General features: G+C 56.2%; 2 protein-coding genes across 3 annotated transcripts; both read right to left on the bottom strand.

Moving 5' to 3' along the window:
* Positions 1–21436: 21436 nt before the first annotated feature.
* Positions 21437–49907, bottom strand: Mindy4b (MINDY family member 4B). Its single transcript, XM_090323170.1, has 11 exons — positions 49833–49907; positions 47273–47440; positions 41077–41196; positions 39877–39968; positions 39383–39548; positions 33553–33618; positions 29274–29344; positions 28113–28182; positions 27386–27547; positions 22891–23071; positions 21437–21579 (listed from the first exon to the last, which is right to left on the bottom strand). Exons 1-11 carry the CDS (start codon positions 49905–49907, stop codon positions 21437–21439), a joined length of 1314 nt encoding a protein of 437 aa, XP_090179296.1.
* Positions 49908–53292: 3385 nt separating this feature from the next.
* Clrn1 (clarin 1) lies at positions 53293–69636 on the bottom strand. Of its 2 annotated transcripts, XM_090323344.1 has the most exons (3): positions 69384–69636; positions 64108–64287; positions 53293–53558 (listed from the first exon to the last, which is right to left on the bottom strand). In XM_090323344.1, exons 1-3 carry the CDS (start codon positions 69634–69636, stop codon positions 53293–53295), a joined length of 699 nt encoding a protein of 232 aa, XP_090179470.1. The 2 variants fall into 2 exon arrangements, with proteins under 2 accessions (XP_090179470.1, XP_090179471.1); XM_090323345.1 differs by lacking the exon at positions 64108–64287.
* Between the last annotated feature and the right edge of the window lie 730 nt (positions 69637–70366).

The following is a 70366-nucleotide window of genomic DNA, read 5'->3' as shown; positions in this document are numbered from 1 at the left end:
TACCTCCCATGGAGATCAGGGTGGCAGAGACGCTCCTGCCGCTAGCCCAGCGCTGTTCTTGGGCCTGGCCGCCCAAGTCCAGGAGGCATCCGGAAGGCATTTCATGTGGAGTAGCAGCGGCAGACATTTATGGTGTCCATTATGTTAATTAGCCACTCACTGGTTTCAGTAATGAAAGCATTTATTATAATTAGCAATGGCCCCTGGTGTGGACTGAAGGTAGTCGAGGCCTTCTGGTAGTTCTCTCCGGTGTTAGCTGTGAATTCTTGATTAGGGCAACTAGATGTCCCTGGAGTCCAGATTAAGACCCACAAGCAGGCAGGTTTACATGGAACCGTCGGAGTCCGAGTTGTTAAGAGTGAGTTACAAAGACTGCCAGCATGCTGTTCCGTTTCCAGAGGGCGCTTGGGGAGATGTGGGGTAAGCAGAGGCGTGTTGGGGGGAAGGCTGGGGTGAGCAGTGCTGGGCCATCTCGTGGCCCTGAGAAAGCCACTGGCATTTTCCAGGCTGCGGTGTTTCCTTCTGTGAGGCAAAGCATCAAGCCAGGCCCTCAGCTGCCTCCAGCAGCGGCGGTGCAGCTCAGCGCCCACTGCTAGTGTGGCCTGTGCATAACATAGTAGTTCATGCCAAATGCAGGAGAGCTTGCAAACACGCTGCAGAGCCAGGCGCCCGCGGCTGTGCCACCTGACGGTGTGCAGATGCACACGTGTGGGTGTGTACGTGTGTGCGTTTCTTTTTGCCCACCAGGCACCAAAGCCATCCTTGGTACTTTCAGCCTCAATTTTGGGACTTCAGGTATTTTCCAAGATGGCTGTTTGTTTTTAAAACCTGTGATCCGTGAGGACACAGGGTGAGTTTGTGGGGTGCTGGCTGTGTTATGAGGTGAGTCTGAGGGTCAGCTTCAAGGTCACAGCGGTCATGTGACCTCCTGGTACTGCTCTGTGCCTTCTGAGAGACTTCCACAATAGATGGCAGCTCAGGGCCTGTGGGACTCTGGAGGCTGAGGTCTGAGGACTGTGGCTGCCTGCCGAGCAGAAAGCCAGAGAGACCCTTACCTCCAATTAAACACCAAAAAAAGCCAGCACTGGAGCTGTGGCTCAGGTGGTAGACAGCCAGCTCTGAGTGAAAAAGCTTAGAGAAAGTACTGAGACCCCGAGTTTTAGCCCAGGACTGGCAGGTGTGTATATATACACACATACACATACATACATACACACACACAAATACACACATACACATGCACACACACACATGCACACACACACATGCACACATGCACACATACATACACACAAACACACACACACAAACACACATATATACATACACACGTACACACATATACACACATACACACATACACATACAGACACACACACATATACACATATACACACATACACACACATACACACACATACACACACACACACTGGCTATTGGAGCACTTGAATAAAGATGGCCTGTTATTTTTTTATGTTTAGAAAGCCGAAGGAAGAAGCTATGGTTCCAAAGGCCTTGATTACAGCTGTGTTGGTTCTGAGCATTGCCCAGTGCCGCAGCTCTTGGTGTCATCTTCACTGCGCAGGAGGCTGAGGTCTGAGGCCCAGGGTGTGAAGCCAGCGCAGGAGGGAAAGTGGGGTACTCCTGTCTCCACCTGGCCACGAGAAAGGTGGAAGTGGAGCTGTGGCCCAAGTAATAGAGCATTAACCTTGAGCAAAAAAGGCCAGGAGGGGTGTCTAGGCCCTGAGTTCAGGTCCCGAGACCCGCCAAAATAATTTTTAAAAATTCTGAACATTACCTTAGACGCATAGTTCAAGTGAACCCCGGCGTATACTTTCTGGACTCTCATGGCCTCTGCACGAGCCTACTGGGGCAGTGGGGCGAGACCACTGCAAATGTGCTCCCTAATGCGACTGTTGTTCTTGGAGGAAGAGGAGATGTAGGAACACACAGAGGTACCAGGACACCCACCCCCAAAGAAAGCCCACACAATGACAAAATGTTTGCAAGGGGGGCAGGTGGCTCAGCAGAAAACAAACGTGCCGGCACCTTCGCCTTGATGTCCACCTCCAGATCTAGAACATGCATTCTGTTGTTCATGCACCTTGCGATGATGGTGACACTGGTACACCTTTTCTCTCCTTCCCTCAGAAATGATCACTGGACGCCAGGACCTGACCCCGGAGCTTCGAAGGCCTCAGCAGCGGGACGGCAGGGAAGCCACGAGAGCAGGCCCTGCGGTCCGGCCTGTGTGGAGGGGGATGCGGGCCCCATGGGATCTGGAGACTCGTCACCATCATCTTTGGGAGGTAGGACCCTTGTGTGGTGGGAGAGATTGTGCAGGCCTGTCCAAGGCTGAGGCGAGTGCTGTCTCTTACCACTCCGCTGGTGGTGGAGAGGACTGAGTGTACAGGAGGGTGTGACGGGGTCGTGGCCTGTGGTTTGTGTTGGAAAGGTAGGTCCAGTCGCCTGGGGTTGAGTCCACTGAACTGTGGTGAGGGCCTGCTGTGGGAGGCAGGTCGTCACGTGTCTTCCATGAAGGATCCGATGCCCTCAGCTTCCCTGGACTCTGCTGACTTAGAGCCTCTAATCCCATAGCCTGGCAGGCCAGCAGGGAGGAGCTGGCTGGCCGAGTGTGCCTCAGTTTCCCAGAAGGTATGACATTGCAGAGCTGGCCTGTGTGATGCGTGTGGGTGATTTGTTGCTGAAGTCGTGCAGGGTTCATGGGTCCCGTTTCTGTGAATTACTCATGGCCTGTCGAGCCACGGACCTGTCAGAGAAAATGCCAAGGTGCTGTGTTGGTGATGAGTGTCTGCTCACCGTGGGGATTTCCTGCTGTGGGAATTTTGCTGCTCCAAGGTCTGCTGTGGGGAACAGCAAGTGCTCTCGGCCTAAACTAAGAGAGGAGAATCTCGGGAGGGTTTGTCATGGAAACCGTAGATCTCACAGCTGCTGGCAGAGAGGCTTGAGGCACACAGAGGCCGACTCCGGTCTCCCTTGTGGCTGAAACCCAGAGATGCTATAGAAAACAAGGATCCGTTGTTCACCCTACATTAAAAAATGAGTTTTACGTTGTGGAGTACTTTTGGATTTACGGTCTCCTACTGTAAAATGGTACATGGGTCACATTAACGACCCGACGCGAACATCCTGTTACTGTTTTGAGAAAGTCTCACTGGCTCAGGCTGGACTTGAGCTGTCGAGTCTCCTCCCGGTTCTGGAGGGCTGGGGCGCGGGCAGGGCTGCCCTACCCAGTCTTAGCATGCTATCATGAGCTGAAGTCGTATGTCCTCTGTGCTCATGTCTGCCAGGCTCCACGCTGGGGTCTCATAGGACAGCACTTCTGTCCACAGGGCTGAGTGGGGGCCAGTCGCCCGTGTTTCCTCTGGCATCTTAGACTGCTCCTCAGCTGGCGTGTCTGGCGCTTGCTTCATGGCCGCCCTGGGGTGGGGAGCTTGGGGGGTGGGCATGGTTCAGGGGCCTGAGGAGGTCCTTCTGTTCTAAGCACATCACATCAAGATGCCATCATCAGCGCGGCGGACGCTGACCTTGGCCTTGACCTGGGGCTGTGGGCATGGGCTCCGGGTTTCTCCCCCTTTCCCTGCTGCACTCTTGGAAGTCACACAGTGCTGGGTGGGACGTTTGTGTCCTCACAGGGAATTCTGTGTGTCTGCTTTTCCTGATCTGTCCGTGCCATCTGCGCTGGTATCCACATGGGCTCACAGGCGTTTGCTTTATCCTCGAGCCATCCCTAGCCATTTACACGTCACGGCTTCCTGATGACAAATGCAGAGACCCCTTTTCATGTGCTCATTTGCCACCTGTATAGCTTTTGGGGGGTAGTCATGTCTGTTCAGATCCTGGAGTCACCTTCTGAGAGTGATCTTGGACCCTGCCCCAGTCCTGGGAGGGGGTGCTGGAAGCGCCCCCCAACCCTGGATTGGTAGATTTGGCCTCTACCATTGAGTCACTGCTGAGCAGGCTGGGGTGGGGTCTGCAGGCTGGAGCAGACCACAGTGAAGCTCAGCTAGGGACATTTGCTCGAGATTTCAACGCCACGAATGCCTCATGAAATAGAACAGGCAGGAGTATCTCACCATTACATTCTGACAACAGTTGCAGTGGACTTTGCACCCACCACGGGGTACAGGGAGTTTGCTGCCAGGCTCTGCTGCTTTGTGTGCACGGCAGGCCTGGGCAGACTGTGGGCACAATGACATCCTTACCTTCCACACACACGGCTCAAGGCGGTGGAGCCGGAGTTTAGTCTCACAAAAAAAAGCCATCTTAGGAAGGATGCCAGGCACTAAATACTGTCACACAGCAAAAACGCTGGGTTCTCTGTTCAGTATGATGTCAACGCGTTTCCCAGCGGTTTACCTCCTTGGAAGAGGCTCTCTGAGCCAGGGACTCTCACCTTGTTGTGATCCGTACAAAATTCAGTTTGAGAGGAAGGGTCCTCCACAGACGGCAAATTAGCATTTGACGGACAAGTCTTCACACAGGGAACCCAGCCCTGCAGCAGAGGCGGGGCCTCCACGAGGGGTCAGGCCATATCCTGATAAAGGAGGCCTGGGCCTGGGTGTGGGCCTGTGTGCGTGCATGTGCTGTGTGTGCCGGGCCGCCTTTTCAGAGAGAGAAAATGTGGACGGAGCTGAGGTGCAGAGTGACAAGAGGCCTGAGACGCAGGCACTCCTAGCTGTGACCACAAGAGGGCTTCTTTTACAACTTTTTTGGTTTTGGTATTATTTTTTTGGCTTGATTGCTAATTCTCTACAGAGACACAGAGACTCTGTCATGTTGCCTAAAAGTCCTCCGCTCTGCAGATTTTCAAATGCATGTGCAGCATGGGTGTGTGGGGCGTCGGTCACCACAGATGCCAGCACTGCAACCCTGTGTGCTCCAGTCTTTCTCCCAATAGAGCCCTGATGTCAGGGCAGCAGGAGGGGACCCAGGTCAGGAGGAGACCCAAGTAAGGAGAGGCCTGGGGGTCAGGAGGGGACCAGAGTTAGGAGAGGACTAGGGGTCAGGAGGGGACTGGGGTCAGGAGAGGATGGGGGTCAGGAGAGGATGGGGGTCAGGAGGGGACTGGGGTCAGGAGGGGACTGGGGTCAGGAGGGGACTGGGGTCAAGAGCAGGTCGGGGGTCAGGCGGGGACCGGGGTCAGGAGAGGACTGGGGTCAGGAGGGGACTGGGGTCAGGAGAGAACGGGGGTGAAGAGCAGGTCAGGAGTCAGGAGAGGATGGGGGTCAGGAGGGGACTGGGGTCAGGAGGGGTCTGGGCTTAGGGAGGGGACTGGGGTCAGGAGGGGACTGGGGTCAGGAGGGGACTGGGGTCAGGAGGGGACTGAGGTCATAGGGGACTGAGGTCAAGAGCAGGTCGGGGTCAGGAGGGGACTGGGGTCAGGAGAGGACTGGGGTCAGGAGGGGACTGGGGTCAGGAGGGGACTGGGGTCAGGAGGGGACTGGGGTCAGGAGGGGACTGAGGTCATAGGGGACTGAGGTCAAGAGCAGGTCGGGGTCAGGAGGGGACTGGGGTCAGGAGAGGACTGGGGTCAGGAGGGGACTGGGGTCAGGAGGGGACTGGGGTCAAGAGCAGGTCGGGGGTCAGGAGGGGACTGGGGTCAGGAGGGGACTGGGGTCAAGGGCAGGTCGGGGGTCAGGAGGGGTATGGGGTCAGGACAGGATGGGGGTCAGTGTGGGGACTGCGCCCCTCCGCCCTGCCCTCTTCAGGGCTCCTGGCCCCCGCAGTGACCAGGTCTGCGGTCCGGCGGCCTTGGCCCCGGAGGGCCGCCCTCCTTCCCGCCGCGCGGGGTCACTTGGCTCTGGCCGTACGCACTCCGTCTGGGTCCGTGGCTCTCGCCAGCTTCTGGTCTCCAGGGCTCCCTGCTAGGCGTCGTTAGGGCTGGGGAGCTCTTCTGCAGTGCAGGGGCCCAGTGCCCTGCCATCAGCTGGCCGGGCATCAGCATCAGCGCGGGGGCTGAAGGGGTGGACTGGGAAGCCCTGGCTGACAGGGCACCAGAGGGCGTGGCCCAGCACCAGAGGGCGTGGCCGGATGGAACGCCAGGGGCGTGGTCAGATAGACAGCCAGGGGCGTGGTCAGAGAGAACGCCAGGGGCATGGCCAGAGAGAACGCCAGGGGCGTGGCCAGAGAGAACGCCAGGGGCGTGGCCAGAGAGAACGCCAGGGGCGTGGTCAGAGAGAGCGCCAGGGGCGTGGTCAGAGAGAACGCCAGGGGCGTGGTCAGACAGAACGCCAGGGGCGTGGTCAGACAGAACGCCAGGGCGTGGTCAGACAGAACGCCAGGGGCGTGGTCAGACAGAACGCCAGGGGCGTGGTCAGACAGAACGCCAGGGGCGTGGTCAGACAGAACGCCAGGGGCATAATCAGAGCACCAGAGGGCGTGGCCAGATAGAAGGCCAGGGTCGTGGGCTGGTAGAATGCCAGGGGCGAGGCCCCAGCACCAGAGGGCGTGGTCGGATACACCGCCAGGGGCGTGGTTGGAGCTGGCCTTAGTGAGGGGCATGGTCAGAGAGTGCCCATAGTGAGGGGCGTGGACAGAGCATGCCCTCCCTGAGGGGCGTGGTCTGAGTGTGTCCTCCGTGAGGGGCGCGGTCAGAGCCTGCCCTCCATGAGGGGCGTGGTGAGAGCGTGCCCCCTGGGTGGCGCGTGGTCAGAGCGTGCCCTCCCTGAGGGGCGTGGTCTGAGTGTGTCCTCCGTGAGGGGCGCGGTCAGAGAGTGCCCTCCATGAGGGGCGTGGTGAGAGCATGCCCCTGGGTGGCGCGTGGTCAGAGCATGTCCTCCCTGAGGGGTGTGGTCAGAGCAGTGGTGAGGGTCATGGAGAGAGCATGCCCTCCCTGAGGGGCGTGGTCAGAGCACTGGTGAGGGGCGTGGTCACAGCATGCCCTCCCTGAGGGGCGTGGTCAGAGCACTGCTGAGGGGCGTGGTCAGAGTGCCCTCCCTGAGGGGCGTGGTCAGAGCACTGGTGAGGGGCGTGGTCAGAGAGTGCCCTCCCTGAGGGGCGTGGTCAGAGCACTGGTGAGGGGCGTGGTCAGAGAGTGCCCTCCCTGAGGGGCGTGGTCAGAGCACTGGTGAGGGGCGGGGTCATTGCATGCCCTCCCTGAGGGCAGGCGGCAGTGGGGCGGGCGTCGGGCTCCCCTGTCTCCCTCCCCTGTCTCCCTCCCCTGTCTCCCTCCCCTGTCTCCCTCCCCTGTCTCCCTCCCCTGTCTCCCTCCCCACATGCTCACTGGAGGGAGGACCTACCACACCCTTGTTACTGATGGGGCGCAGTACCTCTTAAAAAGCAGCTTTATGGAAATGCCATTCACATTCCACAGAGCTGGTCTGCTTAAAACCCACTGTGGAGGGTTTTCAAAATTCAGATGCCGTGGTCGCCGCCACCACCCACTTTTAATATTCCCATGCCATGGTCCCCTGCACCATCCACTTTTAATATTCCCCTGCCATGGTCCCCTCCACCATCCACTTTTAATATTCCCATGCCATGGTCCCCGCCACCATCCACTTTTAGTATTCCCATGCCATGGTCCCGCCACCACCCACATTTAATATTCCCATGCCATGGTCCCCGCCCACCATCCACTTTTAATATTCCCATGCCATGGTCCCCGCCCATCATCCACTTTTAATATTCCCATGCCATGGTCCCCGCCATCATCCACTTTTAATATTCCCATGCCATGGTCCCCGCCACCACCCACTTTTAATATTCCCATGCCATGGTCCCCGCCATCATCCACTTTTAATATTCCCATGCCATGGTCCTCGCCCATCATCCACTTTTAATATTCCCATGCCATGGTCCCCGCCCACCATCCACTTTTAATATTCCCATGCCATGGTCCCCGCCATCATCCACTTTTAATATTCCCATGCCATGGTCCCCGCCACGACCCACTTTTAATATTCCCATGCCATGGTCCTCGCCCATCATCCACTTTTAATATTCCCATGCCATGGTCCCCGCCATCATCCACTTTTAATATTCCCCTGCCATGGTCCCCTGCACCATCCACTTTTAATATTCCCCTGCCATGGTCCCCTCCACCATCCACTTTTAATATTCCCATGCCATGGTCCCCGCCACCATCCACTTTTAGTATTCCCATGCCATGGTCCCCGCCACCACCCACTTTTAATATTCCCATGCCATGGTCCTCGCCCATCATCCACTTTTAATATTCCCATGCCATGGTCCCCGCCCACCATCCACTTTTAATATTCCCATGCCATGGTCCCCGCCATCATCCACTTTTAATATTCCCATGCCATGGTCCCCGCCATCATCCACTTTTAATATTCCCATGCCATGGTCCCCGCCACCATCCACTTTTAATATTCCCATGCCATGGTCCCCGCCATCATCCACTTTTAATATTCCCCTGCCATGGTCCCCTGCACCATCCACTTTTAATATTCCCCTGCCATGGTCCCCTCCACCATCCACTTTTAATATTCCCATGCCATGGTCCCCGCCACCATCCACTTTTAGTATTCCCATGCCATGGTCCCCGCCACCACCCACTTTTAATATTCCCATGCCATGGTCCTCGCCCATCATCCACTTTTAATATTCCCATGCCATGGTCCCCGCCCACCATCCACTTTTAATATTCCCATGCCATGGTCCCCGCCCACCATCCACTTTTAATATTCCCATGCCATGGTCCCCGCCACCACCCACTTTTAATATTCCCATGCCATGGTCCTCGCCCATCATCCACTTTTAATATTCCCCTGCCATGGTCCCCACCACCACCCACTTTTAATATTCCCATGCCATGGTCCCCTCCACCATCCACTTTTAATATTCCCATGCCATGGTCCCCGCCATCATCCACTTTTAATATTCCCATGCCATGGTCCTCGCCCATCATCCACTTTTAATATTCCCATGCCATGGTCCCCGCCCACCATCCACTTTTAATATTCCCATGCCATGGTCCCCGCCCACCATCCACTTTTAATATTCCCATGCCATGGTCCCCGCCCACCATCCACTTTTAATATTCCCATGCCATGGTCCCCGCCACCATCCACTTTTAATATTCCCATGCCATGGTCCCCGCCATCATCCACTTTTAATATTCCCATGCCATGGTCCCCTCCACCATCCACTTTTAATATTCCCCTGCCATGGTCCCCGCCACCATCCACTTTTAATATTCCCATGCCATGGTCCCCGCCACCACCCACTTTTAATATTCCCCTGCCATGGTCCCCGCCATCATCCACTTTTAATATTCCCATGCCATGGTCCCCGCCACCACCCACTTTTAATATTCCCATGCCATGGTCCCCTCCACCGTCCACTTTAAATATTCCCATGCCATGGTCCCCGCCCACCATCCACTTTTAATATTCCCATGCCATGGTCCCCGCCATCATCCACTTTTAATATTCCCCTGCCATGGTCTTCGCCCACCATCCACTTTTAATATTCCCATGCCATGGTCCCCGCCACCACCCACTTTTAATATTCCCATGCCATGGTCCCCTCCACCGTCCACTTTTAGTATTCCCATGCCATGGTCCCCGCCACCACCCACTTTTAATATTCCCATGCCATGGTCCTCGCCCATCATCCACTTTTAATATTCCCATGCCATGGTCCCCGCCCACCATCCACTTTTAATATTCCCATGCCATGGTCCCCGCCCACCATCCACTTTTAATATTCCCATGCCATGGTCCCCGCCACCACCCACTTTTAATATTCCCATGCCATGGTCCTCGCCCATCATCCACTTTTAATATTCCCCTGCCATGGTCCCCACCACCACCCACTTTTAATATTCCCATGCCATGGTCCCCTCCACCATCCACTTTTAATATTCCCATGCCATGGTCCCCGCCATCATCCACTTTTAATATTCCCATGCCATGGTCCCCGCCACCATCCACTTTTAATATTCCCATGCCATGGTCCCCGCCACCACCCACTTTTAATATTCCCATGCCATGGTCCCCGCCATCATCCACTTTTAATATTCCCATGCCATGGTCCCCGCCACCACCCACTTTTAATATTCCCATGCCATGGTCCCCTGCACCACCCACTTTTAATATTCCCATGCCATGGTCCCCTCCACCACCCACTTTTAATATTCCCATGCCATGGTCCTCGCCCATCATCCACTTTTAATATTCCCATGCCATGGTGCCCCACCCACCACTCACTTTTAATATTCCCATGCCATGGTCCCCGCCACCATCCACTTTTCCACTTCGATTCCTGCCCTGGGGATACACTGCTGGGTTCTTGACACCCCCTATCGCCCATTCCCCACCCCTCACCCCAACACCTCCCTGCCCGCACACTTCTGCACCCCATCATCCTCCACCTCCTCACCCGATCACCCTCCAAATCCTCACCTCATCATCCTCCCACCTCCTCACCTCATCATCCTCCACCTCCACACCACATCATCCACCCCACCATCCACATCCCACCACCTCCCAACACCTCCACCCCACACACCACCACCTCCACACCCAACATCCACCTCCACACCTCCAACAACCTCCACCCCACATCATCACCACCCACCCTCACCACCACACCTCACCCACATCCTCCACCTCCTCACCCCATCATCCACCACCTCCACACCCCACACCACCACCTCCTCACCCCATCATCCCCACCTCCTCACCCCATCAACCTCCACCACCTCACCCACATCACCCCACCTCCTCACCTCATCAACCACCCACACCTCATCACCTCCACCCCTCACCCTCAACCACCACCTCCTCACCCCATCATCCTCCACCTCCTCACCCCATCATCCTCCACCTCCTCACCCCATCATCCTCCACCTCCTCACCCCATCATCCTCCACCTCCTCACCCCATCATCCTCCACCTCCTCACCCCATCATCCTCCACCTCCTCACCCCATCATCCTCCACCTCCTCACCCCATCATCCTCCACCTCCTCACCCCATCATCCTCCACCTCCTCACCCCATCATCCTCCACCTCCTCACTTCATCATCCTCCACCTCCTCACCCCATCATCCTCCACCTCCTCACCCCATCATCCTCCACCTCCTCACCCCATCATCCTCCACCTCCTCACCCCATCATCCTCCACCTCCTCACCCCATCATCCTCCACCTCCTCACCCCATCATCCTCCACCTCCTCACCCCATCATCCTCCACCTCCTCACCTCATCATCCTCCACCTCCTCACGTCATCACCCTCCACCTCCTCACCTCATCACCCTCCACCTCCTCACCTCTTCATCCTCCACCTCCTCACCCCATCATCCTCCACCTCCTCACCTCATCATCCTCCACCTCCTCACCTCATCATCCTTCACCTCCTCACCTCATCATCCTCCACCTCCTCACCCCATCATCCTCCACCTCCTCACCCCATCATCCTCCACCTCCTCACCTCATCATCCTCCACCTCCTCACGTCATCACCCTCCACCTCCTCACCTCATCACCCTCCACCTCCTCACCTCTTCATCCTCCACCTCCTCACCCCATCATCCTCCACCTCCTCACCTCATCATCCTCCACCTCCTCACCTCATCATCCTTCACCTCCTCACCTCATCATCCTCCACCTCCTCACCCCATCATCCTCCACCTCCTCACCCCATCATCCTCCACCTCCTCACCTCATCATCCTCCACCTCCTCACCCCATCATCCTCCACCTCCTCAGCCCATCATCCTCCACCTCCTCACCCCATCATCCTCCACCTCCTCACCTCATCATCCTCCACCTCCTCACGTCATCATCCTCCACCTCCTCACCTCATCATCCTCCACCTCCTCACCTCATCATCCTCCACCTCCTCACCCCATCATCCTCTACCTCCTCACCCCATCATCCTCCACGTCCTCACCCCATCATCCTCCACCTCCTCACCTCATCATCCTCCACCTCCTCACCTCATCATCCTCCACCTCCTCACCTCATCATCCTCCACCTCCTCACCTCATCATCCTCCACCTCCTCACCTCATCATCCTCCACCCCCTCACCTCATCATCCTCCACCCCCTCACCTCATCATCCTCCACCTCCTCACCCCATCATCCTCCACCTCCTCACCCCATCATCCTCCACCTCCTCACCCCATCATCCTCCACCTCCTCACCCCATCATCCTCCACCTCCTCACCCCATCATCCTCCACCTCCTCACCCCATCATCCTCCACCTCCTCACCCCATCATCCTCCACCTCCTCACCCCATCATCCTCCACCTCCTCACCCCATCATCCTCCACCTCCTCACCCCATCATCCTCCACCTCCTCACCTCATCATCCTCCACCTCCTCACCCCATCATCCTCCACCTCCTCACCCCATCATCCTCCACCTCCTCACCCCATCATCCTCCACCTCCTCACCCCATCATCCTCCACCTCCTCACCCCATCATCCTCCACCTCCTCACCCCATCATCCTCCACCTCCTCACCCCATCATCCTCCACCTCCTCACCCCATCATCCTCCACCCCCTCACCTCATCATCCTCCACCTCCTCACCTCATCATCCTCCACCTCCTCACCTCATCATCCTCCACCTCCTCACCCCATCATCCTCCACCTCCTCACCCCATCATCCTCCACCTCCTCACCCCATCATCCTCCACCTCCTCACCTCATCATCCTCCACCCCTCCACCTCCTCACCCCACCATCATCCTCCACCTCCTCACCTCATCATCCTCCACCTCCTCACGTCATCACCCTCCACCTCCTCACCTCATCACCCTCCACCTCCTCACCTCTTCATCCTCCACCTCCTCACCCCATCATCCTCCACCTCCTCACCTCATCATCCTCCACCTCCTCACCTCATCATCCTTCACCTCCTCACCTCATCATCCTCCACCTCCTCACCCCATCATCCTCCACCTCCTCACCCCATCATCCTCCACCTCCTCACCTCATCATCCTCCACCTCCTCACGTCATCACCCTCCACCTCCTCACCTCATCACCCTCCACCTCCTCACCTCTTCATCCTCCACCTCCTCACCCCATCATCCTCCACCTCCTCACCTCATCATCCTCCACCTCCTCACCTCATCATCCTTCACCTCCTCACCTCATCATCCTCCACCTCCTCACCCCATCATCCTCCACCTCCTCACCCCATCATCCTCCACCTCCTCACCTCATCATCCTCCACCTCCTCACCCCATCATCCTCCACCTCCTCACCCCCATCATCCTCCACCTCCTCACCCCATCATCCTCCACCTCCTCACCTCATCATCCTCCACCTCCTCACGTCATCATCCTCCACCTCCTCACCTCATCATCCTCCACCTCCTCACCTCATCATCCTCCACCTCCTCACCCCATCATCCTCTACCTCCTCACCCCATCATCCTCCACGTCCTCACCCCATCATCCTCCACCTCCTCACCTCATCATCCTCCACCTCCTCACCTCATCATCCTCCACCTCCTCACCTCATCATCCTTCACCTCCTCACGTCATCATCCTCCACCTCCTCACCCCATCATCCTCCACCTCCTCACCTCATCATCCTCCACCTCCTCACCTCATCATCCTCCACCTCCTCACCTCATCATCCTCCACCTCCTCACCCCATCATCCTCCACCTCCTCACCCCATCATCCTCCACCTCCTCACCCCATCATCCTCCACCTCCTCACCCCATCATCCTCCACCTCCTCACCCCATCATCGCCACCTCCTCACCCCATCATCCTCCACCTCCTCACCCCATCATCCTCCACCTCCTCACCCCATCATCCTCCACCTCCTCACCCCATCATCCTCCACCTCCTCACCCCATCATCCTCCACCTCCTCACCCCATCATCCTCCACCTCCTCACCCCATCATCCTCCACCTCCTCACCCCATCATCCTCCACCTCCTCACCTCATCATCCTCCACCTCCTCACCTCATCATCCTCCACCTCCTCACCTCTTCATCCTCCACCTCCTCACCCCATCATCCTCCACCTCCTCACCCCATCATCCTCCACCTCCTCACCTCATCATCCTCCACCTCCTCACGTCATCATCCTCCACCTCCTCACGTCATCATCCTCCACCTCCTCACCTCATCATCCTCCACCTCCTCACGTCATCATCCTCCACCTCCTCACCTCATCATCCTCCACCTCCTCACCTCTTCATCCTCCACCTCCTCACCTCATCATCCTCCACCTCCTCACCTCATCATCCTCCACCTCCTCACCTCATCATCCTCCACCTCCTCACCTCATCATCCTCCACCTCCTCACCCCATCATCCTCCACCTCCTCACCTCATCATCCTCCACCTCCTCACCTCATCATCCTTCACCTCCTCACCCCATCATCCTCCACCTCCTCACCCCATCATCCTCCACCTCCTCACCCCATCATCCTCCACCTCCTCACCCCATCATCCTCCACCTCCTCACGTCATCATCCTCCACCTCCTCACCTCATCATCCTCCACCTCCTCACCTCATCATCCTTCACCTCCTCACGTCATCATCCTTCACCTCCTCACCCCATCATCCTCCACCTCCTCACCTCATCATCCTCCACCTCCTCACCTCATCATCCTCTACCTCCTCACCTCATCATCCTTCACATCCTCACCTCATCATCCTCCACCTCCTCACCTCATCATCCTCCATGTCCTCACCTCATCATCCTCCACCTCCTCACCTCATCATCCTTCACCTCCTCACCTCATCATCCTCCACCTCTTCTCCTCCTCATCCTCCACCTCCTCACCTCACCATCCTCCACATCCTCACCTCATCATCCTCCACCTCCTCACCCCATCATCCTCCACCTCCTCACCTCATCATCCTCTACCTCCTCTCCTCATCATCCTTCACCTCCTCACCTCATCATCCTCCACATCCTCACCTCATCATCCTCCACCTCTTCACCTCATCATCCTCCACCTCCTCACCCCATCATCCTCCACCTCCTCACCTCATCACCCTCCACCTCCTCACATCATCATCCTCCACCTCCTCACCTCATCATCCTCCACCTCCTCACCTCATCATCCTCCACCTCCTCACCTCATCATCCTTCACCTCCTCACCTCATCATCCTCCACATCCTCACCCCATCATCCTCCACCTCTTCTCCTCCTCACCCTCCACCTCCTCACCTCATCATCCTCCACATCCTCACCTCATCATCCTCCACCTCCTCACCCCATCATCCTCCACCCCCTCACCCCATCATCCTCCACCTCCTCACCTCATCATCCTCCACCTCCTCACCTCATCATCCTTCACCTCCTCACGTCATCATCCTCCACCTCCTCAGCCCATCATCCTCCACCCCCTCACCTCATCATCCTTCACCTCCTCACCCCATCATCCTCCACCTCCTCACCCCATCATCCTCCACCTCCTCACCCCATCATCCTCCACCCCCTCACCCCATCATCCTCCACCTCCTCACCTCATCATCCTCCACCTCCTCACCTCATCATCCTTCACCTCCTCACGTCATCATCCTCCACCTCCTCAGCCCATCATCCTCCACCCCCTCACCTCATCATCCTTCACCTCCTCACCCCATCATCCTCCACCTCCTCACCCCATCATCCTCCACCTCCTCACCCCATCATCCTCCACCTCCTCACCCCATCATCCTCCATGTCCTCACCTCATCATCCTCCACCTCCTCACCTCATCATCCTTCACCTCCTCACGTCATCATCCTCCACCTCCTCACCCCATCATCCTCCACCTCCTCACCTCATCATCCTCCACCTCCTCACCTCATCATCCTCCACCTCCTCACCCCATCATCCTCCACCTCCTCACCTCATCATCCTCCACCTCCTCACCCCATCATCCTCCACGTCCTCACCCCATCATCCTCCACCTCCTCACCCCATCATCCTCCATGTCCTCACCTCATCATCCTCCACCTCCTCACGTCATCATCCTCCACCTCCTCACCCCATCATCCTCCACCTCCTCACCCCATCATCCTACACCTCCTCACCTCATCATCCTCCACCTCCTCACCCCATCATCCTCCACCTCCTCACCCCATCATCCTCCACCTCCTCACCCCATCATCCTCCATGTCCTCACCTCATCATCCTCCACCTCCTCACCTCATCATCCTTCACCTCCTCACGTCATCATCCTCCACCTCCTCACCCCATCATCCTCCACCTCCTCACCTCATCATCCTCCACCTCCTCACCTCATCATCCTTCACCTCCTCACCCCATCATCCTCCACCCCCTCACCCCATCATCCTCCACCTCCTCACCTCATCATCCTCCACCTCCTCACCCCAACATCCTCCACCTCTTCACCCCATCATCCTCCACCTCCTCACCCCATCATCCTTCACCTCCTCACCCCATCATCCTCCACCTCCTCACCCCATCATCCTCCACCTCCTCACCCCATCATCCTCCACCTCCTCACCCCATCATCCTCCACCTCCTCACCCCATCATCCTCCATGTCCTCACCTCATCATCCTCCACCTCCTCACCTCATCATCCTTCACCTCCTCACGTCATCATCCTCCACCTCCTCAGCCCATCATCCTCCACCCCCTCACCTCATCATCCTTCACCTCCTCACCCCATCATCCTCCACCTCCTCACCCCATCATCCTCCACCTCCTCACCCCATCATCCTCCACCTCCTCACCCCATCATCCTCCATGTCCTCACCTCATCATCCTCCACCTCCTCACCTCATCATCCTTCACCTCCTCACGTCATCATCCTCCACCTCCTCACCCCATCATCCTCCACCTCCTCACCTCATCATCCTCCACCTCCTCACCTCATCATCCTTCACCTCCTCACCCCATCATCCTCCACCCCCTCACCCCATCATCCTCCACCTCCTCACCTCATCATCCTCCACCTCCTCACCTCATCATCCTTCACCTCCTCACGTCATCATCCTCCACCTCCTCACCCCATCATCCTCCACCTCCTCACCCCATCATCCTCCACCTCCTCACCCCATCATCCTCCACCTCCTCACCCCATCATCCTCCACCTCCTCACCCCATCATCCTCCACCCCCTCACCTCGTCATTCTCCACCTCCTCACCCCATCATCCTCCACCTCCTCACCCCATCATCCTCCACATCCTCACCTCATCATCCTTCACCTCCTCACCCCATCATCCTCCACCTCCTCACCTCATCATCCTCCACCTCCTCACCCCATCATCCTCCACCTCCTCACCTCATCATCCTCCACCTCCTCACCCCATCATCCTCCACGTCCTCACCTCATCATCCTTCACCTCCTCACCTCATCATCCTCCACCTCCTCACCTCATCATCCTCCACCTCCTCACCTCATCATCCTCCACCTCCTCACCTCATCATCCTCCACCTCCTCACCCCATCATCCTCCACCTCCTCACCCCATCATCCTCCATGTCCTCACCTCATCATCCTCCACCTCCTTACCCCATCATCCTCCACCCCCTCACCTCATCATCCTCCACCTCCTCACCCCATCATCCTCCACCTCCTCACCCCATCATCCTCCACCTCCTCACCTCATCATCCTTCACCTCCTCACCTCATCATCCTCCACCCCCTCACCCCATCATCCTCCACCTCCTCACCCCATCATCCTCCACCTCCTCACCTCATCATCCTCCACCTCCTCACCTCATCACCCTCACCTCCTCACGTCATCATCCTCCACCTCCTCACCCCATCATCCTCCACCTCCTCACGTCATCATCCTCCACCTCCTCACCCCATCATCCTCCACCTCCTCACCCCATCATCCTCCACATCCTCACCCCATCATCCTCCACCTCCTCACCCGTCCTCACCCCATCATCCTCCACCATCTGACCCCACCATCCCTCCATGCTCTTGACCCCTTTCTCCCCCTTGTCATCCCCATCTCTTCCTCCTCATCCCCTTCTTCTCCTCCTCACCCCTTCTCCCCCTCCTCACCCCATCTGCCCCCTCCTCACCCGCCTGTCCCCGTCCTCATCCTTATCTCCTCCTCCTCCGCTGCTCCTACCTCCAGCTCTACATTCTCATCTACTTCTTGCTTCTGCAGATCTGCCAGTTCACTTGTATAGTCTGGAGGCTGGGTCGTGCAGCCTGTCTGGATGCTGCTTTTGATTGCTGGGCCACCTTCCAGTGCACGGACCGCAATGGACCCTTGGCTTTTGGGAGCTGAGCAAAACCAGCCAGCTCAGGGTGCAGCCTTTGTGCTGTGGGTGTGGAGTGGTTTTGCTAAGGAGGTGTCACCATCTGACAGACATGAAAGCTTTGCTTTGTCACATCAGCCGAGCGCACGGCCGCTTTCCTTGCTTTGGGACAGTCAGGATGGAAACACTAAAAGGAAGATGCAGGGCCTGAGCGTCTCGTCTGGGCCTCCGCTGAGGCGTGGTTGGGCTGCTGTAAACACGGGGATCTCCACATCTACAGACGCGTTTTTATGTGGGTATGTCATGCTCCCTGGGGACACATTTGGGGGTCGTATTTCAGGTGATGCTTTCACGTGTGGAGGCACTGCCAGTCTGTCTCCTAAAGACTGCGCCCTCTTGCCTTTCCACCAGCAGCGTTTCTCCGTGAACTCATCTCCTCGTGGGTGTGGAGGGCACCTCTGTGTTCCCTGATGCCTAAGGCATCACACAGCCCTGGCCAGCCCTTCCCTCCATCTCTGGGGGAGGACGAGCTCCTTGTAGGACCCATGGCTGTGCTGCCATGGTGGCTCCTCAGAGCTCAGTCTCCGGGCAGTGAGGGTGACACGCCTGAGCTGCCTGCACCCGGCTTCTGTTGCCTACGGGTTTTGTTTTTGTTTTTGGTTTTTTCCCAGTCCTGGGCTTGAACTCAGAGCACTGTCCTTGGGCTTTCTCAAGGTGAGAGCTCTACCACTTGAGCCACAGCACCACTTCTATGTGTGTGGTACCAAGGAATCGAACCCAGGTCTTTGTGCATGCTAGGCAAGCACTCTACCACTAGGCCAAACTCCCTGTCCCGGCTTTGTTCTTGTAACACTCAGGGTGCCGAATGCAGTTGCTTTCTCTGGGAAACAGAATGCCGTCCAGTGTCTTCATGTAGCAGGCAGTTACCCGAGAGCACAGGATGCAGACTGGCTGCCTTCTGAGGTCTCTCGGCTGTGGAGAAAGCGGGGCATCCATAGTTGGGGCAGCAGGGCCACTTTCCCTGGACTTGCGGGACCAGCCTGAATGGGGACCAGGCCTCGTGGGGTCCTTGCTGCTTTTCTGTTGAGCCATGGCAGCTGGCCGCTGGTTGTACCTGACGGTTCTGCCTTACAGATTTGGTTGGGCAGTACGCAGACATGGGATGTGGTGGCCACCGTGTTTGTCCCCCCGCCCCCCGTGCCAGGCCTGGGTGGTGCCAGCCCTGCTCTACCTTGGGGCTAGTGACTGGTGAGCTCATACTCAGAGCTGGCGTTGGAATTGTTCCCTGCGTGTCATTCGTAGTGGAATCGTCGTCTTTGGAGACACACACCTTCAGGTTATTTGCATATTTAAAATTGGGTTGTCTTTTTATTATGGAGCTCTAAATGCCTCGCATATTTTGTGAACTAGAAATCTCAGATACATGGTCTGCAAAATTTTATGAGTCAGTCAATTGTCTTTTATGGGTGTTAGCCTTTGAAGTATAAAAGTTTTACATTTTAATGAAATCCAATCTGTTAATCTTCTTTTTTAATCATCTGAGCTTTTGTTACTGTATTTGAGGAACACTGCCGATGCAGGTAACAGACACCAACCAATGTCTGCCTCTGCACATTCAGCTTTGGCGTCTGTCTATGATTCACTCTGAGCTAACATCTGTGCACAGCGTGAGGCGAGGGGTGGAGGGGGCGTGGAGTGGGGGCCCTGAGAGGGATGGAGCGGCCCGGAAGGGGTTTAACTTCATTCTCTTGCAATGGCAAGGACTCATCTTTGCCTGTTCTTTCACCCCTTGAAGGCTTTTGGCTTCTTTGTCAAGATCATTTACTACAAATTTTCCAAACCTGCCATTCCATTGATTTGTCTGTTTGTCCTCAAACTCTGTGTGCCAGGAAAGGCTGGTTATTGACTGCAGTGTACCTACAGGAAAGCTTGTCTGGGAATGAGCAATGACTCTTGGGGTCACAGCCATCCAGGTGGGGATTTGGAAAAGAAATGGTTTTTGTCATCTCTTTTTAACATCACCACTCAGGAAGCTCAATGTGTTTAACCCCCCCGCCCCCTCTCCTGCCTCAGGTTTGGGAAACTAAAAGGACAATGAAAATTACTTTTCCTTCTTTTTTATTTTTTATTTTCTTTCTCTTTCTTTTCTTTGTTTGTGGGTCATGGGGCTTGAACTTGGCCTGGGTGCTGCCCATGAGCTCTTCAGCTCGAGGCTACCGCCCTACCCTTGAGCCAAGCCCCACTTCCCATTTTCTAGGGGTTCATTGGAGATAAGAGTCTCAGGTCCTTTTGTGCCCGGGCTGGCTTCGAACCTTGACCCTCAGATATCAGCCTCCTGAGTAGCCCCTGCGCTGGTGAAAGTTACTTTTCTTAACACATGGGAATCTCAAAGGTGAATTGATAGCCCCAGGAGATTTTTAACTACTTCAAAATATATCTTCATCTTAAAAATAACTTCATGTATTATGGGCTGCTCTGTTTAGAAAATAAAATAGAACTTGTTTTCACTGAACATCAACATATAAAGTGATTAATGCCTTTATATATCAGAATTATATCTCTACATATGAAGCAAAAGCATTTAATCTTCTCTGCATTGTTTTACTTATTTATAGACTTGTTCCAAGAATAATTTAACACAGATTACAAGATATAAAATATGGCAAACTAACATAAATTATAAACAAATTAAAATTTCAAAGGAGAAGTAAGGGTAGGAACAGAAAACAGACACAGGAATGAGGCCGATTTAGAAATGCTTTGGAGAGGAACCATAGCCTGGCAGGCAAGCATGGCTGCCACACCCCCCACCCCCCTGCTGTTACTCTGTTCTTCTTCCTGGTGCAGAAACTTCACTCTGTCCCCAAATCAGAGGTCCCTGCTGAGTCCCCAGCGTGAATCCCCAGATCTAAAGGGGCCATGGACCCTGGCTGACACTTCTTGTCAGCATGTCCTGTGCTTGCTTGAGACGTTTGATGCATCCACCGGCAGCCAAATGCGTCCTCACCTTTCGACTGACTGAGCCTTCCTTCCAGCAGTCCACACCATTATTACTAGGAAAACCTTGATGTCCCGGAAGAAAAGGGGTCTACAGCCCAGGAGCAGCAAAGACAGCTAAGACAGAGGAAGGAGGACCTAACCCCCAACCCCGCTCCTGCCTGAGGCATTTAAAAATCCCAGAGACTGAAGTCAGCCCTAGCTACTCAGGAGGCTGTGATCTGAGGACCAAGGTTCAGAGCCAGCCTGGGTGAGAGGGCCCTTCCGATGCTGGAGCTCCTCCAGTCCTCCCTAGAGAAGAGGAGGGGGCCCATTCCAGTGGACCGTGGCCCCTCTCCACTTGGTTCTGATCACCATCTCCACCGGGCAGCACCGTCGTCCTGGGTCGTGTCCACGCACACCACCATCCTGCTCCCAGGGATGGGCGTGGGTGTCTGCAGAGGAACAGCAGTGCGCCTCCATGTGTCCTCCGCCTGTGTCCCGGAGGGGGCGACCCCTAGGGGGGCGGCCTGCCAGCGCACTGGTGTCCGCCTGTGTCCCGGGGGCCTGCCTGACAGTGTACTGGTGTCCGCCTGTGTCCCCGGGGACCTGCCTGCCAGCGCACTGGTGTCCGCCTGTGTCCTGGGGGGCCTGCCTGCCAGCGTACTGGTGTCCGCCTGTGTCCCGGGGGGCCTGCCTGCCAGTGTACTGGTGTCTGCCTGTGTCCCGGGGGGCCTGCCTGCCAGTGTACTGGTGTCTGCCTGTGTCCCGGGGGGCCTGCCTGCCAGCGTACTGGTGTCCGCCTGTGTCCCGGGGGGCCTGCCTGCCAGTGTACTGGTGTCTGCCTGTGTCCCGGGGGGCCTGCCTGCCAGTGTACTGGTGTCTGCCTGTGTCCCGGGGGGCCTGCCTGCCAGCGCACTGGTGTCCGCCTGTGTCCCCGGGGACCTGCCTGCCAGCGTACTGGTGTCTGCCTGTGTCCCGGGGGGCCTGCCTGCCAGTGTACTGGTGTCTGCCTGTGTCCCGGGGGGCCTGCCTGCCAGCGCACTGGTGTCCGCCTGTGTCCCCGGGGACCTGCCTGCCAGCGTACTGGTGTCTGCCTGTGTCCCGGGGGGCCTGCCTGCCAGCGTACTGGTGTCTGCCTGTGTCCCGGGGGGCCTGCCTGACAGTGTACTGGTGTCCGCCTGTGTCCCGGGGGACCTGCCTGCCAGTGTACTGGTGTCTGCCTGTGTCCCGGGGGGCCTGCCTGCCAGCACACTGGTGTCCGCCTGTGTCCCGGGGGGCCGGCCTGCCAGCACACTGGTGTCCGCCTGTGTCCCTTCTCCTCCTCCTTTTCTTGTACCTGGGTTTCAACTCAGGCCCTTTTGCTTACTGATCTGGCTTGCTAGACTGGCTCTTTCCCACCTCTCTAGTCTGGCTGTTAGCTGGTTATTTTGGAGAAGAAATCTTGAGGAACTTTCTGCCTGGCTTGCCTTGAATTAGGGTCTCTGGATCTCAACTCCTGGGTGGTTAGGCGGATAGGGTTGAGCCAGGCACTCAGCCTGGCCTGGCTCCTTACGTCACTGCGTGGCCACCTGGGTTTGCTGTGGGACAGAAGTGGCCGGTAGGAGCTTTCTCCTTCCTGTTTTTCGTGTCTCTCCGCAGGCATTATACCTACCCGTGCTCTGCCATGAAAGGTCTCGGGAGTGGCTTTGGGGTGGGGCTGGGCCCCCATCTGAGAGCTCGGCTCCCCCATGGTCAGGTAAACAAGCTCCCTCTGAAATGCTTACCGACCGTGAGGCGCACGAGCTCCTTCTGCGAGGGGTGGCCGCTGTAAAAGAGCAGATGGAAGAGGCGCTCTGCCTTCCAGTCGGACAGCAGCCGTCTGTCTGTGCAGAAGAGGAGGCTGTGACGGCCGTCGACGTCGCAGATCCAAATTGGGAACCTGGGTGTCTTCAGCCTGCTGCTCACCTGGAAGGGGGACACCACGTGTGAAGGGCGCCTCTCTGACAGGCAGCCCCAGGCTTTTCCTTGTGCAGGAGGCTGTGTGGGTGTGGACGAGTGAAACAGGCGCCACTGCCAGTGGCCTGCACCGCGGGTGCGGTGGGCTGTGGCTTCTCTCAGTGGACTATATTAAAAGGTTTGTTGGTTTCACGGAAAGGATAGAGAATTCTTGATTGGGTGTTCAGTGAGGTGAGGAATAAATGTGCTGCTAGGCACTGGTGACACACGCCTGTCATCCGAGCTACCCTGGAGGCTGCGATCTGAGGATCACAGTTCAAAGCCAGCCTGGGCAGGAAAGCCCGTGAGACTCATCTCTCCAAAGAACCACTGGAAAACCGCAAGTGGATGGTGGCTCCAGTGGCAGAGTGCTAGCCGTGAGCTGAAGAACTCGGGGACGAGCCCAGGTCCCGAGTTCAAGCCCACAACCGACAGAAAAAGAAATACAAAGGAAGAAATGAGCAGAGGCAGAAGTACAGCAGCAAATCCGCAATGTTAATTGTCTTTTTTGTTGCATTTGCTCTCAGCTTCAGGTAGGGCGGCTGCCGCAGGGGTTCACAAGTGGCTTTCACTGGGAACCGCTGGCTCCTTACTTGGGCCACAAGTAAAGCGAAGCCTGACAAAGCCTTCACTGCGAATCACACCACTGCTCCCGGCCAAAGGACAGGGCCTCGCTGCCCACGGGGACACAGGCGTGTGGACGGGGAGGCACCGGCCTCGGGCGGAGACCAGCTCAGTCCTCACACACCAGGGTGTGACGCTGGCCCTGAGCCGAGAAGGGGCCACAGCCCCCGAGTCGTGCTGTGACCACCCATCCCGTGTCCCATGTGTGCAGCTGTCCCCTTGCTCCCTCCCCGCCTCCCCCAGGGCTCCTCCTCACCTGTGACCCGCCACATGCTGCTCCACGCCCCCCCCCCCGAACTCCACGGGGGAGTGAGAGCTGCTTGTGACCCAGGCCCTTCCCTTTGGCCCTCAGGTGGAGAGGCTGGGCGTCTGTGCGCCTTATGTCTGGACAGACGGCACGTGGGGCCCTCACGTGTGTATGAAATGCTGCCTGGCAGGACACCTGCAGCACAGGCTCAGACGCTGACTTCCCTCTCAAAGCCACTTAAGGTCCAGGAGAGCCAAGTGGGTGAAAACAACCCTCTACCCGCAGTGTCTGACAGCGGTCATGGCTGTTGCTGGCCGGAAGTGCCCTCCGTGCAGCCTTGAGCGGGGCGTGGGCTCTCCACTTCGGTGGTGTGCCGGCTTGGGCCCCTCCTCCATTCCCAGGCCTGGCGCACAGCTGCGCACCTGACATTTTCCAGTTCAGGCGCCTTTCCGGGCGTCTCCCCGTCATATTGGTGAGATTCCACCAGCTCCGAGTCTGTGCGCGTTGCCATGGTAAAAAGGAAATGAAACTGGGCATTGTGGTGCTATAGATACCACACCTTCTTTCTGGGTTCGTGTGCCACGCAGGGAGCAGCCGGCGGCCCTCGCCCGTGCACGTCCTTTGGACGGATGAGTAACTGGAGGCGGGGGTGGCAGGCCAGGCCCACCAGAAGGGCGGTTGGCCACAGCTCCTTCCCAGCCATGAGAACAATGGTGCTCAGCCCTGCCTGCGCATAAAGAGCTGCCCGCAGCAGGCCAGGTCCCCAGGCGCCCTTCTGGGGGGGGTGCTGTGCTTTGTGAGTCCTGGTGGCCATTCCCGGTGGCCTGGCGTCGTCCTCCCTGCCACCTGGAACACTGCCAAGCTTCCGTCCCTCGCCGTGCCAGGTTGTGCAGACAGATGAGGTCTTGCTGGTGGCCACGGTTACTCTGCCAGGCCTCCCTGGACCTTCAAGGCTCCCCCCATGCTCTCCAAAGGGAACATGGGAGGGAGAGAGGGTCCCGCTGGGCACAGCCAGGGACCTGGTGGTATCTGGCGAGACCTAAGAGACTGCTGGCTCCTGAAATCCGGAGGACCTCTCTTCTTGGGGGTGGAAGGACGCTGCGCCGTGCTGCTTTCCAGATGTGTCAGACTCAACCCGCACGCGCTCTCACTCGGCGCTGGTCACACCAGCCTGCATGCGCAGGCAGAGAGGCTTCTCGCCCCACCGTGTCGGGTGTCTGCACGCCTTCCCGAGGCAGCTGGCCGGCCGTGGGTCTGGCCCTGCCATCCCGTCCTGTGAGCTCCACGGTGGGTTTCTGTAGTCTCACGCACTGGCTATTTTGCAAACACCTGTTCAAGTCTAACCTAGCATAGAAATGGCAGCCTGTTCTGTTCCCAAGTCTTGCATGTGTGGAAAGGGCACAAAAAGCCCCAACACTTTTCACACACTGACCAGGGAGGACAGACTCTCCTCAGCTGAGCTCGGCCCCTGGCCTCCGCTGTCCGGGATTTCATCAGCTGAGCCCCCTTCTCGTGCAGTGCAGTCTGCTCTGGCGGTGGAGGCTGGAGTTGTCGCACAGAGGGGCAGGGTGGCTGCTGACATCTGGTGGCACGGCTGGGAAGGGGTTCCCAGAGGCCACAGCGCTGGCCAACAAAGAGCCGTCCCCTCCAGCATGGAGCAGAGGTGGACAGGGCTCTGACTCACTGCCCGCCTCCTTCTTTTGTGCAATGCACCTGGGTTACAAGCTCAAGGAGCAGCAAGGAACCTGTCAAACCACACTCGAGTACAAAACATGAACCCTTCCGCCATCAGGCACAGGGCTCTTGGTGCCACCAGGCCTATGTCAAGGACGCCATGCAAGTGTCCTGTGTGTCACAGGGCAGAGATGGGGAGGTGGCGGTGAGGGTGCAGGGCCTGTCTGGGGACGCTGCGGGAGATGCAGGGTGGCAGGCGTGCGTGCATGTGTGTGCGCATGCGTGGTGTGTGTGTGTGTGTGTGTGTGTGTGTGTGTGTGTGTGTGTGCGCGTGTGCGCGCAGTGACGAGCCGTACACAGGAACGTGGTAGAGCAGACAGGCTCCGGGGTGAACCGACTGCACATGTGGACCGGAAGCAACGTCACCACGGGATGTCTTTTGCTGTCAGCGGGGAGCTGGCAGGCAATGCTCCCCTGTGTGAGTGCTCCTCCCCTGTGTGAGTGCTCCTCCCCTGTGTGAGTGCTCCTCCCCTATGTGAGTGCTCCTCAACTGTGTGAGTGCTCCTCCCCCTTGTGAGTGCTCCTCCCCGTGTGAGTGCTCCTCCCTCATGTGAGTGCTCCTCAACTGTGTGAGTGCTCCTCCCCCTTGTGAGTGCTCCTCCCTCATGTGAGTGCTCCTCAACTGTGTGAGTGCTCCTCCCCCGTGTGAGTGCTCCTCCCCTATGTGAGTGCTCCTCAACTGTGTGAGTGCTCCTCCCCCGTGTGAGTGCTCCTCCCCTATGTGAGTGCTCCTCAACTGTGTGAGTGCTCCTCCCCCGTGTGAGTGCTCCTCCCCCGTGTGAGTGCTCCTCCCTCATGTGAGTGCTCCTCAACTGTGTGAGTGCTCCTCCCCCGTGTGAGTGCTCCTCCCCCGTGTGAGTGCTCCTCCCTCATGTGAGTGCTCCTCAACTGTGTGAGTGCTCCTCCCCGTGTGAGTGCTCCTCCCTCATGTGAGTGCTCCTCCCTCATGTGAGTGCTCCTCAACTGTGTGAGTGCTCCTCCCCCGTGTGAGTGTTCCTCCCCCGTGTGAGTGCTCCTCCCTCATGTGAGTGCTCCTCAACTGTGTGAGTGCTCCTCCCCCGTGTGAGTGCTCCTCCCCGTGTGAGTGCTCCTCCCTCATGTGAGTGCTCCTCAACTGTGTGAGTGCTCCTCCCCGTGTGAGTGCTCCTCCCTCATGTGAGTGCTCCTCAACTGTGTGAGTGCTCCTCAACTGTGTGAGTGCTCCTCCCCATGTGAGTGCTCCTCCCTCATGTGAGTGCTCCCCTGTGTGAGTGCTCCTCAATTGTGTGAGTGCTCCTCAATTGTGTGAGTGCTCCCCCATGTGAGGAGTGCTCCCCCCATGTGAGGCATGCTCCCCCGGGTGAGTTGTGCTCCCCCGGGTGAGTACTCCCCCAGGTGAGTTGTGCTTCCCTTTGTGAGTGCTCCCCCGGGTGAGGCGTGCTCCCCCGGGTGAGGCGTGCTCCCCCGGGTGAGGAGTGCTCCCCTGGGTGAGGAGTGCTTCCCTGGGTGAGGAGTGCTCCCCTGGGTGAGGCGTGCTCCCCTTTGTGAGTGCTCCCCCCGTGTGAGGCGTGCTCCCCTGGGTGAGTTGTGCTCCCCTTTGTGAGTGCTCCCCCGGGTGAGGCGTGCTCCCCATTGTGAGTGCTCCCCCGGGTGAGGCGTGCTCCCCTTTGTGAGTGCTCCCCCGGGTGAGGCGTGCTCACCTGTGAGAGGCCATGGTCCTCCGAGGCGTCCCTGCCCCACTGCAGGAAGCCGATGTCGCTGCGGGCGGGGGCCCCGCGGGCCGCCTCCGGTGGCGCCCCCTCCATGCAGCCGCCCGGGACGCAGGCGCTCGCTCTGCCCGTCAGCATCAAGCTCAGAGCTGCCTGTGGCGGATGAGGAGGCTGTGGCCGCCCGTCTGCCGCACGCGGTGCCTGGCCGGCTGCGGGCTGCAGGGGAGAGGCTTTTCCGTGGACTGCAGAGGTCGGGCTGGGCAGCCGGGACAGCTTCGCTAGGACAACGCTCTGCCCGCTTTCCCGGTGGTTTCCCCGCCTCTGAGGATCTTTGCTCGCCCCTAAGCTTTCTCTTCTGTGGTCTGCTTTTGTTGGGGTGAGTCACCACCTCAAATGTGGATTCTTGTCTTTAAACGCTCTGTGTGGGCCGGGAGTGTGGCCTAGTGGTGGAGGGCTTGCCTGCCATGCACGAAGCCCTGGGTTCGATTCCTCGGTACCACATACACCGAGGCTCAAGGGTAAAGTCATGGCCTTGAGAAAGCCCAAGGACAGTGCCCAGGCCCTGAGTTCAAGCCCAGGACTGGTAAAAACAAGCAAACAAACCACCACACAACTTTGGCGAGAGCCACGGCCGCTGCCTCTTCGTCTTCAAGGCCTGGAGGGAGGGCTGTGCTCACGGGGCTGCAGGCCCCACCAGATCCCACCGGGCCCCACCCACCTGCCCGCACAGGAAGCCTCCAGCTTTGGGCTGCAACAGGGGACTGCGGGCATCCAGGTCTCTCTGAAGCCTGCAGAGAGGGGCAGAGCCATGGATGGTGGTCGTACGGGGCCACAGTCCACCTCCAAAGCCCACAGGAAAACCGCCTGGGACTGGGGCCGGGAGCTGTGTGGGAAGCTGTCCAGGGGACGTGGCCAGAGCCACAGGTGGGGAAGGGGAGAGGTCGCCCTGTCGGGCCTCAGTCTCCACAGAGGACAGGAGCCCTGCCTCCATTCTTGACCCCCCCTCCCCCAGGGATCCCTACCTCTGCCCCAGACACCCAGCCACCTCCACCCTGCCTGCCAGGACCCTGCCTCCCTTGGGACCCACTATGACTGCTGTGTGTGAATGTGTGAGTGTGTGTGTGTGAGAGTGTGAGTGTGAGTGTGTGTGAGTGTGTGAGTGTGTGTGAGTATGAGTGTGAGAGTGTGAGCGTAAGTGTGTGTGAGTGTGTGTGAGTGTGTGCAAGTGTGAGTGTGTGTGTGAGCGTGTGTGAGTGTGAGTGAGTGTGCGAGTGTGAGTGTGTGCGAGTGTGTGAGAGTGTGAGTGTGAGTGTGTGTGTGAGTGTGAGTGTGTGTGTGTGAATGTGAGTGTGTGTGTGAATGTGAGCGTGTGTGAGTGTGTGTGAGTGTGTGTGTGTGAGTGTGTGAATGTGAGCGTGTGTGAATGTGAGCGTGTGAGTGTGTGTGTGAGTGTGTGTGTGAGTGTGTGTGTGAGTGTGTGTGTGAATGTGAGCGTGTGTGAGTGTGTGTGAGTGTGAGTGTGTGTGAATGTGAGCGTGTGTGAGTGTGTGTGAGTGTGTGTGTGTGAGTGTGTGTGAGTGTGTGTGAGTGTGAGTGTGTGTGAATGTGAGCGTGTGTGAGTGTGTGTGTGAGTGTGTGTGTGAATGTGAGCGTGTGTGAGTGTGTGAGTGTGTGAGTGTGTGAGTGTGAGTGTGTGTGTGAGTGTGTGTGAGTGTGTGTGAGTGTGAGTGTATGTGAATGTGAGTGTGTGTGTGTGAGTGTGTGTGAGTGTGTGTGAGTGTGTGAGCATGTGAGAGTGTGAGCGTGTGTGAGTGTGTGAGAGTGTGTGTGAGCGTGTGTGAGTGTGAGCGTGTGTGAGTGTGAGTGTGTGAGAACGCACCTCTCCAAGGCTCTGGAGAACACCAGGCTGCAGAGGAACAGGACGACTCCGTGGCTTCCTTCTCCTTTGAACTGTGTGAAAAAGAACCACGCGTTCGCCCGCAAGCCGTGGTTCAGGGCTGGCAGCCCGAGACGGCGGGCGCCGGCCAGGCTGCCTCAGCCTCCCTCCCTCCGAGCGTCCAGCCTGCCGGTGGCACCCCGGCCCCTTGTCCCTCACGCCTTCCTGCACCAAGGGGTCCCTGCAGACCCCGGGCCACGCATTGCTCCTGGCAGACGAGGGGCGCTGTGCGGGTGTTGTGGGGTGTTGTATGGGTGTTGTGTGGCATGTTGTGAGGTATTGTGTGGGGTGTTGTATGGGCGCTGTGCGGGTGTTGTGTGGGTGCTGTGCGTGTGCTGTGTGGGGTGTTGTGTGGGCATTGTGTGTGGTGCTGTGTGGGGTGTTGTGTGGGTGTTGTGTGGGGTGCTGTGTGGGGGGTTGTGGGGTGTTGTGGGGGTGTTGTAGGGGTGTTGTATGGGTGCTGGTTGTGGTGCTGTGTGGGTGTTGTATGGGTGTCGTGGGGTGTTGTGTGGGTATTGTGTGGGTGCTGTGTGGGTGTTGTGTGTAGTGCTGTGTGGGTGTTGTGGGGTGTTGTGTGGGGTGTTGTGTGGGGTGTTGTGTGGGTGCTGTGTAGGTGCTGTGTGGGTGTTGTGTGTGGTGCTGTGTGGGTGCTGTGTGGGTGTTGTGTGGGTGTTGTGTGGGTGTTGTGTGGGGTCTTGTGTGGGTGCTGTGTGGGGTCTTGTGTGGGTGTTGTGTGGGTGTTGTGTGGGTGTTGTGTGGGGTGTTGTGTGGAGTGTTGTGTGGGGTGTTGTGTGGGTGCTGTGTGGGTGTTGTATGGGTGCTGTGTGGATGCTGTGTGGGGTCTTGTGTGGGTGTTGTATTGGTGTTGTGTGGGTGTTGTGTGGGGTGTTGTGTGGGTTCTGTGTGGGGGTGTTGTGTGGGGTGTTGTGTGGGTGCTGTGTGGGTGTTGTATGGGTGCTGTGTGGATGCTGTGTGGGGTCTTGTGTGGGTGTTGTATTGGTGTTGTGTGGGGTGTTGTGTGGGGTGTTGTGTGGGGTGTTGTATTGGTGTTGTGTGGGTGCTGTGTGGGTGTTGTATGGGTGCTGTGTGGATGCTGTGTGGGGTCTTGTGTGGGTGTTGTATTGGTGTTGTGTGGGTGCTGTGTGGGTGTTGTGTGGGTGTTGTATTGGTGTTGTGTGGGTGTTGTGTGGGTGCTGTGTGGGGTGTTGTGTGGGTTCTGTGTGGGGGTGTTGTGTGGGGTGTTGTGTGGGGTGTTGTGTGGGTGTTGTGTGGGGTGTTGTGTGGGGTGTTGTGTGGGGTGTTGTGTGGGGTGTTGTGTGGGGTGTTGTGTGGGTTCTGTGTGGGGGTGTTGTGTGGGGTGTTGTGTGGGTTCTGTGTGGGGGTGTTGTGTGGGGTGCTGTGTGGGTGTTGTGTGGGTGTTGTGTGGGTGCTGTGTGGGGTGTTGTGTGGGTTCTGTGTGGGGGTGTTGTGTGGGGTGCTGTGTGGGTGTTGTGTGGGTGTTGTATTGGTGTTGTGTGGGTGTTGTGTGGGTGTTGTGTGGGGTGTTGTGTGGGTGCTGTGTGGGGTCTTGTGTGGGTGTTGTGTGGGGTCTTGTGTGGGTGTTGTGTGGGTGCTGTGTGGGGTCTTGTGTGGGTGTTGTGTGGGTGTTGTGTGGGGTGCTGTGTGGGGTGCTGTGTGGGTGTTGTGTGGGTGTTGTATTGGTGTTGTGTGGGTGTTGTGTGGGGTGTTGTGTGGGTGCTGTGTGGGGTCTTGTGTGGGTGTTGTGTGGGGTCTTGTGTGGGTGTTGTGTGGGTGCTGTGTGGGGTCTTGTGTGGGTGTTGTGTGGGTGTTGTGTGGGGTGCTGTGTGGGGTGCTGTGTGGGTGTTGTGTGGGTGTTGTATTGGTGTTGTGTGGGTGTTGTGTGGGGTGCTGTGTGGGGTGCTGTGTGGGTGTTGTGTGGGTGTTGTGTGGGGTGCTGTGTGGGGTGCTGTGTGGGGTGCTGTGTGGGGTGCTGTGTGGGTGTTGTGTGGGTGTTGTGTGGGGTGTTGTGTGGGTGCTGTGTGGGTGTTGTATGGGTGCTGTGTGGATGCTGTGTGGGGTCTTGTGTGGGTGTTGTATTGGTGTTGTGTGGGTGTTGTGTGGGGTGTTGTGTGGGTGTTGTATGGGTGCTGTGTGGATGCTGTGTGGGGTCTTGTGTGGGTGTTGTATTGGTGTTGTGTGGGTGCTGTGTGGGTGTTGTATGGGTGCTGTGTGGATGCTGTGTGGGGTCTTGTGTGGGTGTTGTATTGGTGTTGTGTGGGTGCTGTGTGGGGTCTTGTGTGGGTGTTGTATTGGTGTTGTGTGGGTGTTGTGTGTGGTGCTGTGTGGGTGCTGTGTGGGTGTTGTGTGGGTGTTGTGTGGGGTCTTGTGTGGGTGTTGTGTGGGTGCTGTGTGGGGTCTTGTGTGGGTGCTGTGTGGGGTCTTGTGTGGGTGTTGTGTGGGTGCTGTGTGGGGTCTTGTGTGGGTGCTGTGTGGGTGTTGTGTGGGGTGCTGTGTGGGGTGCTGTGTGGGGTGTTGTGTGGGTGCTGTGTGGGGTGTTGTGTGGGTGCTGTGTGGGTGTTGTGTGGGGTGTTGTGTGGGTGTTGTATTGGTGTTGTGTGGGTGTTGTATTGGTGTTGTGTGGGGTCTTGTGTGGGTCTTGTATTGGTGTTGTGTGGGGTCTTGTGTGGGTGTTGTGTGGGTGCTGTGTGGGGTGTTGTGTGGGTGTTGTGTGAGTGTTGTGTGGGGTGTTGTGTGGGTGTTGTGTGGGTGTTGTATTGGTGTTGTGTGGGGTGTTGTGTGGGGTGTTGTGTGGGGTGTTGTGTGGGTCTTGTGTGGGTGTTGTGTGGGTGTTGTGTGGGTGCTGTGTGGGGTGTTGTGTGGGTGTTCTGTGGTTGTTGTATTGGTGTTGTGTGGGTGTTGTGTGGGGTGGTCTGTGGGGAAGCCCTAGTCCTCTGGCCTTGTCCTACGTTGCGTTCAACACCAGCTGCATCCTGTAGCCTACTCACTCGTTCCAGACTCCCGTAGTTTTAGCTGCAACTGCAGTAGGAAAACGAACTTTCCCTGCTTGTGTTGATTGGCCTGTAGGGTCTGTGTGGGTTCGCTGAACATTCTGGATCCAAGCAAAGTATTGGTGTCTCCCTGAGGCCCTGCTCCTTCCTCTCTTGGCCAGACATCTGCTGGGAACCTTCTGAAGGTCACTGGTGGTCTCTCGATCCAGCCCGTCCGTGGGACCCACGTCCCCAGCGGGCCTGGCCTTGGCCTCTTAGAGGCGAGGTGAGCCCCTGGCCCAGCTCCAGGCCGGAGGGTCCTGCACTACGGTCACAACTGCACTCCCTGGGGAGGCTGCACGTCCCCGCGTCTTCTTGAGGGGTGCGGATTGCATAGATCCAGGCAGATCTCGGCACTCTGCACCCCTGGACCCTCAGCGTGAGCCCTGCCCAGATGAGGCCGGGCGTGTTGGGAGTGAGCAGGTGGGGCCTGCAGCCCCTGGCTGGGAGGGCTCAGGTAGACCCTCCAGCTCCCCCTCACGCAGGAAGTGGCTCCAGCCACAGTGAGGGCTCAGGTGCCTGGGCGGGGGGCTCTCATGCCAGGCCATCTGCGATGGGGAGGGTTCCCTGCGAAGGGCCAGTGCGAGGGGGCTGTGGGGAAGGGAGAGAGCCGGGCATGGCCAAAGCCACCCTCGGGTCAGCGTGAATGGTCTTTTGGGCAGTGTACACAGGGCCCCGTGGTTTTCCTCTCCAGTCTGGCTTTTGATCTGGCAGATGAGGCGGGACCACACTCACATTTTCTCGGAAAGCCGCATCCTTGCCTGAGAGCAAAGGAAAGGAGCTCCGGCGTGGGGCTTCGTGGGAGGAGAGGCAGGCTCTCTTCCTTGTCTAGCCTTTCTTGGCACTCAAAATGGTCCCCCCCCTTTTTTTTTTTTTACATAAGCCTCATTAGAAATATGCTTTAGGGGCTGGGAGTTTGGCCTAGTGGTTAAAGTGCTTGCCTAGCATGCATGAAGACCCGGGTTCGATTCCTCGGTACCACATATAGAAAAAAAAAAAGCCAGAAGTGGTGCTGAGGCTCAAGTGGTAGAGCTCTAGCCTTGAGAAAGTCCAAGGACAGTGCTCAGGCCCTGAGCTCAAGCCCAGGACTGGAAAAAAAAATAGAAACATGCTTTAAAAACAAAAGATCCCTATGAGTGCAACATAAAGGCGTATCTCTACATTAAAACACTCACGCACTGTACATGATCGTAGATGAATTTCTCCATGGCTTCTTTCTCGGGAAAGTCAAACAGCTGGAGCTGCAAGCCAAAGTGGGGCAGAATGAACAGGAGGACAAAGGAGCCTGACGAGGGGTCCGTGTGAGGCCCGTCTTCTCCCAAGCCTCCCCTTGCACACGCAGATGGATATGGACTGATGTTCTCTTACATGGGTGGTGTGAACTGCGGGTGAAACTGGGCCACCGCCATGGTGCCGGATCCCCGCCCGAGACCCCGGTGGACCGCTCTGGAGAGGCGGAGCTTAGCTACCTCAAGACCATGGGTACGGACATGCACCTAGAGGGGGTGCTGTGTGTGTGACCGCGTGTGGGGGGGCACTTGTGATCGGCTTGGGACCTTGCTCATGCTACGCGAGGGCTCTTCTGTCCAGGTGGACGTGGCGAGTTCTGCAGGGCGAAACTCACGGGGAGACCCCCGGTTTGGCTGCTTGGCTCACTGGGGCACGGGGTCTCGGAAACCCGTGGGAAGGTGTTCCTGCCTCGCTAGGCCTCGCTGGGCTGTGCCTGCATGGCCACTCAGGCACATGCATGTGCACACAGTCAGACACACGTGTGCGTCACACACATGCACACATGTGCACACACAGATATATTCACACATGTAGATGCACTCACAGATGCACACAGATAAACACCCACACCCACACAGACACCCCACACCTGGGCTTCTTGCCTGGTGACTCAGGAGGACAGGCACCACCCTCGGGTGAAGACTCAGGAGGACAGGACCACCCTCGGGTGAAGACTCAGGAGGACAGGACCACCCTCGGGTGAAGACTCAGGAGGACAGGGACCACCCTCGGGTGAAGACTCAGGAGGACAGGGACCACCCTCGGGTGAAGACTCAGGAGGACAGGCACCACCCTCGGGTGAAGACTCAGGAGGACAGGCGCCACCCTCGGGTGAAGACTCAGGAGGACAGGCGCCACCCTCGGGTGAAGACTCAGGAGGACAGGGACCACCCTCGGGTGAAGACTCAGGTGACAGGGACCACCCTCGGGTGAAGCCTCAGGAGGACAGGGACCACCCTCGGGTGAAGACTCAGGAGGACAGGCGCCACCCTCGGGTGAAGACTCAGGAGGACAGGCGCCACCCTCGGGTGAAGACTCAGGTGACAGGGACCACCCTCGGGTGAAGACTCAGGTGGACAGGGACCACCCTCGGGTGAAGACTCAGGAGGACAGGGACCACCCTCGGGTGAAGACTCAGGTGGACAGGGACCACCCTCGGGTGAAGACTCAGGTGGACAGGACCACCCTCGGGTGAAGACTCAGGTGCACAGGGACCACCCTCGGGTGAAGACTCAGGAGGACAGGACCACCCTCGGGTGAAGACTCAGGAGGACAGGGACCACCCTCGGGTGAAGACTCAGGAGGACAGGGACCACCCTCGGGTGAAGACTCAGGAGGACAGGACCACCCTCGGGTGAAGACTCAGGAGGACAGGGACCACCCTCGGGTGAAGACTCAGGTGACAGGGACCACCCTCGGGTGAAGACTCAGGTGACAGGGACCACCCTCGGGTGAAGACTCAGGAGGACAGGACCACCCTCGGGTGAAGACTCAGGAGGACAGGACCACCCTCGGGTGAAGACTCAGGAGGACAGGACCACCCTCGGGTGAAGACTCAGGAGGACAGGACCACCCTCGGGTGAAGACTCAGGAGGACAGGACCACCCTCGGGTGAAGACTCAGGAGGACAGGGACCACCCTCGGGTGAAGACTCAGGAGGACAGGGACCACCCTCGGGTGAAGACTCAGGAGGACAGGCGCCACCCTCGGGTGAAGACTCAGGTGGACAGGGACCACCCTCGGGTGAAGACTCAGGAGGACAGGGACCACCCTCGGGTGAAGACTCAGGAGGACAGGGACCACCCTCGGGTGAAGACTCAGGTGGACAGGGACCACCCTCGGGTGAAGACTCAGGAGGACAGGGACCACCCTCGGGTGAAGACTCAGGAGGACAGGGACCACCCTCGGGTGAAGACTCAGGAGGACAGGACCACCCTCGGGTGAAGACTCAGGAGGACAGGACCACCCTCGGGTGAAGACTCAGGTGGACAGGGACCACCCTCGGGTGAAGACTCAGGTGACAGGGACCACCCTCGGGTGAAGACTCAGGTGACAGGGACCACCCTCGGGTGAAGACTCAGGAGGACAGGGACCACCCTCGGGTGAAGACTCAGGAGGACAGGACCACCCTCGGGTGAAGACTCAGGAGGACAGGGACCACCCTCGGGTGAAGACTCAGGTGACAGGGACCACCCTCGGGTGAAGACTCAGGTGACAGGGACCACCCTCGGGTGAAGACTCAGGAGGACAGGACCACCCTCGGGTGAAGACTCAGGAGGACAGGACCACCCTCGGGTGAAGACTCAGGAGGACAGGACCACCCTCGGGTGAAGACTCAGGAGGACAGGACCACCCTCGGGTGAAGACTCAGGAGGACAGGACCACCCTCGGGTGAAGACTCAGGAGGACAGGGACCACCCTCGGGTGAAGACTCAGGAGGACAGGGACCACCCTCGGGTGAAGACTCAGGAGGACAGGGACCACCCTCGGGTGAAGACTCAGGAGGACAGGCGCCACCCTCGGGTGAAGACTCAGGAGGACAGGCGCCACCCTCGGGTGAAGACTCAGGAGGACAGGGACCACCCTCGGGTGAAGACTCAGGTGGACAGGGACCACCCTCGGGTGAAGACTCAGGAGGACAGGGACCACCCTCGGGTGAAGACTCAGGAGGACAGGGACCACCCTCGGGTGAAGACTCAGGAGGACAGGGACCACCCTCGGGTGAAGACTCAGGAGGACAGGGACCACCCTCGGGTGAAGACTCAGGAGGACAGGGACCACCCTCGGGTGAAGACTCAGGAGGACAGGACCACCCTCGGGTGAAGACTCAGGAGGACAGGACCACCCTCGGGTGAAGACTCAGGAGGACAGGACCACCCTCGGGTGAAGACTCAGGTGGACAGGGACCACCCTCGGGTGAAGACTCAGGTGACAGGGACCACCCTCGGGTGAAGACTCAGGTGGACAGGGACCACCCTCGGGTGAAGACTCAGGAGGACAGGGACCACCCTCGGGTGAAGACTCAGGAGGACAGGGACCACCCTCGGGTGAAGACTCAGGAGGACAGGACCACCCTCGGGTGAAGACTCAGGAGGACAGGGACCACCCTCGGGTGAAGACTCAGGTGACAGGGACCACCCTCGGGTGAAGACTCAGGTGACAGGGACCACCCTCGGGTGAAGACTCAGGAGGACAGGACCACCCTCGGGTGAAGACTCAGGAGGACAGGCACCCACCCTCGGGTGAAGACTCAGGAGGACAGGGACCACCCTCGGGTGAAGACTCAGGAGGACAGGACCACCCTCGGGTGAAGACTCAGGAGGACAGGCACCACCCTCGGATGAAGACTCAGGAGGACAGGGACCACCCTCGGGTGAAGACTCAGGTGACAGGCACCACCCTCGGGTGAAGACTCAGGAGGACAGGACCACCCTCGGGTGAAGACTCAGGAGGACAGGGACCACCCTCGGGTGAAGACTCAGGTGACAGGGACCACCCTCGGGTGAAGACTCAGGTGGACAGGGACCACCCTCGGGTGAAGACTCAGGAGGACAGGGACCACCCTCGGGTGAAGACTCAGGTGGACAGGCACCACCCTCGGGTGAAGACTCAGGTGACAGGGACCACCCTCGGGTGAAGACTCAGGAGGACAGGGACCACCCTCGGGTGAAGACTCAGGTGGACAGGGACCACCCTCGGGTGAAGACTCAGGAGGACAGGGACCACCCTCGGGTGAAGACTCAGGAGGACAGGGACCACCCTCGGGTGAAGACTCAGGAGGACAGGGACCACCCTCGGGTGAAGACTCAGGTGGACAGGGACCACCCTCGGGTGAAGACTCAGGAGGACAGGGACCACCCTCGGGTGAAGACTCAGGAGGACAGGGACCACCCTCGGGTGAAGACTCAGGAGGACAGGACCACCCTCGGGTGAAGACTCAGGAGGACAGGACCACCCTCGGGTGAAGACTCAGGAGGACAGGACCACCCTCGGGTGAAGACTCAGGTGACAGGGACCACCCTCGGGTGAAGACTCAGGTGACAGGGACCACCCTCGGGTGAAGACTCAGGAGGACAGGGACCACCCTCGGGTGAAGACTCAGGAGGACAGGACCACCCTCGGGTGAAGACTCAGGAGGACAGGGACCACCCTCGGGTGAAGACTCAGGTGACAGGGACCACCCTCGGGTGAAGACTCAGGTGACAGGGACCACCCTCGGGTGAAGACTCAGGAGGACAGGACCACCCTCGGGTGAAGACTCAGGAGGACAGGACCACCCTCGGGTGAAGACTCAGGAGGACAGGACCACCCTCGGGTGAAGACTCAGGAGGACAGGACCACCCTCGGGTGAAGACTCAGGAGGACAGGACCACCCTCGGGTGAAGACTCAGGAGGACAGGGACCACCCTCGGGTGAAGACTCAGGAGGACAGGGACCACCCTCGGGTGAAGACTCAGGAGGACAGGGACCACCCTCGGGTGAAGACTCAGGAGGACAGGCGCCACCCTCGGGTGAAGACTCAGGAGGACAGGCGCCACCCTCGGGTGAAGACTCAGGAGGACAGGCGCCACCCTCGGGTGAAGACTCAGGAGGACAGGGACCACCCTCGGGTGAAGACTCAGGTGGACAGGGACCACCCTCGGGTGAAGACTCAGGAGGACAGGGACCACCCTCGGGTGAAGACTCAGGAGGACAGGGACCACCCTCGGGTGAAGACTCAGGAGGACAGGGACCACCCTCGGGTGAAGACTCAGGAGGACAGGGACCACCCTCGGGTGAAGACTCAGGAGGACAGGGACCACCCTCGGGTGAAGACTCAGGAGGACAGGACCACCCTCGGGTGAAGACTCAGGAGGACAGGACCACCCTCGGGTGAAGACTCAGGAGGACAGGACCACCCTCGGGTGAAGACTCAGGTGGACAGGGACCACCCTCGGGTGAAGACTCAGGTGACAGGGACCACCCTCGGGTGAAGACTCAGGTGGACAGGGACCACCCTCGGGTGAAGACTCAGGAGGACAGGGACCACCCTCGGGTGAAGACTCAGGAGGACAGGGACCACCCTCGGGTGAAGACTCAGGAGGACAGGACCACCCTCGGGTGAAGACTCAGGAGGACAGGGACCACCCTCGGGTGAAGACTCAGGTGACAGGGACCACCCTCGGGTGAAGACTCAGGTGACAGGGACCACCCTCGGGTGAAGACTCAGGAGGACAGGACCACCCTCGGGTGAAGACTCAGGAGGACAGGCACCCACCCTCGGGTGAAGACTCAGGAGGACAGGGACCACCCTCGGGTGAAGACTCAGGAGGACAGGACCACCCTCGGGTGAAGACTCAGGAGGACAGGCACCACCCTCGGATGAAGACTCAGGAGGACAGGGACCACCCTCGGGTGAAGACTCAGGTGACAGGCACCACCCTCGGGTGAAGACTCAGGAGGACAGGACCACCCTCGGGTGAAGACTCAGGAGGACAGGGACCACCCTCGGGTGAAGACTCAGGTGACAGGGACCACCCTCGGGTGAAGACTCAGGTGGACAGGGACCACCCTCGGGTGAAGACTCAGGAGGACAGGGACCACCCTCGGGTGAAGACTCAGGTGGACAGGCACCACCCTCGGGTGAAGACTCAGGTGACAGGGACCACCCTCGGGTGAAGACTCAGGAGGACAGGGACCACCCTCGGGTGAAGACTCAGGAGGACAGGCACCCACCCTCTGGGTGACGTCACCCCCAGTGCAGTCAGGAGTGGAGGTGACACGCGTGTCCTCAGGGAGCAGGCAGACGGTCGCCCTCTGAGATGCTCCAGCCACCCACAGGGTGTCAGCCAGGGCTGCGGTCAGGGCTCGTTCCTGCTCCCGCCTGCTCAGTGCGCCGAGCCTGCACACAGGAGGGGAGAGGATGGGCTCTGAGGCCCTGTGTCCCCTGTGGAACAGGGGAGGCTGGCTTCCCTCAGTCTGCCATGTGAGAGTGTCACCTAGCATCTTGGCTGTGATGGCACCTGGCCCTCAGCAAGTGAGTCCTTCAGTCACCCACACCCCAAGCACAAACTCCACCCTGGTCCTGAACTCCAGGCAGGCCTCCAGGTCCTTCCCTGTGTCCACCTCCAGCAGGTCCCCAGCTCCACCCTCCATCCTCATCCTGAGCTCCGCTGAGGTGGCTTGGGTAGGGGGGAGACCCTGGAGCCCCAGCCCCCTCTGGAGGTCACCTCCACGTCTTGCCGTCGTCCCCACTCCTGGTGAACAGCAGATACTTGAGGACCGATCCCTGGACAGCCATCTGGATGCTCCGGGCTCCTCCCTGGAAGAGGGCGGTGGTGAGGCAGGTGGTGGGGAGGCGCGAGGGCCGGCGCCCGGCCTTTGGGCAGCCGTGGGGCTGTGCGGCCAGGGAGCCGTGGACATCGCCTCTGCCCCTGGACCCCGGCCTGGGCCGCCCTCCCTGGGGGCTGTGGTGGAGTCTGCAGTGAGGTTCCCGCAGGGCCTGCATCCTCCTGGCTACCCGACAGCCTCGCTTGCCGCTGCGCTGCTGGCGTGGGAGGACACAGCCAGCCAGGCTGGAGCGGTCCTCTCCCTGCCTGGGGGCCTGGGGAGAAGAGAGATGGGGAGTCTGGCACGGGACATTCCTATACCCAAACAACAGGGGGTGGGTTTAAGCTGTCTCTTACTCCTTAACATTAAATCTTAACATATTTACGTAGATACTTATATATTTGCTAGTCCTACAGCTTGAACTCAGGGCCTGGACACTGTCCCCAAGCTTCTTTTGCTTAAGGCCAACACTCTGCCACCTGAGTGCCACTTCCAGCTTTTTCTGTTTATGTGGTACTGAGGAACTGAACCCAGAGCTTCATGCATGCATGAGCTTTGGCTCTTAAGGTTAGCGCTCTACCAGTTGAACCACAGCTCCACTTCTGGCTTTTTGGCAGTTAATTGGAGATAAGAGTCTCACAGACTTTCCTACCCAGGCAGGCTTTGAACCGTGGTCCTCAGATCTCAGCCACCAGTGCCCAGAATTTATATGTGCTTCTAAATATGATTTTAAAGAAATACATATTCCTACAGGTGTAGACGGGAAGAAAAATACAGATAATGAATTTAGACACTGAGTTGGAGATTTAGAAAATTTAGTTGTTTAGAAATCTAGAAAAATGAGCCAGGCACGGTGGCTCACCCCTGTCATCCTAGCGACTCAGGGGGCTGAGATCTGAGGATCGAGGTTCAAAGCCAGCCCAGGCACAAAAGGACCTGAGGCTCTTAGCTCCAATTAATGTCTAGAAAAAGAAGTGGGGCTTGGCTCCAGGGTTGGGTGGTGGCCTTGAGCCGAAACGCTCTGGGACAGCGCCCGGGCCAAGAGCTCAAGACCCATGAACCCCTCTTCCCCCCCCAAAAAAGAAAAGAAGTCTATTAACCGTTGTGACTTCCAAAGTGAACGCTAGGTCAGAGGAGGGATGGTGAAACGTGAACTGGGCCCTCATCCAGTCATGGCTGAAGACCTGGGCTGTGTCCCCGAAAAGGCTCTGTCTTAGCTTCTGCAAAGAGAAGTGAACCATTCAGCCAAAGAGGGCTTTGTCCCCCGTCGCCCTCTCAGTGAAACCAGTGTGGTGTGCCTTGGTCCCGTCTAGAGGTAAGAATCCCACTCCATCTAGAGGTCACTGGGGTGGACCCGACTCCATCTAGAGGTCAGGGGGTGGACCCGACTCCATCTAGAGGTCAGGGGGTGGACCCGACTCCATCTAGAGGTCAGGGGGTGGACCCGACTCCATCTAGAGGTCAAGGCTGTGGACCCGACTCCATCTATAGGTCAGGGGGTGGACCCGACTCCATCTAGAGGTCAGGGGGTGGACCCGACTCCATCTAGAGGTCAGGGGGTGGACCCGACTCCATCTAGAGGTCAAGGCTGTGGACCCGACTCCATGTAGAGGTCAAGGCTGTGGACCCGACTCCATCTAGAGGTCAGGGGGTGGACCCGACTCCATCTAGAGGTCAGGGGGTGGACCCGACTGCATCTAGAGGTCAAGGCTGTGGACCTGACTCCATCTAGAGGTCAGGGGGTGGACCCGACTCCAGCTAGGGGTCAGGGGGTGGACCCGACTCCATCTAGAGGTCAGGGGGTGGGTGGACCCGACTCCATCTAGAGGTCAGGGGGTGGACCCGACTCCATCTAGAGGTCAGGGGGTGGACCCGACTCCATCTAGAGGTCAGGGGGTGGACCCGACTCCATCTAGAGGTCAGGGGTGGACCCGACTCCATCTAGAGGTCAGGGGGTGGACCCGACTCCATCTAGAGGTCAGGGGGTGGACCCGACTCCATCTAGAGGTCAAGGCTGTGGACCCGACTCCATCTAGAGGTCACGGGGGTGGACCCGACTCCAGCTAGAGGTCACTGGTATGGACCCGACTCCAGCTAGCATCCAGGGTCATATACTAGTGAAGTTCTTAGGTTTGATTTCCTGAAGTCCTGACAAAAACATTCCTATCAAGTCTGACGCAGGGTATTTCCAACCAAGGTGTACCTCCCACCACTGGATACCTCCCACCTTACAGTACCTCCACTCTACAGAACCTCCCTGCTAATGTACCTCCCCCCCAACAGTACCTCCACCCTACAGTACCTCCACCTACCGTACCTCCACCTACAGTACCTCCCCCCTACAGTACCTCCACCTACATTACCTCCACCTACAGTACCTCCACCTACCGTACCTCCACCTACAGTACCTCCACCTACCGTACCTCCACCTACAGTACCTCCCCCCTACAGTACCTCCACCTACATTACCTCCACCTACAGTACCTCCACCTACCGTACCTCCACCTACAGTACCTCCACCTACAGTACCTCTACCTACAGTACCTTCACCCTACAGTACCTCCCCCCTACAGTACCTCTACCTACAGTACCTCCACCTACAGTACCTCCACCCTACAGTACCTCCACCTACAGTACCTCCACCCTACAGTACCTCCACCTACAGTACCTCCACCTACAGTACCTCCCCCCTACAGTACCTCCCCCCTACAGTACCTCCACCTACAGTACCTCCACCTACAGTACCTCCACCTACAGTACCTCCACCTACAGTACCTCCACCCTACAGTACCTCCACCTACAGTACCTCCACCTACAGTACCTCCACCTACCGTACCTCCATCTACAGTACCTCCACCTACCGTACCTCCATCTACAGTACCTCCACCTACAATACCTCCACCCTGCAGTACCTCCCCCCTATAGTACCTCCACCTACAGTACCTCCACCTACAGTACCTCCACCCTACAGTACCTCCCCCCTACAGTACCTCCACCTACCGTACCTCCACCCTACAGTACCTCCACCCTACAGTACCTCCACCTACAGTACCTCCACCTACAGTACCTCCACCCTACAGTACCTCCCCCTACAGTACCTCCACCTACAGTACCTCCACCCTACAGTACCTCCACCTACAGTACCTCCACCCTACAGTACCTCCACCCTACAGTACCTCCACCCTACAGTACCTCCATCCTACAGTACCTCCACCCTACAGTACCTCCACCCTACAGTACCTCCACCCTACAGTACCTCCCCCTACAGTACCTCCACCTACAGTACCTCCACCCTACAGTACCTCCCCCTACACTACCTCTACCTACAGTACCTCCACCTACAGTACCTCCACCCTACAGTACCTCCACCCTACAGTACCTCCACCTACAGTACCTCCACCTACAGTACCTCCACCCAAAGTACCTCCACCTACAGTACCTCCCCCTACAGTACCTCCACCTACAGTACCTCCACCCTACAGTACCTCCACCCTACAGTACCTCCCCCCTACACTACCTCCACCTACAGTACCTCCCCCCTACAGTACCTCCACCCTACAGTACCTCCACCTACAGTACCTCCACCTACAGTACCTCTACCTACAGTACCTCCACCCTACAGTACCTCCACCTACAGTACCTCCCCCCTACAGTACCTCCACCTACAGTACCTCCACCCTACAGTACCTCCCCCTACAGTACCTCCACCTACAGTACCTCCCCCCTACACTACCTCCCCCTACAGTACCTCCACCTACAGTACCTCCACCTACAGTACCTCCACCCTACAGTACCTCCCCCCTACACTACCTCCACCTACAGTACCTCCACCTACAGTACCTCCCCCCTACAGTACCTCCACCTACAGTACCTCCACCCTACAGTACCTCCACCTACAGTACCTCCACCTACAGTACCTCTACCTACAGTACCTCCACCTTGCAGTACCTCTACCTACAGTACCTCCACCTACAGTACCTCCACCCTACAGTACCTCCCCCTACAGTACCTCCACCTACAGTACCTCCACCCTACAGTACCTCCCCCCTACAGTACCTCCCCCCTACACTACCTCCACCTACAGTACCTCCACCTACAGTACCTCCCCCCTACAGTACCTCCACCTACAGTACCTCCACCCTACAGTACCTCCACCCTACAGTACCTCCCCCCTACAGTACCTCCACCTACAGTACCTCCACCCTACAGTACCTCTACCTACAGTACCTCCACCCTACAGTACCTCCACCTACAGTACCTCCCCCCTACAGTACCTCTACCTACAGTACCTCCACCCTACAGTACCTCCACCTACAGTACCTCCACCTACAGTACCTCCACCCTACAGTACCTCCATCCTACAGTACCTCCACCTACAGTACCTCCACCCTACAGTACCTCCACCTACAGTACCTCCACCCTATAGTACCTCCCCCTACAGTACCTCCACCTACAGTACCTCCCCCCTACACTACCTCCACCTACAGTACCTCCACCTACAGTACCTCCACCTATAGTACCTCCACCCTACAGTACCTCCACCCTACAGTACCTCCACCCTACAGTACCTCCCCCCTACAGTACCTCACCTACAGTACCTCCATCTACAGTACCTCCACCTACAGTACCTCCACCCTACAGTACCTCCACCCTACAGTACCTCCCCGTACAGTACCTCCACCTACAGTACCTCCACCCTACAGTACCTCCACCTACAGTACCTCCCCCCTACAGTACCTCCACCCTACAGTACCTCCACCTACAGTACCTCCACCTACAGTACCTCCACCTATAGTACCTCCACCCTACAGTACCTCCACCCTACAGTACCTCCACCCTACAGTACCTCCCCCCTACAGTACCTCCACCTACAGTACCTCCACCTATAGTACCTCCACCCTACAGTACCTCCACCCTACAGTACCTCCCCCCTACAGTACCTCCCCCCTACACTACCTCCACCTACAGTACCTCCCCCCTACAGTACCTCCACCCTACAGTACCTCCACCTACAGTACCTCCACCTACAGTACCTCTACCTACAGTACCTCCACCCTACAGTACCTCCACCTACAGTACCTCCCCCCTACAGTACCTCCACCTACAGTACCTCCACCCTACAGTACCTCCCCCTACAGTACCTCCACCTACAGTACCTCCCCCCTACACTACCTCCCCCTACAGTACCTCCACCTACAGTACCTCCACCTACAGTACCTCCACCCTACAGTACCTCCCCCCTACACTACCTCCACCTACAGTACCTCCACCTACAGTACCTCCCCCCTACAGTACCTCCACCTACAGTACCTCCACCCTACAGTACCTCCACCTACAGTACCTCCACCTACAGTACCTCTACCTACAGTACCTCCACCTTGCAGTACCTCTACCTACAGTACCTCCACCTACAGTACCTCCACCCTACAGTACCTCCCCCTACAGTACCTCCACCTACAGTACCTCCACCCTACAGTACCTCCCCCCTACAGTACCTCCCCCCTACACTACCTCCACCTACAGTACCTCCACCTACAGTACCTCCCCCCTACAGTACCTCCACCTACAGTACCTCCACCCTACAGTACCTCCACCCTACAGTACCTCCCCCCTACAGTACCTCCACCTACAGTACCTCCACCCTACAGTACCTCTACCTACAGTACCTCCACCCTACAGTACCTCCACCTACAGTACCTCCCCCCTACAGTACCTCTACCTACAGTACCTCCACCCTACAGTACCTCCACCTACAGTACCTCCACCTACAGTACCTCCACCCTACAGTACCTCCATCCTACAGTACCTCCACCTACAGTACCTCCACCCTACAGTACCTCCACCTACAGTACCTCCACCCTATAGTACCTCCCCCTACAGTACCTCCACCTACAGTACCTCCCCCCTACACTACCTCCACCTACAGTACCTCCACCTACAGTACCTCCACCTATAGTACCTCCACCCTACAGTACCTCCACCCTACAGTACCTCCACCCTACAGTACCTCCCCCCTACAGTACCTCACCTACAGTACCTCCATCTACAGTACCTCCACCTACAGTACCTCCACCCTACAGTACCTCCACCCTACAGTACCTCCCCGTACAGTACCTCCACCTACAGTACCTCCACCCTACAGTACCTCCACCTACAGTACCTCCCCCCTACAGTACCTCCACCCTACAGTACCTCCACCTACAGTACCTCCACCTACAGTACCTCCACCCTACAGTACCTCCACCCTACAGTACCTCCACCCTACAGTACCTCCACCCTACAGTACCTCCCCCCTACAGTACCTCCACCTACAGTACCTCCACCTATAGTACCTCCACCCTACAGTACCTCCACCCTACAGTACCTCCCCCCTACAGTACCTCACCTACAGTACCTCCATCTACAGTACCTCCACCCTACAGTACCTCCACCTACAGTACCTCCACCCTACAGTACCTCCACCCTACAGTACCTCCACCCTACAGTACCTCCCCCCTACAGTACCTCACCTACAGTACCTCCACCTACAGTACCTCCACCCTACAGTACCTCCACCCTACAGTACCTCCACCCTACAGTACCTCCCCCTACAGTTGCTCCCCCCTACAGTACCTCCCCCTACAGTACCTCCACCTACAGTATCTCCACCTACAGTACCTCCACCTACAGTACCTCCACCCTACAGTACCTCCCCCCTGCAGTACCTCCACCTATAGTACCTCCACCTACAGTACCTCCACCCTACAGTACCTCCACCTACAGTACCTCCACCTACAGTATCTCTACCTACAGTACCTCCACCTACAGTACCTCCACCTACAGTATCTCTACCTACAGTACCTCCACCTACAGTACCTCCACCTACAGTACCTCCACCTACAGTACCTCCACCCTACAGTACCTCCACCTACAGTACCTCCACCTACAGTACCTCCCCCTACAGTACCTCCCGTCACTGGGTACCTCCCATCCTTCCGTCAGTACTTCTCATCAGTTACTCCATAGTGTCCCTTGTGTCACACAATACCTCCCATCCTGCCGGACCTCCCATCCCAGAGGACCTACCACGGTCCGACCTAAAAAGTTGTACCTAAAAAGTGTTGGCCGGGGTGTAATTCCCCCTGCAATGTGTCCTTTGGGCTGAGGAAGTGAATGCCTACTGAGAGATGCGCAGACCCCATCAGCACGCTCCTAGACAATTCCGTGAAGAAGCCACGCTGCGCGCATTCTCCGTCTTCAGGCGTGAGACCGCGGAGCTTACCTGCCCTCCGTGTTTATCTGAGGAGCTGAGCTCACCATGGCAGTCGCCGGGGAGATGGGAATGCCGCCCGGGTTTGCAGGGACGATGGCGGGGGTGGGAACAGGGCCCAGGGTGCTGGATGACAGGCGTCCTTCTCCTGGGAACTGAGGGAGTCCTGGCCCGTCTTCCCTGTCACTGGTGGGCTCAGGGTCGCCGTCATGGTCCTGGGTAAAGAGCCCCCGCCCCCAGTGTTCTCAGCACCTTACCCGGAGGTGGCACAGAGAGGGGACTGTAGATGTCACACTCTGTTTTGAGAAAGCGTCTCATCAATGGCCGGCCTCAGATCTTTGCCTCGCATGTGGTAGGTGCCAGTGGGCACAGCAGGGTCGCTCCCTTTGATTCTGACTCCTGCTCCCCCAGGAGCTAGGAATAACTTTCACCTTTGAAAAACCCACCACCACTGCGACCCATTCTTGCATCATTTTTGCATAAGTTAGCAACTCTTCTCCCACTTTCCCTAACCTCTGTTCCAAGGCCATGGAAGAAACAAACCATCCTCCGTGGCAGAAGACAGAGAACAATAAGGCCTTCCTTATCTCACCACAGGAGCCCCAGCCAGCCGGCGGAGATGCATCTTGTAAATCACGGGGTGAAATCTTTTTGTTTTTGCCCCTGGTTGTGGGATTTGAACTCTGGGCCTGGGCGCTGACCCTGAGCTCTTCAGCTCAAGGCCACCGCCCTACCCCTTGAGCCTCAGCCCCACTTCTGGTTTTCTAGTGGTTAGTTGGAGACAAGAGTCTCTGGTCCTTTTGTGCCCCTTGATCCTCAGGTCTCTGCCTCCTGGGCAGCTAGGGTTACAGGCGTGAGCCGCCGCCCGGCTAAGGAGGAAAGTCTGCCTGTGGACTTTTCCCTCCCACGGAAATCATCACGGGACTTTGTTTGCTCCTCCCCTTCGAGCTTTTCTCCTCTGGATGTTCTCCTGTCTCCATCGGTGTGTGCAGGAGGGGCAGAGAGCCGCCATCTCGGATTCTGATGGAGGTGATGGTGAGGGGTTTTTACTGAAATCAGGCTTTTTGATTGCAGGCAGTAGGAGCAAGGTGTGTTAGCATTGGAGTGAGAATATTGATGTTCATTCACCCAATCATATGTTCTGAGACCCGAGGTCCTACCTGAAATACAACACCCACGACCTCTGACTTCTCAGGTCACGAGGCACAAATATCTTTGATATTTCATGGTTTAAAAAAATGGAAGGCACTTCTTTGATACCTGAATTCCACCATTTTCCCCTTACTGTTAAATATTAAAGAAGCCAATAAAGATGAGAAACCTGCCTTTCTTCTGGGACACTGAACACTTGGTTGTCACAGAATCTTGTGAAAAAAACTTTTTTTTACAGCTAGAGGAACTCTAGAGTCTAATATTACGGCACATTTTTCTTAAATAATAACCATATGGTGCTCTTGATGGTGAAGTGTCTCTTCTATGCAGTAAGACAAATTTATAAGGCAAGTCTTTCCAGTTTCACGTTTTCACACGTTAAATGCCACTGCCTGAGTGGCATTATGTGCACGGAATAAATGCAGATGCTGCTGCTAACGTCATCGTTTGAAGAAGCAGCTGGCCGAAAACACAGTGGCTTTGAGAAAGTAGTTACCTGAAGCGTTGTGTGACGGGTCTCCAGCCTGTAAGGGGAGAGAGCACGTCAAGTCAGTGGTTCACTCGTCTGAACTCCATGTCCACCCCCGCCCCCCCCACCAGCCTTGCTGGAGATCACTGCCCGCCAACAGGTGCAGGGAGGCTTTGGAAATGAGCACCCGGAGTAGGGAGTTTCTCGTGTCGCCAGCGCATCCACCCGCATTTCTGAAAAATGAGGTGCACAGGGCCCTGGGGGCCTCACCTGGGGTAAGCGAAGATTTCTCTCCATTTGTCCAGAAGTAAAAGTTTCCTGGCTGTCTCCCCTGGCCCGGGTGGGGAGACTGCCATGTCCATTTGAAGGATCAACTGGAAGTTGTTCAGAGGAGAACAAGGTCTGGCTGAGTCGCCAGGCAGCTGCACAAGCCCTCAAGCAGGGCACGGAGCCCCGTTTTGGCCGGTGGGAGCTCAGGCCAGCAGCGGCTGCGCTGGGCTCACTGAACGCCCCGGCTGTCAGGCCGTGATTAAACTTTCATCAGAGGTGTGTCCTTCTGCCGTTGAACAGGTGCCCCGAGTGTGTAATCTAAGACACAGGCTGTAAGGAGAGAATTTCAGTGTCTTATCTGAGGACGCATTGAGATGGCCACCGGTGGGTGGCCCCAGGCGGGAGAGCATGGCAGTGTTTGTGCTGGGCAGAGCTGTGTTGCCAAGCCAGGGGAGGGTACCCCACCCACAGCCAGGGTACCCGCCCGCAGCACAGCCCTTATTCCTTACCTGCTGCCTCCGGCCCGCAGACTGGACAGGAGGGCTAAGGAGGGAGCAGAGAGTAGGGTAGCGTTCAGTGCACAGTCACAGTTGCTGTGATTCGTTCCAGGGAGAATCAAAAGTTTCCCCTCTTCCTCTGGGCTGAAAGGATTGAGGGGATGGCAATCGGCAGGCTGAAGAGCGTCGGCCACTTCCACCTTGACTTTCCCTGCTCACCGGCCTGGCTCTGGGGAGACACTGGTTAACCTTGAAGTCGTCAGACGTCACGTATGTCAGATGGGTGGGCCTCATGTGGCCAGATGATAACTTCAAAAAAGGCAGAGGCTTTATTTCGTATTATTGTGTTAATTTATTTTTTTCCAGTTCTGGGCTTGAACTCAGAGCCTGGGCACTGTCCTCGGGCTTTCTCAAGGTTAGAGCTCTACCACTGGAGCCACAGCACCACTTCCACTCTTTTCTATGTATGTGGTAAAAGGAATCGAACCTGGGTCTCAGTGCATGCTTGGCATACCACCTAGTCACACCACAGACTTCTTATAGTCACACCACAGACCTCTTATAGTGACACCCACAGTCTTCTTATAGTCACACCACAGTCTTCTTGTGCCGTGCATGTGCCAGATATAGTATTTCATTGTAAATCCTTTCTTGAAAGGTCCTTTCTCTAACCACGAATCACTTCTCCCTAACAAGGCAGGTCTTTTTCCTCTTTATTGTTTCAAATTTTACTGGTATTATCACTATTTAATATTTATTAGGCACCAATAGTGTAGAAAAGGAAATAAGAAATTACATGATCCTTGCCTCCCAATAATGTACTGATGAGAAATAGACTGCAATTTGCTATTTAGAAAGTCATATTAAAAAATAAATTTTAGCTCTGCCATTTAAATTACTTAGCAACCCCAAACCAGGAAAGGGGAGCAGCAAAGAAAACCAGGATGAACTTTGGATATTTCTGGCTTTGCATGTGTCCTGATTTACGTAGACGTCTTAGCAGGAGAAGCTTAGCTCCTAGACTGGACAGCCACTGGTAAAGCGCTTTACTGGGTTGAATAAACCACGCTGGTGTCCTGCTCCCCAGGTGGTGGGGGGAGGGACATGCTGTTCCTGCTGTGGCCATGGTGGGTGCAGGAGGAGCCGGCGAGACTGGGCAGCTCAGCAGGCTGTGGCCTCCACACAGAACTGCCAGGCTCCAGGGCCCCCAGCCCCCCAGCTCGAGGCTTGGACAGGCTGCCCCCGCCTCCTGCGTGTCTGATTATCCATCTGTGAACTGGAATGATTTGGAGGTAACAGCGTGCTTTAGTTAACTGAACTTTTACTACAGGGGGCCTTCTAGTTTATGAGCATGGCGTGTCACATTGTTGAGACCTTATTCATCTTTTATGTGGGCCTAATCTCCAGGAGTAGAATGGCTTGATCAAATGACAAGGGTCATTTTAGAGAATGGAATACTCACAGCTACATTTTGCCTTTATTTGCCATCAACCTTCGCCTAAAGTTAATAACCAGTGTTCAAGCTCCCCGTCACTGATGGTGAGCACTGCAAACCCTGAAAGGTTGAGTCAGGGGTTCTGGGCCTCAGTCCTGTGCAGGCTGACGGGCCCGACCTGACACGGCCCTCGCGTGCAGGTGACCAACCCGTCCTGACACGGCCCCCACCTGCAGACCCGTCCTGTCACGGCCCCCGCGTGCAGGTGACCGACCCGTCCTGACATGGCCCCCACCTGCAGACCCGTCCTGTCACGGCCCCCGCGTGCAGGTGACCGACCCGTCCTGATACGTGCTGAGTTCAGCTGTCTGGATGCCGCAGGAAGAGCTAGAAATTGTGAGTGTAGTACAGTCAGTGACTCCAGGCAGGACACCGGGGCCAGTGGGGGCCTGAGGCCTCAGGAGAAGCCGGTCAGAGCTCAGGCGACCAGGCCACCTGGGGTGCCCACACTCAGGGCAGCAGAGCCCCTGGCCCCCCTCCAGTGACCACAGTGTTCTTGTCACGGTGGGAAGAGGGAGGAGGAGCCGGGCACGCCGTGGGTGCTCAGAGGGGCTGCGTAGGGTTCTCCACAGGGAGAACTGCCGGGTATCCTAACTGCTGCTTCCATTTCCTGCTGAGGGGATGGGGGGGGCACTACGGGGACACTGCGGGACAGGAGGGACGCTGCACACCTAGAGCCAGGTCCTGCTTCCCTTCTCCTATTTTTTTTTTGCCAGTCCTGGGCTTGGGCTCAGGGCCTGAGCACTGTCCCTGGACTTTCTCAAGGCTAGAGCTCTACCACTTGAGCCACAGCACCACCTCTGGCTTTTTGCTATGTATGTGGCACCAAGGAATCGAACCAGGGTCTTCATGCATGCTAGGCAAGTGCTCTACAACTAGGCCAAACTCCCAGCCCACCCTTCTCCTATTTTTGACCTTTCCAGTGGAAGGCTCCAGGCCTGGCCCCAGCCTGACTGACCTGGGCTTCTAGAAATCCTCAGCTGCCTGACTTACAGAGGTGTGTGCTGCCTGCCCCAGGAGCCAGCAAGCTGGGGCTCTGGGATCTGCCGCTAGCTTCTTGCCTGCAAACTGCACTTCTGAAGGAGCGCTTCCAGGCGCGTGCCGGGCTCCCCGTGGCAGGACCCGTGCTGCTGTCTGTCTTCTCTGAGCACCTTCCTCACCACAGCAGATCCAGATGCACAGGGTTGGTTCCAGGATCAGCAGTAGCTTCTGGTCAGTTGCAGATGAATTTTGTGTGGAATTCAGGAAAAAAGAATGACGAGGGTCATGCTTGGCGACAGCCGTTCTGGAGACCACAGGACACTGCAAGCACCTTGTTTTCCGGGACCAATACCCATTCTCTAACCTCCCCCTCCCCTCCCCTCCCCTGCCCTCCCCTCCCCTCCCCTGCCTTTCCCTTCCCTTTTCTTTGTGACAGTCTTTGGTCTTGAACACAGGACTGGCTGCTGTCCTTGAGCTTTTCTGCTCAAGGCTAGTGCTCTACCACTTGAGCCGCCGCTCCACTTCTAGCTATTTTGGTGGTTCATTGGAGATGGGAGTCTCATGGACTTCTTCCCAGGCTGGCTTTGAACCACAACCCTCATATCTCAGCCTCCTGAGTAGCTAGGATGACAAGTGTGAGCCACCAGCACCTGGCTACAAAGGCGTGTTTTAAAGAGCCTATTGGGAGGGACTGAAGGTAGGGCTCAAGTGATAGAGCATGAGCCTGAGCTGTGACAGGAGTGTGAAGCTGTGGGTTCAAGCCCTGACACATGCATACGCACATTGGTACATTCTAGAGATGCTCATTGAATGTTTTAATAAAGGAGTTCCAGTTCTGTGACAATGGATGTTTGGGTCACTCAGACAATCTCTGTAGTTAAAATAGACTCCTGGTGCCTCTAGAATCCACCCTGATTGGACAGGTATCTTGAGCAAGGCTATGTCTTTGCAGCAACCGGTTCTCCATCCAGCCAACCTCTTGGACTTCCAGGGTCGAGCATTTTCCCACTAGGCACAGCAACCTCTCAAAGCTTTGCTTCTGTTCGCTAATATCTGGCTGGCGTCCTCAGGACAGTCTAAATAATTTCATGGAGCGTTTTGGTGCTTTATGCCATCTAAAAGGATGGGTGAAATGAACTATATCTAAAAATGACCAAAGCAAGTTCAAGCCCTTCTGTGGGAAATGACAGAAACGTGAGTGTTTCAATACATTAAATCTGCAGCTACATTAGCCGTCTCTGCGTCTTTAGATTTTGCAAAGGGGAACTGAAATCCAGCAAGTCGTATCAGGAGCCCATTCAAAACGTGAGCAAAAAAGCAAATGAAAATGACCCAGAAGGAGGTGGTGTATTTCTCACTTTGTGTCTTGTAGGCATAAGTCCCTTCTTTAAAATTTGCAATTTTTTCTGAGAGGTGGTGGAGTTTCACTTCAGAGGCAAACAGTATCATGACCAGACAACCACAGGAGCCTGCAACAGAGGGGACAGATTCAATGTTGGGATGAATAAGGCTGACTGTCTGGGGACAGGGACGAGGGTAGATGAGCAAACCCGAGACATTTTTCACTCGCACGCTCACTTGCATCTTTCTGTCCCCAGGTGACGCAGGGCACACGCCAGTGTGCAGGCCTGTGCAGGCCCAGGCCTCCCTCCCAGTGGAGGGGACCACAGCCCCACCAGCTCTCAGCTGGCCACGGGGCTCAGAGGAGCGTCTGGGTCCACATAGCCGTGGATAAGATGTTGACTTAGGCCATGTCTGAAATTTTGTTGTCCTTGTTTGTTTGCACGCACCCCTGAGGCTTGAAATCAGTGCAGTGCGATTGCTAGGCAAGCTCTACACCACCTGAGCCAAGCCTTGAGTCCTCTCCCCGCACCCTCTCTGTCTCTTTCTCTCTGTCTCTGTCTCTTTCTCTCTGTCTCTGTCTGTCTCTCTGTCTCTGTCTCTGTCTCTGTCTCTGTCTCTGTCTCTGTCTCTGTCTCTGTCTCTCTCTCTCTCTCTCTCTCTCTCATCAGTCATGGGACTTGAACTCTGGGCCTGGGTGCTGTCCCTGAGCTTTTCAGTTCAAGGCTACCATGCTATCCCTGGAGCCACAGCACCACTTCTGGTTTTCTGGTGGTTTGTTGGAGACACGAGTCTCATGGAGTTTAGTGTCCAGGCTGGCTTTGAGCCTTGATCTTCAGATCTCAGCCTCCTGAGTAGCCAGCACAACAAGCCCATGCCCAGCTTGTCCATTATCTGTTCTTGTGTGTAGCCAGGTTCAGCTCTGTCACTGGGAGTGGCCGGGTGGATGAAGAGGCTGCTCAGCCGGGGTGAGGGGGGGCTCCGTCAGCGAGGTGCCTGCTGGACGCTTCCCTGGCGCCCCCTGTTGGATGACACAGAGGCCTGAGGGCCCCAAGCAGAGGTTGTGGACAAGGTGACTTCAGCAGTGGTGACAGGAGGGGAAGGCCCTGGCTGCTCCAACCCAGGGCCACAGCCAGACCTGACCTTCAATCCGACACGTAGACTTCCCTCATCACTTGTCACCAGTCGGTACCTTGTGTGACCTTACTGATGCGGCTGGGGCCTGGGCGAGTGCTTGGTGGGGTGTGGGGAGCCAGGCACCGAATGAAACCTGTACCGGGGACCCCGCAGAAGCAGTGGCAGGAAGAGCCAGATCAGGACCTGGGGACAGCCACAGCTGCTCTGCGCCCTGGGCTCCGCGTCAGAGGAGCCGGGCAGACTTGGCTTTCTGGTACAGACTGATTTGGGTTCAAGCCTGAACGTTTCCCTTGTTTTGAGCTCCTGGGACGTTGAACCCCGAAGCCTCCGCGCCCTCCCTGACGCTGTGGAAGGAGGCCAGCACAGAGCGCGCACCATTAGCTTTGGGTGTAGAAACTGGCACCAACTGGTCGCTGTTCCTATAACTTTTTGTTCTTTAAATTTTTTATGATTTTCTGTCAGTCCTGAGTGGCTTGTTAGAGATAAAAGTCTCGTGGGCTTTTCTGACCCCGCTGGCTTCTAACTGCGATCCTCAGATCTCAGCCTCCGGAGTAGCTGGGGTCACAGGTGTGAGCCACAGGCTCCTGGCTTCTTCCACCATGTCTCTGGCTCCTTTAGGACAGTAAATGCTCTTGGTTTTTCAATTAGTTAATTCGGATACCTGGGAGCAGCGACATGGCAGCTTAGTTCCCATTCATTAATTCACTGCTTCATTTTCGACCAGTCGTTTAGGGGCCACGCAGAGGCTCAGCAGTGGAGGTTCAGACAAGAAAGAAAATATAGATGGGCTCTGCTTTCCAAGAACTATGACTGAACAATCAGTTATAAACCAACTTCAGAGAGAGTTGCCTTAGTGTACCTGGGACGTGGTGCTGAGGAGGAGCTGGGCAGAGCTCGGGGCCAGGAGGCCGGGCTGTGAGAGGACGTGCCCGTCACCAGGTGCCAAGGGCGGTGTTCCAACCCAAGTCAGGCCAGTGGGCTGACCAGGCGAGGTGGGGGCAGGGTGAGCAAAGCGGGAAGCCACCGTTCCGTCACACCGTCTCGGGGCCAGGCCAGCATCCTGGGCTGAACGGCATCCTCCGAGCCAGGATTCTTGACATAGCTCAGGCTGGACTTGAACTTACAGGCACCACTGTGCCTGGCTAAGCTTTCTTCTTTTAGAATTTTCCACAGGACTGGCCTATCCGCTTCGTCATCACCACACAACACCAGATAATCCAAGGGTCTGCTCTTCTTGAAGCCTCACTCCCTGCAGAGGGGCGGCTGAGGCTGTTAGATTTGTCACAGGTGTACTTTTGTATTTGGAGCTGCAAACAAGAGCTTTCCCCTTGCAAAACCACATTATTCCCCTATTGTTAGACCCTAAAGAAAGGCTGTGATGATGTTTTCTCTTTATCTTTTATTTGGAGATTGTGGAGAAAATGGCATTGCTTCTGCCCTAAGAGCGTTCTTTGTTGTGAAGATAGTGAGTTTCAGACAGAAGTGAAACATGATTTCTCTAGTGTCTTGAAAGGAAAATTCAAGCTCGGTGTCTTTTTTCCAGTTGTTAAATATTTTAAAGACGCTAGGTCGTTAAGGAGACAGCATCACTGTGAGCCTGCATTTCACAGTCCTCCAGCAATGTCACGTGGGCTGCTGGGACTCAACTCTGTGCCCCTTGGGCCATGCCAGCCCCCCGGTGGCAGGAGGACCATGGAAGGCAGTCTGAGACTGCTCTGGACTGGGCCAGGTGGTGAGATCACCGCGTCACCTCAGAGACAAGGCAGGAACGCAGCAACAAACCTGCCTGACACCACCAAGAGACTCACAGGCACAGCCGGCCTCAGCTTTGGCACCTTCCTTCTCCTTGCCTGTGGCCATGAAAGGGGTGTGTTAACAAAGCTGAAGCACTGGGAGCGTGGCCTGGTGGTAGAGTGCTTGCTTATTGTGCATGAAGACCCGGGTTCGATTCCTCAGTACCACATACATAGAAGAAAGCTGGAAGTGGTGCTGTGGCTCAAGTGGTAGAGCTCTAGCTTTGAGAAAGTCCAAGGACAGTGCTCAGGCCCCGAGTTCAAGCCCCAGGGCTGGAAAGAAACAAACAAAAAAAGAAACCAAAGCCGAGGCATCTGACTTCTGGCCTTTCCCCTGCAGCCTGGGTGCTGGGACGTGAGGTTCAAGCACAACCATGGGAACCATGCCGGGTCTGCTATGCTACCTTAGACAGCTCCGGCTCTGCTGTCAGCTCCCCTGCTTAGCTCCCTTTCCTCAGAGTCCTCCAGAGGCCTGCCCTCTCCTAGGCCAGCCCCCAGCCCTGGGCTTCTCTCTAAAGACTGCGCTCATTTTGGGCAGGGGTCTCTATGTCCTCCCCAGGGCAAAGGTGTCGTTTGTTGTGCTCCTCCCAAAGAGCCGTGAATGACCAGGGATTGGCTGTCCCCAGGGTCTGGGTGGGCACAGCTGCGCAGCGGAATGTCCTCACACATCGGGGAGGTGGAGCCAGGCTGCAGAGTGGCAGGACAGGGCCATCACTGGAGCAGGCTCCCCAGGAGTAGAGGATTCTCCTTTGAACCCAGCCTCACAGGCCTTCCCGGAAGGGTGCTGCTTAAGGGGTAAGGAGTTAACAGTGCTATTGGTATCAGACCTCGATGTGTTTCAGACCTGGCATGTGCATTTTCACTCAGCCTCTCTGCAAGGCCTCACAAATGCCCCATTTTCACAAGTGATCCATGTGCAGTAGGAGGTGAAACTCATCTAGGGCCACGGGGCGGACCCCAAGCGTTTTCTGCACCACTGTCCCAGGGGAGTTGGAACCCGTCGGGAGTGGAGGCCTGCTGGGTTTGCAGCTCCTAGAACTGGAACGGACGGGCACAGGGCCCGCCTTTGCTGTCCAGCTGCTTTCTCAGTGGCCCTCAGCTCTTGTCCTTTGTCTACCGGATTTCCCACCATCTGGCTTGTGCTCTAGCTGCCCCCCCTTGATGACTGAGTTAATTTCTGCCTGATTAGGATAGTTGATGGATAGCACGCTGAGCCATGAGCCACCAGTCCATTAACACACAATTGCAGTGCAGTGGACTACTGGCAGCTCCCTGGGGCTGCAGCCTCTCCTCCTCTCCTCCACTCCCACTCCCTGGCATCTGGGGAGCACAGGTCACAGCCAGCCAGCCAGAACCTGCCTCCTGCCCTGTGTGCTCACCTGTGGGCACTGAGGGGCCCAGGGTGCCACCAGCTTGGAGCCTTGAGGGGAAAATCCCTGAAACGCTGTCCTATGACCACTAGGCTCCCATCCTGGGAAATAACAAATTAGAGTTTCCATTCCCCTGGAATTATGAGCAGCATTCTCAGAAGAGAAGAGGCCCCAGAATCTCGCACCTCTGGTATAGCCACACACACCAGAGGCCCTGCACTGCAGGATGGTGAGCTGACCACGGCCTCCTCTGAGTCTCCACAGAAGATGAATCAGGGGAGAGTGCTAATTTTCCGTGAAATTACCCAATTTCACTGGTGAGTCAGCCATCAAACGTGAAGGCTCCTGCAGTGGTTTCTTTCCCTAAGAGAAGCCATTGCCCCAGTTGCACACGGCTGTATCTGGACAGGCAGAGGTGGACTATTGAGGAGACGATACTGGAGAGCCTAAGCTGGGAATGTGCCTGGCAGAGGAAAGGCACTCCTGCTTTCACAGAGTGGGGCAGGGAAAGGAATGACCCCAGGAGTGGAGCCTTCTCCTCCCTGTGAGCTTTCTGCATGTCATATTATCAAGAAGGGGATTAGCGCAAACACGACTGGTTTAAAAACACAAGGCTTCGTGAGTGTGGGTAGATTTTAAGAGACAAATGTCCCTTGTTGCTAGGAAAAATGCAAACTGCTTCTGATTTGCTCGCTCATCTCACCGGTGTTTCCCGGGCACATACTGACTCACTGAACAGAGGAGATAGACATGCTTTGTTCCACAGGGCCGCCGGGGTGGCAGAGTGGAGAGAGGGCTCAGGGTTAGCACACTCTGGTGCGTTGTGATGAGAAATAACTCAGGAGAGGACAGGGAGCCAGGGACAGGGAGAAGCCTGGCCAGGGAGGCATATGAAAAGGACGAGCCCTGGGTCCTTGCTTGGCAGATGAGTGGAGAGGAGCAGGTGGCCTGTGCCATGCTGGGCAGGCGGTGCATACTGCCCCCCCACAGCCACCCCTGCGCCTCTGCATGGTGCACCGTGCCCTGGAGGTTGAGACAAGGTCGCGGGCCTGACTCCGTGGAACAGAGGTGGGCACTGGGGACAGGGCCACTGTCCTGTCCACCCCTACCCTGCCACTCCGTGGCAGAAGGCGACCGCTGTTGTGGAGCCCATCCCTCCACCCCCTGGATCTGAAAGACCCCAGCCGCTCCCCGCACTGCCGTCCTGCATTTAAAAATGAGCTGCTTCACCACCCTCTACCACCCAACGTGGCTTCTCCTTTCCCTCCACGGCCTCTCCACCAGTCCCAGCCCGTGTCTCCCTCAGGCCCTGCTCTACAGCTTCTGAGGCGGAGACCTCAGCTGCACAGTGAGGAAGAGTGGACCCCAGATGGCCTCTCCCAGGGCCAGGCCCCGATGGCGACTCTTTCATTGCCCTGTCTTCACATGTGACGTTCCATCTCATAGCTGCAATTAGCACAGTTAACGAGGCCCATGCTGGCAGACCCTCTCAGAGAATGGCAGTGCTTCTGCTGGGGGTAACAATGGGAAACACGACCCCGCCGCAGGGAGATGGCAGAGTCAGCGCAGCTTGAGGTGGGCCCAGTGGAGACATTTCTCCCCCCAACAAAGGCCTGAGCCAGAGGGGACACTGGGTGCCATGCGCATAGACCCGTCCCTGACGGCCAGCGGGCCCTGGGCCGGCTTCCCCACAGGGACCTGGTGACTCTCCGCCATCACTTGGGTGAGCACATTGTGAAATATAATGGAGCCCTGCTCCGGTGGCTCACGCTTGTCATCCTAGCTACTCAGGAGGCCGTGGTCTGAGGAAAGCCCGTAAGACTCTTATTTCACCCACGAGACGTTTACTTCCAATTAACTACATGCATACAAAAAAGGCAGAAGCTTGAGCTCTGGCTCAAATGATAGGGTGCTATCCTTGAGCAACAATCTCAGGGGCACACTCAGACCCAGAGTTCAAGCCCCAGGACTGACACAAAAGGAAAATAAACAGGTCCAGTGGCCTTTGTGCTTGGCTCCACCTTCCCTCCATGCCCCCCACCCCCTACCTTCCTTTTCAGTCACACCTGCTCTAGTGGGTTTAAGGTGAATTAAGATCTAGTGTAAGCAGGGCACGGGTATGTTCTGAAACATACGTCCGCTTTTAAAAAGTCTTCATTGCCAGGAGCTGGTAGCTCATACCTATAATCCTAGCTACTCAGGAGGCTGAGATCTGAGGATCGGGGATCAAAGCATCACAGGCACTAAAGTCGTGTGAGACCCTCACCTCCAACTAACCACTAGAAAACTGGAGGTGGGGCTGTGGCTCAGGGGTAGGGCGGTAGCCTTGAGCTGAAGACCTCAGGGACAGCGCTCAGCCCAGAGTTCAAGACCCATGACATCCCCCCCCCCCCCGCAAAAGATCCAGTACAAGCAGTGACACTGACGGCCCCAGTGGATGTGGGCACCACACCTCCCGCTAGACCTGGCCAAAGGCCAAGGGGAGACCTGGGATTAAGCAGCATTCTCAGAGCCACCTCACTTTTCAGACACTGTTAGTTTGGTCATCCATCAGAATTGTCAGATAATTTATCTCCAAATGGTCTGTCCTTGTGGATGTCTCTCTGAGGCTGAGGGTTAAGCAGCTGTGCCAGCTAATAAGATACCATGTCAGCTCGGAACCTGCCTTTCTCTTTGCCTCTCTGATGCCAGAGCCAACTTTCCAAATGAGTTCTGACATGCCAGCTGCTTCTTGATAGGTTCTGCTGAGTGTGGACATGAGGGGAGAGAGGAGAGAGGAAGGAGAGAGGAGAGAGGAAGGAGAGAGGAGAGAGGAAGCAGGGAGGAGAGGAAGGAGAGAGGAGAGAGGAAGCAGGGAGGAGAGGAAGCAGGGAGGAGAGGAAGGAGAGAGGAGAGGAAGGAGAGAGGAGAGAGGAAGCAGGGAGGAGAGGAAGCAGAGATGGGAGCCCACCCTGGGCGCCTTGCTCACAGCTCCTTCCAGCATTGTCTCCTCCTGAGCAGCTGCAGTTGGGCTCCTGGCCTCTTCCCACGGGTACAGAGGCCTCTGGGCACCTGCAGGAGCAGTGCCACCTCTTCCAGTTCATGACTCGGGACTCGGGAGTCTGTCCTCAGGCTTCTGCTTCTGACGGCCAGGTCCCTTCCTGTCCCCAGCCCCAGTCCAGTCCTTGTCCTCATTCCCTGTGCTCCTCTGAGCGGCCTGGGTCTCGTCTCCCCGAGGTGTCTCCCCGAGGCTCTCCCGTGTGTAGTTCAGCTGCTCCAGGAGGTACTCTTGCGGGGCCAGGCTCCTGCTGGAGGCCTGTGTTTGGTTTTCTCCCCACCATCACCAGTCTCGTTTGTGGCACTGGGGAGGGGCTGTGGTGGGGGTCCGGCCTGAGTGGCGTGGCAGGTGGGAGGTGGGAGGTAGCTGCTGTCTTGGCCGCCCGCCCCACTGTGTCTTGTATGTGTCTGTCTGGTTGCTAGGCTAAGCCCTCCCCATCCCATCCCATCCCATGCATTTCCTCGCTTACTCTTGCTGGCTCTGAGGCCTGATCTGTCAGTTTCACGCCATCTGAACTCGACTTTCTCTAGCCTGCACTATCCAGGTGGCCTGGGTAATAAATGGCTCCCTTGTAGATCTTTTATGCTAACACATACGTATCGAGATGTTCACCGAATGCAATAGGGATGCTTCTCCCAGAGCTACAAAGGTGAAAGGCCGTAGACACCATCATCCCAGGAGCCAGTCTCAGTGCCGCGTACAGCTGTCATGCACACTTGTGGAAGGCGTGGAGACAATGACAGCGCATCCCTGCTGGAGAGAACCCTGCTTTGGTGTGTAACGGGATTGGCAAGGTGTGGATGAAGCCATAGCCTCAGAACTGTGCACATACAGCGAGTGAGTGCACGCCGCCTTCTCCACAGTTACCTGCCACTGTGGCTGAGGTTCTGCGGGAGGACTGTAAGCCTGGCTGCACTGGACTGAGGTGAGGGCTGTCAGCAGCAGGGGGCCTCCCGCAGTGAGAAGGCAGTGCAAAGGAGAAGAAAGAGCAGGAGACAGGAGGAAGAAAAGGAAGAAGAAGAGAAAGAGGAGGAAGATGAGGGGGAGGGATAGGAAGAAGAGAAGGAATAGGAGAAGGAGGAGGAAGAGGACCAGGGTAAGAGCTTGTCTTTGGCTTGTTTGCCGGCATGAGTTGTAGCCTGGGCTGCGTCTTGTATTTTTTCTGTCAGCTCTGCTTCTCGAGTCTACAGTCACTGAACTGATTTCTGGGTTTAGTTTACCTCTGCCCCACACGTCTAACCCTGGCTGTGCACCAAGTATCTGAACATGGCCGCCGTGGTGCACCCTGGCTTTGGCCTCTCACCACTCCAGGGCCATGTATTTATTTCTAAGGGTTCTACATAAATAGTACATCACTGAACACTTGGCATTTCTGATAACCATGAGGAAAAATATAAATCACCCACAGCTCCAGTTTTGCTGGTCAGAGACAAGAACCAAAAGACTGTACTGATACAGACTCTCTCTCTCTCTCTCTCTCTCTCTCTCTCTCTCTCTCTCTCTCTCTCTCTCTCTCTCTCTCTCCCTCTCTCTCTCTCCCCTTCCCTCCCCCCTCTCTCTGTGAATCTCTCTCCACACTCCCTCTCCCCCTCTCTCCCCCCTTCCTCTCTCTCCATATTCCCTCTCCCCCTCTCCCCCTCTCCCTCTCCCTCTCCCCTTTCCCCCTCTCTCCCCCTCCCTCCCCTCTCTCTGTGAATCTCTCTCCACACTCCCTCTCCCCCTCTCCCCTTCTCTCCCCCTCCCCCTCTTTCCCCCTTCCTCTCTCTCCATATTCCCTCTCCCCCTCTCCCCCTCTCCCTCTCCCTCTCCCCTTTCCCCCCTCTCTCCCCTTCCCTCCCTTCTCTCTCTCTGTGAATCTCTCTCCACACTCCCTCTCCCCCTCTCCCCCTCTCTCCCCCTTCCTCTCTCTCCATATTCCCTCTCCCCCTCTCCCCCTCTCCCTCTCCCTCTCCCCTTTCCCCCTCTCTCCCCCTCCCTCCCCTCTCTCTGTGAATCTCTCTCCACACTCCCTCTCCCCCTCTCCCCTTCTCTCCCCCTCCCCCTCTCTCCCCCTTCCTCTCTCTCCATATTCCCTCTCCCCCTCTCCCCCTCTCCCTCTCCCTCTCCCCTTTCCCCCTCTCTCCCCCTCCCTCCCCTCTCTCTGTGAATCTCTCTCCACACTCCCTCTCCCCCTCTCCCCTTCTCTCCCCCTCCCCCTCTCTCCCCCTTCCTCTCTCTCCATATTCCCTCTCCCCCTCTCCCCCTCTCCCTCTCCCTCTCCCCTTTCCCCCTCTCTCCCCCTCCCTCCCCTCTCTCTGTGAATCTCTCTCCACACTCCCTCTCCCCCTCTCCCCTTCTCTCCCCCTCCCCCTCTCTCCCCCTTCCTCTCTCTCCATACTCCCTCTCCCCCTCTCCCCCTCTCCCTCTCCCCTTTCCCCCTCTCTCCCCCTCCCTCCCCTCTCTCTGTGAATCTCTCTCCACACTCCCTCTCCCCCTCTCCCCTTCTCTCCCCCTCCCCCTCTCTCCCCCTTCCTCTCTCTCCATATTCCCTCTCCCCCTCTCCCCCTCTCCCTCTCCCTCTCCCCTTTCCCCCTCTCTCCCCCTCCCTCCCCTCTCTCTGTGAATCTCTCTCCACACTCCCTCTCCCCCTCTCCCCTTCTCTCCCCCTCCCCCTCTCTCCCCCTTCCTCTCTCTCCATACTCCCTCTCCCCCTCTCCCCCTCTCCCTCTCCCCTTTCCCCCCTCTCTCCCCCTCCCTCCCCCTCTTGTGTGAGTCTCTCTCCACACTCCCTCTTCCCCTCTCCTTGCCCCTATACATACATATGTATATATGTATGCATAACTTCCATATGCATGCATTGATAGAGTATAAAGTTCAATGTGTACTTTTATATGCAAATTCTCTGTGGTTTTAGATAACGGTGACATTAAGTTCATAAAGCTTATACAAGTGCACTGCCTTTTCACTTGACCCTTGGCGCACGTGCTCAGCCTCTGGCTCACATCGCTGAGCACTGAGCAGCCCGTGAAGCTGGATGGTTACAGGATTCCTACGCCTTGTCCTCTCACCCCGGGGGGTAGCCAGCACTGTGTGTCACAGTTTTACAAGGCACATTTAAAAGTGTACATGAGGGGCCGGGAGTTTGGCCTAGTGGTTAAAGTGCTTGCCTAGCATGCATGAAGACCCAGGTTCGATTCCTCAGTACCACATACATAGAAAAAAGCCGGAAGTGGTGCTGAGGCTCAAGTGGTAGAGCTCTAGCCTTGAGAAAGTCCAAGGACAGTGCTCAGGCCCTGAGTTCAAGCCCAGGACTGGCCAAAAAAAAAAAGTGTACATGAGCTGGAGGAGAACCCTTGGTTACCTGAAATAAAGCTCAGGAGATACAAGCCGAGGGGGCCGTGCAGGGCTTCAAAGGGCTTGCCGAAGGCATTGTACATGAAGAAGGCTGCTGCCACCAGCGTCAGAACCACGAGCATGGAAGAGAAGAGAAGGACGTTGATGTGGACGCTTGCTGGGACTGCCGGCAGCAGATCTGGGAAGACTGGAGGCAAACCAGGGGTTAGCAGTTTGCTCGTGGTGGCCCGTAGGTATCATAGAAAAAAAAATCAATTCCTATTGTTATTATTACGATTACTGTTGTTATTGTTATTTGCCAGTCCTGGGGCTTTGAGCCAAAGCACCACTTCTGCCTTTTTCTGTGTATGTGCTACCGAGGAATTGAACCCAGGTCTTCATGCATGCTAGGCAAGCACTTTAACCACTAGGCCAAACTCCCGGCCCAGCCCTCTTATCTTTTTCTTTCAAAAGTCAGAAATCCTTTTCATGACTACATTAATTCTGACTAATTTACAAATTGATACAAAAAAACTTAAAGACATCTGCCTACCAAGCATGAAGTTCAAATCCCAGCACTGCCAGAAAATAAAGTCATTTCACAGAATTTCGTGGCAATGGTTCCTGGGAAGTCCCGGAAAAGCATCTTCTGTTCTTGTCCTACACGATCACTTCCGTCAACATGATGATTTCACCATGTAAAACCGTACATTTTGCACAACTAGAGTGAGCAGGCCAGCACAGACCACCACTGAGCTCTGGGAGTGGTGCTTTCTGGTGCCCGTCTGCCTAGGAGGTAGCTTTGTCTGTACTGTAATCTCCAGCGTTGATTAAAGGAGCCATGAGGCAGAGAGAAGCTGAGTAACTTGCCTAAAGTCCCACAGAGCGTGCTTGCCCTTTGCTTTTACTCTCCCTACCCCTACCCCAGCTTCTTTCTAGGATTAAAGTGAACATTCAAAACAAAACATCCTCTTTTTAGTTCTGCAAGTTGCACAACTGCTAATATCCCAATCAAGACCTGGAGTGATTCCACAGTCTGCAGCCTTCCTCTGCTCCCTCACGGGGTTCTGGTAGCTGAGTCCCAGAGGTCTCTGCTTCTCCAGCGGTGATCATTTAATAGGTATGGAGTCTTAAATTGCATTTTCCCAGTGATTAATGAGGCCTGGCACCTTTTTGTGAACCTCTGTGAGCTACATATATCATTTCTGGAGATGTGTCTGCTCACACTATCTTCTGTGCGATTTTTTTATGACACTGTTTTGAGAAGTCATTATGCACGCTCCATGCAAGCTCTTTATCAGATAAGAAATCTGCGACTGTATTCTCCCATTCTGACTGCCTCTCTTCTCATCCTCTTGTCTGTGTCTTTTGAAGAGCAGGTGTGATTTTTATGAAGCCAAACATCAGTTTTTTTCTTCCGTGTATCACCTCAAATATCAAATAGCTTAAGTCTTTTTCTAATGGAACATAAGAAATATTTTCTTTTTCCATTTGTGATGTTTCAAACTCCAGATGTGAATGCAAATCTGTGAGCTGCTTCCAGTCGTCTTGGATAGCGGACCTAACGCTGCCATCTTGGCCTCTTGAGAGACAGTGGGGACTTTCACGCAGTTCTGAGAATGAGAGGGGAAGGAGGGCATTCTTTGATTGCAGACGACTTGCCTGGCTTAGCTCAGGGAGAATCTTGCTCCAGGACATTCTTGCCCTAAGAGCTTGTTTGCTTCTGTAAACCAAGGGTGTCAGTGGAGAGCTCCAATCCCAAGTCTTTATTACAAAGCCAGCAGTGGTGAACAACTCAGGTCCTGAAGAACTCACAGTCTCCAAGGAAAAAAACGGCGTGATTGGTGTGAGGAACTAAACCCATCAAAAGCACCCATGATGAGTGGCAGGTCTGGAGCCAGGCTTCTTCTCATGGCTGTGTGGCCAAGCAGCCTGTACGCGCCCCCACCTTCAGCATTCAAAGGAGAGCAGAGGCCAAGGCAAACCATGTCAGATGCGATTTCTCATACTGGATTATGGGATTCCTCCTCCTCCCCCTCTCCCCGGGGAGGGGGTGCTGGAGGGCCCTGGACACAGAGTTCCAACCTCAGTGACTGTCATGAGGCTAGGCCAACCATTCCGTCCCAAAGATGTGTCCCAGCTGCTCGTAGAAGGTTCAAGTCCCCTGCACAATCTGGGTCATATACCTCTCTTAGTAAAGGCACGCTGCTTCTCTAAAATAATATGCTAAATCTCAGTTAGGCTTTTTACAAATGTTCAACCGTAAGCTCAAAATTCACATGGTTTCCAAAATACAACCAAGGTGTGAATGGTTAACTTTCTATTTTTTTCATGTTTCAGTAAAGCGCAATCCATATGATTTTAGCAGCTCATCAGAGTGTTTTGGCAATGCATTGGTGAGGCCGGGGAAGACTGGCGCCACACAAATTGTAGGTCATATTTGATGGTGTTCTGCAGCATTTCAAATAAACAAAACACAGACCCACCCACAGGCACTCTGAGGTCAGAGCTGGCAAAATGTGACAGGTGGCATACCAGGAACAATTAAGCCCAGCATTTGTGTTGCTGTGAAAGGAAAACATTCTTTCATTCTAACAAAATCGTGTCCTAGAAATGGCTGTGACCGAACTCTGGAAAATGATCCCTGCCCCGTGGAGGGTGGGGAATTTGCTAGAGTAAACCAGACAGAAGTTTTCCCAGGAAAGCTGTGCATGCTGGCAGTGCAATCTTTTTTTTTGGGGGGGGGGTTAAACTCTGGGCCTGGGCAAGGTCCCTGAGCTCTTCAGCTCAAGGCTACTACCCTACCCCTGGAGCCACAGCACCACTTCTGGTTTTCTAATAGCTACTTGGAGATAAGAGTCTCATGGACTTCAGTGCCCGGGCTGGCTTTGAACCTTGATCCTCTGATCTCAGCCTCCTGAGTAGCTAGGATTACAGGTGTGAGCCACTGCGCCCGGCAACTTTTATAATTTTTATACATTTAAAAAATATTCTGGATATCATGGGTTAAAGAGAATACATGGTTAATTTCACCCATTTCTCTTTGTGTTTTGTTCTTTCTCTGCCGGTCTTAAAGGGATTGTTGCTTTGAGCTGTTGGCTTCCTTCTTCTGTACCTCCTGTGTTTGCTGAGTGACTTCCTAAAGGACCTGCTAGAGGAAGGAGGCTTGGGAAAGGAGCTGTGTCTGCTCCTAAATGGAGCTCTCACGACTCCACAGACTCATTCTAAAAAAGCTACTGTGCAGAAGATAAGGTCAGGACCCTTGCTGCTGCTGCTGTTCATATCAGCGAGCTCTACCTTTCTCTACAGGAAGCGTCAGAGGACTTTCCAATGTTAGGGTCCCTAGTGGAGGGTGGCTGGTCAGGTGGTGTGTTTTGAAGGGGAGGTTGTGGACCCAGAAGCTAGACTTTGAGAAGGTGACACAGCAGAGGAGGTTTTCACACTGGCAAGCGTGTGCGCTTATTTAAGTCAGTAGTGCACTCTTCCGGGAGGTCATAGGACCGAGTTATTCCAGTTTCCCAAAGAGTCTCTTGAGTGCCACTGGAATATTCGCTTTCATACGTAGGCAGAAAAGGTTCTATCGTTAGTGCAGTTCCCCAGCCTCAAAAGTGAAGGTGGCTTTACCAAGTATATTTAGGCTTGGCACACAGCTTCCCTAGTCTGTACAGTCTAGGGTGGGCATGGACCAAGGGACTTGGAGTTGTCCCTCCCCAGGCTGGGGAAAAGGTGCAGGGTGTCAAGTCTGTGAGTCACATGGGGACACTGTCTAAACCTTCAGCTCCGTGGGTCCTGGTGAGCAAGCTGGGGCTTCCAAGAACAAGGTGCGGTCTCGGGCGGGGCCAGCAGCCCCCAGACACGAGCCGTGCCTGCCCACAGGAAGAACATGGCCCCGTGTGGGCCCGAGGACCTGGGCATGCCTAGTGTGACACTTGTGGTCCCCGTGCAGGGACCTGCCCTTCATAGGCGTCCAGCTCTCTCTGGTTCATAGTAATAAGGGCAAAGGCTCGGGACTACTCTCCGGAAACGCCCAGCTGTTGTCTAAGGCTTTACTCCTGCTTTCGCTGCTGGGGACTCAGAGTTAAATCATTTCACTCGTCTTTTTTTCTACTTTATTTTTAATAGTGCAAATTACATGGCAGGCAGCTTTGTTCCCCTGCTCCCCAGGAATGAGCAGCCTCGGCCCATCTCCTCAAACAGAGAGTGGTGTCACATCATTCAACCAGTGGACAATCACCTGTTGAAAAGCTGAAGACTCATGCTTGGGGAAATTTCTGGAGCTCTATGAAAACCCATGCAAACTGGAGGTGGTACTCAACGGCGGCTAGGAAGTTAGAAGGAATATAGCAGAAATAGAAATAAGCCAGCACTGGGATTTAATTAGACACTGCATCTGTTAATAATAAATTCAATTAATTTTACCTTCTACCTATATTCGAGGAGAAAAGAAACTCAGGCAAAATAATAATTCATTTTAAATGGCTCAGTTGGTAACCTCCTTTCCTGAAGAGTGATTTATGCAGTAATTTGCAGTGCCTTCATAAGATTGTTTCTAACCAGCCCTTTTGAAATAATAATAACTTCTGGATGTGTGTTGTGAGAGATATAACAAATGGATTCTTATTAATTTTCATTTAATGAGTTGCCTATTCACGTGGTAATTTAAAAAAAATTTTCTTCATAAGATAAACAGGTTTTAAATGCTGTGGATAACACTTCCAGTGCACAAAAATCATGGCAGGAAATCCATCTCATATTCTCCACATGATTTGAAGGTCAATCAGTTGAAACTTTTCTATTTGGTATCTATTTCTTTCCCAGTTATCCTAGAAAGTTGTTTTGTATTTATTTAGCCAAGTGATTTTATGTTGGTTAAAAATGAAAACAGAATATTTATCAATAGTAAAGGTCCTAGCAGGAAAAGGACAGAGGAAGGAAAGTCACGGACAGGTGGGAAAACAGAACTGTTAGGAAACCCATGACAAAAGGCATAAAGATACTTCTTACAGCTTTCCTTTTTCTTCAAGTTCTCCTTATTACAAAGACCCCAGCATTTTCCACATAAATAGTAATAGTTAAGAACTTTAATGGCTTATATTTAAAAAAAACCTTAATTATATAACAACTAATTATATGTTACAATAAAAATACCAAGAATGAAAAGTTAATTAAAAAAGCAATGGCTGGGAAGAAGCTGTTCGGTGTCCAGTGTCAGTTTACCAAGTCCTCCAGGCCCTTCTCCTAATTCCTTGTGACAGTTGGGAGAGGGCTCTGAGTTTCAATAATTCACATGCGACTGTTACTCACCCGAGAACCGAAAAGGCCGTGCTCCCAGCCCACACTGCCTCACGCCCTCTCCGTGGAAGAGCCCGTAGTGCATCTGGCCCAGGAACTTGTCCAGCTCCTGCCCCGAGGCGTTGACCAGCAGGGCCCCCGTCTTGCAGAGGAAGGTGGCCTTAATCCACAGTGGCGTCCCTAGGGCCGACACGACGCCCAAGGCACACACAAAACTCAGCACGCCTGCCACACAGAAGAGGATTTTCTTCTGCTGGCTTGGCATGACGAGCACTGGCCTCGGTGAGGACCTGGGTGAGCACAGAGAAGCACCGACTCCCCACTGCTCTCATTCGTGGAGAGGAGCCCGCCCTGACCGCCTCGCCCATCCGCCAGGGAGTGGGGGGGCCAGGCGCCTCGGCCAGCCTCCGGCCACACGCCCTGGCCCAGTCCAGCCTCAGCCACCACCGTTCCTGCACCCCTCACTCTTAGTTCTCTTCTCCCGCTTCGTCTGGAGGAAATCTTTGAATTAAGGATCTCAACAACACAACTCCTGCAAACATCCTCCTAGCATCCACCCTGCGCCCTCCGTCCGGCGGTGTAGGGTAACAGATGGCGGCGCCTCCTGTCACCTGAGAAGACCCCCACCTGCCTGCGGCCTGGCTGGGAGAGGTGGGACACAAGGATCCAGCCACTTGAGACTTTCACTCAGTGCTGCGTTACTTCTGGATCTTGTTTTGTTTTAGTTGGGGAAGGAGAAGAGTCGTGGCAGCAGAGGTAGGAACACTCTGTGGTGGTCATTGGTTGGTTTGGAAAGGTTTTCACTGGAGTTGGGTGAAGCTATGGCCTCGCATTGGGAAAGGCATGGATGTGAACCCCCCACGTGGGAACTTGTCCCCAATCCACAGAGTCATGTGTAGAAGTGAGGCGGTTACAGAGAATTGGACTCAAATTCATCTTGACCCCAACATGTGGCGGTGAAGGTGCAAATCATTTTCTAAATGCTTTCATTCAAA

The sequence above is a fragment of the Megascapheus bottae genome, chromosome 32 (assembly GCF_031878675.1).
Source record: "Megascapheus bottae isolate mThoBot1 chromosome 32, mThoBot2.hap1, whole genome shotgun sequence".
In the NCBI taxonomy this organism is placed as follows: Eukaryota; Metazoa; Chordata; class Mammalia; order Rodentia; family Geomyidae; genus Megascapheus; species Megascapheus bottae.
The sequence above is the reverse complement of the archived record's forward strand: the minus strand, read 5'-3'. Positions and strand labels throughout refer to the sequence as shown.

Bases quoted from the DNA above. Each gene is read 5' to 3' on its own strand.
- Mindy4b (XM_090323170.1), bottom strand. From the start codon at position 49,907: ATGAGGCCCACCCATCTGACATACGTGACGTCTGACGACTTCAAGGTT. The intron at 39,549-39,876 runs GTGACCTCCAGA...TCCTGTGTGCAG, and splicing joins GACGACGGCAAGACGTGGAG to GCTCGGCGCACTGAGCAGGC. The intron at 33,619-39,382 runs GTGGGTGCCTGT...TTTGGCTTGCAG, and splicing joins GGGGTGACGTCACCCAGAGG to CTCCAGCTGTTTGACTTTCC.
- Clrn1 (XM_090323344.1), bottom strand. From the start codon at position 69,636: ATGCCAAGCCAGCAGAAGAAAATCCTCTTCTGTGTGGCAGGCGTGCTG. The intron at 64,288-69,383 runs GTGAGTAACAGT...GTTTGCCTCCAG, and splicing joins ACGGCCTTTTCGGTTCTCGG to TCTTCCCAGATCTGCTGCCG. The intron at 53,559-64,107 runs GTAACCAAGGGT...CCTCTGTTGCAG, and splicing joins TCTCCTGAGCTTTATTTCAG to GCTCCTGTGGTTGTCTGGTC.